The sequence below is a fragment of the Nothobranchius furzeri genome, chromosome 9 (assembly GCF_043380555.1).
Source record: "Nothobranchius furzeri strain GRZ-AD chromosome 9, NfurGRZ-RIMD1, whole genome shotgun sequence".
Lineage (NCBI taxonomy): Eukaryota > Metazoa > Chordata > Actinopteri > Cyprinodontiformes > Nothobranchiidae > Nothobranchius > Nothobranchius furzeri.
This window is the reverse complement of record NC_091749.1, coordinates 11112161-11184249: the sequence shown is the minus strand read 5'-3', so window position 1 is coordinate 11184249 and position 72089 is coordinate 11112161. Positions and strand designations below refer to the sequence as shown.

At 42.5% G+C, this 72089-nt stretch overlaps 1 protein-coding gene and 3 long non-coding RNA genes across 5 annotated transcripts; 2 read left to right on the top strand and 2 right to left on the bottom strand.

The window, feature by feature from the left end:
- Positions 1 to 30602: 30602 nt before the first annotated feature.
- LOC139071733 (uncharacterized) lies at positions 30603 to 39788 on the bottom strand. The gene is made up of 3 exons (XR_011521553.1): positions 39672 to 39788; positions 31221 to 31368; positions 30603 to 30867 (listed from the first exon to the last, which is right to left on the bottom strand). It is a non-coding gene; the product is annotated as an uncharacterized lncRNA (long non-coding RNA).
- On the top strand, positions 38882 to 44506 carry LOC129156345 (uncharacterized). 2 transcript variants are annotated; one of them, XR_011521546.1, is made up of 5 exons: positions 38882 to 40840; positions 41025 to 41118; positions 41239 to 42647; positions 43112 to 44216; positions 44370 to 44506. It is a non-coding gene; the product is annotated as an uncharacterized lncRNA (long non-coding RNA). The 2 variants fall into 2 exon arrangements; XR_011521545.1 differs by having other exon boundaries at positions 43112 to 44493.
- A 111-nt stretch (positions 44507 to 44617) lies between these two features.
- On the top strand, positions 44618 to 47301 carry LOC129160980 (uncharacterized). Its single transcript, XM_054738111.2, has 8 exons — positions 44618 to 44693; positions 44778 to 44882; positions 44958 to 44990; positions 45923 to 45970; positions 46083 to 46174; positions 46255 to 46565; positions 46660 to 46866; positions 46949 to 47301. The coding sequence occupies exons 2-8, from the start codon at positions 44850 to 44852 to the stop codon at positions 47011 to 47013; spliced, it is 789 nt and encodes a 262-aa protein (XP_054594086.2). The 5' UTR covers positions 44618 to 44693; positions 44778 to 44849; the 3' UTR covers positions 47014 to 47301.
- Positions 47302 to 47518: 217 nt separating this feature from the next.
- On the bottom strand, positions 47519 to 48924 carry LOC129155145 (uncharacterized). The gene is made up of 3 exons (XR_008560108.2): positions 48790 to 48924; positions 47824 to 47887; positions 47519 to 47737 (listed from the first exon to the last, which is right to left on the bottom strand). It is a non-coding gene; the product is annotated as an uncharacterized lncRNA (long non-coding RNA).
- Positions 48925 to 72089: the final 23165 nt, after the last annotated feature.

The window sequence follows — 72089 nt, the reverse complement described above, 5'->3', positions numbered from 1 at the left end:
AGTCTGAGGATCAGACGACCTTGGCGTTTCCTACACGGGTGTTACTGTGTACAGGGGCAGCTGTGTGGAGCTGAAAATAATGAACTTCATAACGTTACAGTATCTAACTAGCACCTTGCCTGCACCCGTCCCCCCTCTCTACCATCCACTCCTTTGTTCCCTCCTCTCCATGACTGATGTCAATGTTGTTGTTGTTTTTGTTGTTGTTAGCCTCAAGGGCAATATGTCGATTATCACTTGTAAGTCGCTTTGGACCAAAGCGTCTGCTTAATACATAAACATAAACAAACATAAACATCAACAGGTGGTCATATAATAATCAGACTGTTACCAGTCAGTCATTTTTACCTAAAGCTTTTCTGTTTTATTTATAAACAAATCCCAATTCTTCTGTTTAAATGAGTATTTTCTTTATTTTTGGAGTAAAATATTCATTTCATTTCTCAAAAATTAACATTTAGAGGTAAAAACTGTTCTTATGGTTTAAGATTACCCCACATGGCTTCCAGTATCAAATTTAATGCAATGGGGTTTACGGTCCACAGGATGGTGTTAACTCACTTTCAACTGAACCATGATCAAATCCTAAATAATCTTTTTTACCTGGCCTTCATAAATAACATTTGCAGATCTTCTGACTGAACACATTTGTTCTAATGCCATTTGAAATAACTTACTGGCTAACAGATTAAGCTAAATTTGCAATTTGTGACATTTGCAAACAATGAAAAAGAGAAGATCTGAACAGGCTTGAGTTTCAGGTGAGTTCCCCCTGGCAGCCATAGCTAAGAGACGATTCAGATCATCTTAAAGCTGAGTCTTACTGCTGAAAATGACGTGTCAGCTCGAGTCCACATGTTGGATTTAGTTCAGGGTTAATGTTTTAAAATGATATTACCTGCAAACATGATGCCTCAACTTCAGTTTTAATCCACAGAGTTTCAGCCTTGCAAACACAAAATTAGTGAATCGTGTGTTTTATAATAGATTATATTCATGGGACGTCTTTGAGAACCAGAGAAGTCCTTGAAAGGCCTCTGACATTTTTGAAAAGACTCTAATTCAAGGCCACCGTTTCACTCAGCCTCCAGCTGGGTATTGTGTGGCTTTTAGGCATAATTGCTCCACAATTTGAGCTCGTTTTTGGTCCTTTAACGATTGTTTCTGTGTGATTTTGATAATTTTTCAGCTTCTTTTGAACTAAGTTGGGTTCATTTAGTGACAACTTTTTTGATTTATGCATGTCTGCGTGCATCTGTGTCCCATATTTAGTCTGTTTTGTCATTTTTCATCTGTTTTAAAAAAGATAATCACAATTTATTGTTTCCCTACGATTCTGCATGCAGCATTTGCTAATTTAGGCTATGCATCATAATTGTCTTATATGTTCAGACGTTTTAATTTATTTTATGTCTAATCATGAATAATTGTTGTACCTCTTTGGATGCAGACTTCTTTTTTTGTTGAGGCCTTTGTCTCACATTTATGGTTTGTATTTCTTCAGAATTGTCTCATTTTGGTCGTCTACACTCTCCAGATAAATCACACTGGGTTGTTTTATTACTGTTGATGATTTCTGGAATTGTGGTTTTTTTGCAAGGATAAATTTGTTTTAGGAGTCAAATATAAGGTTAGTTTCTAAACAAAAAACACAAAAAAACATGCATTAAGACTTATAAAGTAGGTAAACAGTCAATAAAAAATTTCTTACATCTTAATTGTTTAGATTTTGCAAGTAAACTGCAAAATAAAGCAACAAATAATTATAAAATAACCGCAATGTCATTAACTGTCCACATGATGGCGCCAAACCACCATAAACTGAACCACGACCTTGACTAGAGTGTATTTCAAAACAAATCTTTATCTATCTAACAATAAACATTTAGTTAACAACAGAGATAAATTTGTGAAGCTAGCAGTAATGTGTATCAGAAAACAACAATAATGAACCTTTAGCTATCTTTCTGTTTTTTCTTCCTTTCTTTACTACCCTTCATCCTTTCTTCCCCTTCTCCATTCCCTCTTTTTTTGCATACGTATATTTTACTTCTTTATTTTTTGTCTGTAAATCTTGTAGGAAAACAAAGAATACCATCTGGGGTTTGAGAAGACTTGAGATTCTTGGTGTGATTTAAAGTTTATATGTGAATTTCGGCTCCGTTCACGAAATCTCGACTGTCAACAAAGTAGGCAGACTTTCCTTCTGCACGTCAGGGGTGGAGCTTCAGGGCAGTGAGCCCCCGGCCAGGGCTTGGGAGGGGCCCGCCCCTGCAATCAGGCAGCCGAGAGGGAACGGCGCCTCTAACACAAACGATGGACAAGCACTTCCATAACTTGTGTTCAGAGGAAAATGAGCTTCGTTCTTCAGAAATCCTCTCATGCATTTATTTAGGGTTTATGTAGGTTGCCCCAGTCCAGATCAAGTCATGGTTCCTAAAAACTTGCAATCGACTGACTTTAGTGATGTAGTAGGTAGGGTTAGGGTAGGCTAGGTTTGGATGGTGTTATTGGTAGTGGAAGAAAGTCCTCTGCCATCTGCTGTTTGTCCGTTTTTGTTTTCAGATAGTTTGGTTGCTAGCTAGCACGCTAGCCACTAGTTGTTAGCTCGAGGTGCGTAACCTCTCCTGAACAGATTTTGACATGTTCTTGTTCCTTATAGTGCCTTGAACACAAACCACACTAATCTTCAAAGAAGCTTGGAAGCAGGATAAACGTCAAAAAGGCACTGAAGATATGACTTTTTATCATCTAGTGTTGAGAGCTCGTAAGAATCCGCCTCGTCACGCTGCCATCTTGGCCCTCCTCTCAGACGGAGAACACCGGTCTGAACCCTGAAACTCCAGAGCTGAAAATAAGTCCCACTCCAGCCCTGACCTCAAACACGACTCCAGCATGACTCCAGTAGCCGAACAGGTTTCTAAGAACGGAACACTGAATGTCTCCACGGTGCCGGAGGGCGTTTTGCTCTGAATCTGGGTCGTGGTCGCTGTGACTTTGGTGGTTTCTGTGGTTCTGATTGGGTTCTACGTAGTTAAACGTCAGAAATGGACACAGCCCCCTGCTGCTCCTGCAGAGGACACGACCTGATGTTAAAACAGGACCAGAAACACAGAGGAACCGGTGATCAGGAAGTCAACTGGATCAAAGATTCCGATCAGAACCTCAGAACCCAAGATGAGAAACCCAGTTTTACACGAGGAAACGGTACCATACTGGTGGCTGGTTTATGTTCAGAGCGGCTCGATGCCAACAAAAACAAGTCGAACTGTCTCTCAAAACATCTGTTACTGTCATTATTATACTGACAGAATAAGAAAAAATTATATGTTATTGCTGCTTATTTAACAAATACATCTGATTAATGTCAGATTGGCTGGAATTGCTGCTTCTCTTTTATCTGTTAAATGAAAAATACAAATATTTATTTTGTAAACTTTGTTTTATTCAGTACAAGCCAAAGGTTTGGACATGCCTTCTTATTCAATGTGCTGTCTTTATTATCTTGACCGTTTACATTGGGAGATTCTCACTGAAGGCATCAAACCTATGATGTGGAGTTTAAAGGTGAAATAACTGAAAATGTGTTTTATTTTCCATTTTCTTCAGAAAAGTCACCCTTTGCTCTGATTACTGCTTTGCACGCTCTTGGCATTCTCTTGATGAGTTTCTAGAGGCAGTCACCTGAAATGGGTTTCCAACAGTCTTGAAGGACCCTCCTCCCAACCCCAGAGATGCAGGTGTCTGGTTTGAACAGGTGAGCATCACAGTAAATCAGAGTGGAGCAAACTGAGCTTGAAATATTGTGGGTTTTATGCACTTTTTCTGCTCCAAAGCATGAAAGTTAATAGGTGAGATTTTATATTTTCATTTAAGAGAATTACTGTTTTTTATTTTTGTTGTTGGCCTCTGAAGAAAGATTTAACCCGCTTTAAAATAGGAACTGGAAAGATTACAGTGTGTGTGTGTGTGTGTGTTCTGACCATACGTGTGTGTGTGTGTGTGTGTTCTGACCATACGTGTGTGTGTGTGTGTGTGTGTGTGTGTGTGTGTGTGTGTGTGTGTGTGTGTTCTGACCATGTGTGTGTGTTCTGACCATTTGTGTTCACTAAGTCTGGAGACTGAACAGTGATGCAAAGGGGCTAGTCTCTCTAGAGAAGACCACAGCCACCTCCCTGAGCAGAACCCAGTATCCATCACTGTGGCAGACATCCAACAAAGAGCCTCAGGTCTGAAGAACTGGACAGCTCCAGGACCTAACATGATCCACGCCTACTGGCTTAAGAAGCTCACTGCACTCCATGAGCGCCTGGCAGCACAAATGAAGCAGCTGCTAAAGGATGGGACTCACTCTGAATGGCTAACTGACTTGGCTAATACCAAGGAGACGCCCTGTCCCCACTGCTGTTCTGCAGAGGTCAGATCCCCGTCCACCAGATAATCAACAAGACTGGCCATGGATAGCACCTCCTCTACATGGAAGACCTCGATCTCACCATCCACATAGAGGAGGTCTAATCTTCAGGTGTTTGAATCGTGCTTATTCCGACCGCCTACCCGAGACCATGTTGCCATGGAGACCCAAACAGGGGCTAATGAACCAGACTACACAGCTTCCAGGACGATGGAGGTCCTCAAACCCTCCCACCACGATAAGGTGGCGATTCTGTGGGAGGGATGGGTTTTTGTTTGTTTTTTTGGCTTTTTTTGTGTCATTTTATTTATTTATTTTATTTTTTGTGTGTATATTTTATATATATATATTTGTATTCTATTTCATTTTATTTGATAGAAAAACATAAACTTTACAAAAATATTTTGTTGTTGTTGTTCTTGCTTCTATTTTTTCTACTTGCTTGTGAAATATAAGCAGCTTCGCGATTCTAAGTCACCAAGTGGGCCTAAACTTATAGACATATAGAGTATGTGTACATCTACTTTCTACTAGAGATTTTATTGTTTTTACTTCCTAAGTGAAAAAAAGTTCATTTTCTTCTAAAACACCCCCCCCCCCCCCCCCCCCTTGTTCATTCCCTTCAGGTATTTTCCAGATGTGACTGACGACGCTTCAGAGTTAGTTGCTTGTGAGGATTCTGTATCTCTGCCAGAAACCAGAGAACTCCGAGTTTTGGCTCCTGTGACCGAGCTTCCACTTTTATTTACTCCTGAATTATTTTCTGCAGTCACTGATAATTTATCTTTAATCCCTTATTTTTCCACTGATGATGCAAGGGTGGGTCGTACGAGACCCTAGAGAGCTTCATCCACACTTGACTTCTCATATGAAGATTTTCCATCTTCGTACTCACCTGAACTTACCTTTGAAACCAGAGATGATTCAATGTTACTGTAGGGTTACTGACCTAAACATAGGAATTAAAGGCTGTTGCTATCAGCTTATATTTTAATTCCTAAGAAGATCAAACGAATTGACGAATGAGATTATATATGGATATATAAATATAATAGAAATAAATTCATACACCAACTTGCTTGGTCTATGTTTAATCAAAAGATTATGTAGCATTCAGTCAATATTGAGAAGGCCGGATCTGATCGTGAATGATGATTTATTGAGCCGTCCGTATCATCAACCAACCAACGTAAGAGCTAGGCATAAACAAAAAATAAATAAATCATAAAATAAACCATAATGCATAACTGATTACATTGGTAGCCTTTTTCACAACTAATACAATCATATAGGTACCCATACACGTTCCTTTTTCATAACAACATCATGAATTATAGTTACAAACCTTGTTCCCCTTATCATCTGAAGCTAGACAGAAGTATTCTTCAAACTTTCTTTGTCTTCTTCTCCGTGAACCGTTAATAGCCTATCCTTTGCTCCGTCTTTACTTCTAATAGATTTACGTTTGCTTCTTCTGTGTTACGCCCGTTGCGCCTCCCTACTTGGCTACGGTTGCTATGATGCTGTCAAAATAAAAGCCTGTATACCTTTGCCGTTGTTAAACATAAAGAAATAGTTCACCTTTACATTCACCTTTACAGATTATAATATTTATTTTTAAAGATTTAATTTAATAGCAAAGATTATTTGTTAATTCAGAAGATCTAAAGATCTTTGCCTCTTCAGTGATCAATGTACACCCACTCTGTGTTTATTTCAAGAAAGAGTCAAGTTTAAGAAGGTTAAGAAATTTATTACTAAACAATTATAAAACATCACAATTTATAAAAGACTTTGGTATTAAAAAAGCAACCCTGTGTTTGGATGAATCTAATATGAAGTGTTTGTTTGCGGGTGAATGCAATGTCTCAGAACGTGTCTGGTGCAGGTGTGCGCTCTGGAGGGCCCTCGGTCGACGCGCAGGTGCAGTCAGAGAGATCAGGGTCAGCCAGTAGTGGTACAGGGCGACATTCAACCTTCCCCCTGTGGTAGGCGAGTCACCAACCTCAGGTCTAGAGGTCACTAGCACCAGCTGTAGGAGTAGGGTCAGTGATGTTGTCAGCCCCCCCCTTTGGCAGGTGGCGTCCCCACCGCAAGGTAATGGGCTTCAGCTGGAGGCTCAGCGCCACCATCAACTCCCCCTTTGGCAGGTGGTGTTCCCACTCCAGGGTGCGGAGTCTCATGTGCAGTGCCACTGCAACCTCCCCTAGGTTAAGGTCGGTTTATGCTTGACGCGTCCGCAAGGTTGCGTCATTTTAACAACCACGCCCCTCCACCGCGCCTCTGCACGGCCCAAAATTTCCGCACCGCGCACCTAGGAAATTTTCTAACCACGCGGACGGTCGGACGCGGAAAAACATGGCAGACTGGCAAGAACTAGTATGGCAGAGGTTCGTAAATACAGACATTTGTATGATTCAGCTCTCAAAGATAACCGTGATCAACATGTTGTTAATAATTCTTGGAGAGAAATAGCTCGCACTGTCGGAAAAGATGAGGACGCTGTGAAAAAATGCTGGAATGCCATGTTGTAAACAAAAGTAATTTTTACTTCTACTATGGTGTAGTGTTGGATTCATGCCGTAGAGCTCCATGCTGCCCCCTTTAGTTTGGGAGAATATTGGCTCACAGCAGAGACAAGCCGCATGAACCTATAAACGCTGCAAGTTTGAAGCGCGTTCCATCCGCGAGCCGCATCACCAAGCGGAAAGTGAATACGTCAAGCATAAACCAAGCTTTAGGTGGTTTTCCCACCCCCGAGTGAAGCAATCTTGCTGCAGAGACGACACAGACTCTGTGGGTGTCACTGACCTTGGAGGCAGTGGATCGACTGGTCACTCTGACAGCGCCGTTGTAGTTAACAACACCTAGAGAGGGAATGACACGAACACGAAAGAGAGCCCATAGCTCAGGTACGGAGTCAAGCTTGACAGGACAAGGCAGATGAGCTGTCGGATCAGAAAGGTACAGGATCATCCTGCTGGTATCAGAGTCCTGGGACTGAAGACTGACAAGGTTGTTTTCAGAAAAGACAGGATGAACAGACTCAAAACCATCGGATGGTCGAGAGGTGGACGCGTTAGCGGCCTGAGCTCAAGTCACGACACACACACGGGGTGGGTTTGACCGAGAAGACACACTGTCAGGGAGCCACAAGGGGTTAAAGGACCAACAGCTGCACCTTGTTTGGCAAGAGAGTCTGCAATCAGATCCTTATCAGTTCCGGGTGCACGAGAAATACCTTTGACTTCACGCCAATAGATCTGCATGTCATGTGATGTCGCTAGGGTTATCACAAGCCATGAAGAGGTCTTGATGTTTAACGGGCTTCCGGTTAGATGTTAAGAACCCGTTAATTTTCCAAGAAGGTAAGAGAGGTGGTGGAGGACCTAAACTTGGAGACGGCCATAGAAAAGGAACGCTCAGAAAGATAGGAGGAGAACCACTCCAGAGCAGTTCCTGATAGAACTGCCCAGTCTCTCAGCCTCTCCAGTAGCAGGTGATGGTCAACAGTGTCAAAAGCTGCAGTCAGGTCCAGCAGGACCAGAACAGAACAGTCCCCTGCATCACTGAGTCAGAAGGTCATTAGAGACCCTAAGAAGAGCTGTTTCAGTAGAATGAGCTCTACGAAAACCTGACTGGAAGCTATCATAGATGTTGTGTGTTCATCAAGAGCAGCTGTGAGTTGTTTAGCCACAACCTTTTCCAAGATCTTGGAGATGAACGGAAGTTTAGAGATGGGTCTGAAGCTGCTATGGAGAGAGGGGTCAAGACTCGGTTTTTTAAGAAGCGGGTGGATTACAGCGTTCTTAAAGTAAGCAGGGACCTGACCAGAAACCAGAGAAGCATTAATAATGGAGAGCACGCTGGGACCAATGGACTGAAAAGCATTTTTAAACAAAGATGAGGGTAAGATGTCGAGGGGGAATGCAGAGGTCTTCATAGAGTTAACTAGTTTGGTTAACTCGGGCAAAGAAACAGGAGCAAAGCTATCTAGGATGATGGGCCTGGTTGGAGTTGGGAGAGGCAGCGATAAGGCTGAAGGAGAGATGCTAGATCTAACCTTATTGACTTTGTCCACAAAGAAAGACAGAAAGTTCTCACAGTCTGTAACAGAGTGGATGGAGGCTGTAGGAGAGGCAGGAGAGACTATGCTGCTGATGGTGTTAAACAGCACCTTGGGGTTAGGGTTAGCACACCTGTGCTGAGGCTCAGCACACCTGTGCTGAGGCTCCCATTGATAATCTGACCAAGTGAAGGGTCAAGGCACGGAAAGGCAGCCTTCCAGAGACGAGACGGCAGAACGTCAAGTGGAGAGCCAGATGGCTTCTGCCTCGCAACAAGCTTATTCAGCTCAGAGTATGAAACAGTATTGAGGGAGCTCAGGGTGGGTGGTGATGGAGGAACTGGAGCAGGGTCAACAGAGTTACCAGAAATGGCTGCTCTAATGCCTGACACTTTATCAACAAAGAACCTGTGAAAAGCTTCAGAGTTTCCAGCAGCTGTAGCAGACATTAAGCTAGGCTCCTGATACACCAGAACAGTTTAGTGTTTTGTAGAGGATCTTGGGATTATTGGAGTTTGTTTCAATGATGTCTGCAAAATAGGCCGTTCTGGCAGCCCTCACAGCATCCTGATAAGCAACCAGAGATGCTCTGAACAACTCACGCAAGACCTGTAGGCCATCCTTTTTCCACTTTCTCTCAGAGGATCTACACGCCGGCCTTCAAGCCCGTGTGACATCAGAGAGCCAAGGCTCCCTTCTCGGCTGAGACTTGCAAAGTTTGAGAGGGACAACCACGTCCAGGACCTGATTACAAAGTACATCAAAGTGTTGTGAATAGTGTTCAGTGTTAGATGGATCAGGGTTAAAGGTCTCTAACCTTACAGACATACAGTCCACAAACTTTGAAATAGTTTCAGACTTTATTACTTTTAGACTTTTATATTAACAGACTTAAGAGCCTTGGTGTTTTTTGATGAGGAGATCGTCCTTATATATTGTTCAAGTTCCATTTTTAATACAAGAAGTTCAGGTTTTCTGCCAAGGACTTTGCTTTTGTGTATGTGAAATATAGCCAAAAATAAAAACCTATTTACGAAGAAGAAAGCATCATTGTCCTTCTTATTAAAATTATGAAGACCAAAAATAACATCTTTGTAGTATAGTTGAAAGTTAGGGAGAACAGAGTCATTAATAAACTTGTGGAAGTCCTTCCAGAATTTACTTGTAAATTTACATGACCAGAACAAATGAGAAGCTGTTTCAGGTTGCTCTTGACAAAAGGTACAATTTACATTCATATCAGCTATAAATTTTTTACAAATATTGTTTGGTAGGGTAAAACTTGTGAATGAATTTAAATGTAAACTCTTTAACTTTGTTCGTTAAAAGAAATTTTTGTGGTAAGGTCCAAACTTTTTTCCATTCAATATCTGTTACAAAATTAGCCCAATAAGATATGGTTGATGGAACAGAAATCATTGTATCCTGAAAGAGAGTTCTTATTTTGTTATTCACCGACTTATGCGAGGAAAAACAAACATTGCCAAGAGAAGAATGTAACACATCCGGGCGACTGACTGATGGTGGAGCGCTGTGTGAGCATCTGAACAACATGGACAGACCGGATGGGATGGCATCAAACACTATTGAGAATTCTCTAGACGTTATTGGTATATTGTATTTCCTAAGGAATTCAGAGTAATTGTATAAAAGCCCTTTTTCATCAAATAACTGGCCAACCAAGATGATTCCATTATTAAACCAGATATTTAAAAAAATAGTTTTATTTTTATAAATAATATTGCAGTTATTTCAAATAAAACAGTTTTGCGGGGAGAAGTTGTGTTTGTAAATCAGTGCCCATGCCAAAAGAATTTGTTGATGGAAGTGAGAAAGTTTTAGTGGTATTTTGGGAATACTGTAATTGCAGAGCAGTAGGAAGTTAAGGCCACCTAAATTAGAAAATATATGATGTGAGATAAAATTCCAGAGAGAAGTGGGATTTTTTAATACTTTTAAATCCAGTTTATTTTAAAGGTGTTGTTAAGAGCACCGAAATCAATAAAGTTAAAACCTCCTTTATCATATGGATTTAAAGCTACTGATTTACGTAAGTAGTGGGTTTTATTTTTTCATAAGAAATTGTATAACAATTTGTTGATTAATTTACAAGTTGTATTGTCAACGAGTAGTGACTGTGCAGCATAGGTTAGACGGGAGATACCCTCAGCTTTTGAAAGCAGAACCCTTCCTTTTAACGATAGGTCCCGTTGAAGCCAACAGTTAAAGATTTTTTAGGTTTTGTCTATAATAGGAGTAAAGTTCTTGGAGCATCTGGATTGCTCATTTTTTATTATTTGAATTCCAAGGTATCTTACAGAGTTTTTTACAGGTATTCCATGGATTGAAGTTGCAGAACAATTTTTGACTGGTAGCAGTTCACATTTATGTAAGTTGAGTGAAAGTCCGGAGGCTTTAGAGAATGACTGTATAATGTCGATGACCACTGAAACTTGCGAGACATCTCTTAGAAAGAGAGCTGTATCATCTGCTAACTGACTTATTAGTATTTCTTTATTAGCTATGATCAGACCTTTTAAAGAACTGAGTTTAATGTGTGAATTAAGGAGTTGCACAGAAAGAAGGAATAAATACACAGAGAGGGGGCAGCCCTGCCTCACTCCACGCTTTAGAGAGAATCTTGGGGAAGTACCGGTGGGAAGCTTTATGGAGCTGTTACTATTAGAATACAGTGTACGAACAGCATTACAGAAGGATTGGCCAAACCCAAATTTGCTCAGGGCAGTAAAAATAAACTCGTGCTCTAAGGAATCGAACGCCTTGTAAAAATCTAAAAAAAGAATAAGACTATCATCCTGTACAAGTTCTGGGTAATCCATAATGTCTAAAATTAACCTTATGTTGTTGGAGATATGACGATTCTGCATGAATCCAGACTTACTCTCGTCGATAACTTTATTTAACACAGGCTTTACTCTATTAGCCAGAACTTGTGCTAGTATCTTATAATCGTTATTTAGTAAAGAGATTGGTCGCCAGTTGTCTAAGAACAAAGGATCCTTCCTCGGTTTGGGAATAAGCGTGATCAATCTTTGACAAAGTGGGAGGGAGTGCACCTCTGTCCATGCTTTCCTTAAAGACTCCTAAAAGAAACGGGGTTAAACTGTCAGAGAACTGTTTGTAAAACTCTGCAGTAAGACCATCAGTTCCCGGTGATTTGTTCACCTTTAGATGTTTTATAGCCTCTGCAACCTCCATCAAAGAAATTGATCTGTCACAAAGCTGACTTTCCTCCTTACTCAGCTGAGTAGTAATACCAATGGAATTTTAAAAAGTAAGAGTAGCTTGAGGGCAATAACTAGAGGAATAAAGTTTGCAATAAAAATTTGAACAATATTTTGCTATTGCATCCTTATCATTTGAAATTGTTCCATTAATATTCAGTTGTAGGACAGAGTTGGTGTTGGACTGATGTTTTTCAAGTCGGAAAAAGTAGGCCGAATTCTGCTCTCCTTCTTCGAGCCACTTTCTGCGAGACCGAATAAATGCTCCATTAGCTTTGCATTTGTAAATCTCGTCCAATCTATGCTGCAGGTCAACCAGTTCTATCTTATCAGATTCATTCAGGGCGTCTGTTGGTTTGGAAGTAAGGCATGTAATCTTCTGTATTACTTGCCTCATCAAATCTTCTTTTTTTTTTGCCAACTCACTGCTGTATTTTCTAAAGAATTTTCCAATTTCATATTTCAAAAGTTCCCAGTTGCTACAAAATGTATTATCTGTGAGAGCTTTATCCCAATAAAGTTTAATTAATCTATGAACTTCGTAAATTACTTCTTTATGCTCCAGGATAGTACTGTTTAGCTTCCAGTATGAAGTATCAGTGGCAAGGGAGGATGACAATGGGATTGATAAACTAACAATTTTGTGGTCTGAGAGTGGTGTAGGATAAATATCAGTTTTAACTTTTTCTAAATGTTTTGTAACAAGCCAATAATCAATGCGTGAGCTCCTGGTTTGAGTCTTGTTACATCATGTATAAGCTATTTGAGATGGATGTGAATTCCTCCAAGAATCAACTAAGTTAAATCTTTGTGCAAACAATCTTATAAATGAGTCAGAGTCTGAACTTCTAGGGGGCCACCGATCCAAACTATTGCTAAACACTGTATTAAAGTCTCCACCAAGAATTATAAAATAATTGGGATATTTAGATAACCAGCATAGTAAGTGCTTCTCCAGCCTGTCAAAATATAGTTTGTTCTCCCTCTGACAGTTAAAACCATACACATTGATTAAAATATAGATAGAATTTGCAGCCTTAATTATTAGAAAAATGTAGTGACCATTTTTATCAATATCAGAATTCAGAATTTTACCATTAAATCTTCCTTTAAGTATACAAACACCAGCAGCCCGTTCTGTACCATGGGACATCCACAGATCATCTCCCCATTGCGATCTCCAAAATGTTTTTTCTTGTTCTGTTGAATGAGACTCTTGTATAAAACAGAAATCTAAGTTGAACTGCTTGCAAAACAAAAAGATAGCCTTACGTTTAACACTGTTTCTTAGACCTCTTGCTTTTAAAGAAATAACAGACAAAGACATAAGGACAATAACAAAAAATAAGAGTGACAAATAAGATAAGGCTTAGACCAAGTAAGTGAAGAAAAGTTGAACTGGAAACCTGGTCACTTAAGAGAGTCCTATATAAGATGAGAACTGTAACCTTTGAATAAGTAAATTGTGAACTTGAGTAATAACAATGGGAATACAATAGCCTAAGAAAACAGAACCAATGTAGTAGACAGAGAATGCTTCACATATGAGCACTTAAGGAGGAATCATATTAGTGATTATCTTGCTCCATTCAAAAAACTAATAATTTGAAAACGGATAAAATAAAAAAGAATCTTGTTCAGCTTGCTCATAACAGTTACCGTAGAAATGTTGCAGCAAAACTCAATACCAATAAATCTAAAACATATGAAATGTGTCAGTTTAACCCTGATTGTTTTATAAATTCTATAAGAAAAGAGAATAGCAAAGAAACCAAGTTAACCTGTTTTTTTTTTCTTTTTGTTTGTTTTTTATCTCAAATACCTTAGGTCAAATTATAGGGGTGGAAAGAACTCTTTTCCCTCCACAAACGCACGTCCTCCAACGAAGAACGCCAGCTTGTTTGCTTTGCGCGTGGCTTCAACAGCTGGCCAAAGTTTGTTTCTCCGAGCGCGGTCGTCAGGAGACAGATCTTCAGCTAGCTTCAGGTTATTATTTTTCAGGAAGGCAGACTTCTTGGCAGCGCGCCAGACAGCATCGCAGTAGATCCTGGATGTAAACTGGATGATGACTCCTCTGGGTTGGTTGTTATTGTTGGATTTCTTGGGGCCGATGCGGTGGACGGTATCAACGATGTCGGGGAATTTCACTTGCTCCTCCGGCAGGACTGTTCTGCAGACTTTGATGACCTCCTGTCCGACGTCCTGCTTCTCTCTCTCGGGCAGACCGTAGAGCTTCAAATCCCAGCGGCGTGAGTAGTTCTCCAGGTGGGAGATGCACTTTTCCTGTGTTTCCGCATTTGCTTTATATTGTTCAAGCTGTGATTCGAAATCAGCAATTCTGCCCTTCATATCATTTAGCTCAACGCAGACAGCATCAAACGACTCCTTCACCGCCGTGATGTGTTTGGTGTTCTCTTGGACAGCTTTTTTCATCTCGGAGATGACTACAGAGTTGCCACTCACCATTTTTTCAAGAGTGTCCGACCTCGAGTTAATCAGCATGGTGAGTGATGAGAGCTGGTAGAGAACCGTAGGTGTCTCCATATCCGCAACTTTTCTTAGCTTACCAGCGGAAAAGGCACATGGAGTGATAGGAAGAGGGGGAAACTTCCTCCATCCGGTTATGTTGAAGAGGATCGGAAACTGCCTCCAAATAATCGTGCATGGAGTCGATGAGAGTATTTTTAGTGTCGGTGGGCTTCTCAAAAGTAAGAAGAGGCTGGGTAGCTTGGCTAACATTAGCGGGTTTGCTAACGGAACTGCTGTTAGCTAGCAGCTTTTTAGTTTTGGTCTTTCTCTTCTCAGGTTTACTCATTTTGGTTGAAAAAATACTTAAACTCGGAGTAAAGTATGATTATTGCATAGGCGCAACAAAAGTCTTTGTTCACTGTGTGTAATATATTAAAGTAAAGCTAGGTTCGCAGAGCTCAACGATAAGTGACTGCTCAGAGCGCCATCTTGGCAACCGTCGCTCAAAAACAGGCAGATTCCACCTCTATTTACAAACTCCTGGGGATGCAACAAGAGGGTGTGGTGTGTCGACTACCGGATCTGACGTCAACAAATTTTTTTAATCAAGCCGTCGACGTCATCGATGGGTCGCCACAGCTCTACTAAAAAGTACTTAGTAAAAAGTAAAAAAGACCACTTGATAAAGGTAACACCCCAACAATCTCTAACACTTGGTAGAAGCCTGACATTAAAACAGAGAGCACTATTAATCTATAATGAATATTAATATAAAAAAGACATTCATGGAAATTTTCATTAACTGTTTTATTACCACACCAACTAGGAAATATTTTTACAATACATTTAAAAAAGAAAGGAGACAGAGAAAGGTGAGATAAAATAACTTAATTGACCATTTGAGGTCTTTTTAGAGATCGTACTGGTGCAGTATCTAGAAAATATGGGGAAAATGCTGACATCATATACAGTATTTACTTCTGTAACTATTTGTTAATATGTTAATATGAGTTGCAGTTTTTATAGCTATCCTGTTAGGGCGTGTAATTGTTGGACGGAATCTTTAACAAAACACATAATTAATAATTTTTTTGTGATTGTGTGCATTTAGAATATCTATATGAAAGTCTCCACAAACACTAACTTATGATTATTTGTATTTAAATCTACTGTACATTTCTGAAAAATGTGTTCTGAAAAATAATTCATTATTAATAATTAATTATGAAATATTTTGTTTACAAATGAAATTCTTACCTTCTTAACCTAATATTTAACATCCAAACTAAATATTTAACTTTTTATCTAAATACTTTGATTACAAACTAAATATTTACCTTCTTAAATATATATTTAGCATCCAAACGAAATATTTAACTATTTAACTAAATATTTTGTTTACAAACCAAAAATGTATCTTCTTACCAAAATATTTCACTTTTTAACTAAATATTTCACTTGCAAACTAAGTATACATGTTTTTATAAATGTTAAATGTTTTACCAAATAGTTTGAAGTTGAAACATTTCTTAATCAATAAACAATTACTTTGAAATATTAATTCCCTTTTAATTTCTCATATGACAGGCTAAATAACCAACATTATTGTTAATTTTAACTGTGTAACTTTACAAACAGCATCTCATGGAGGACAATATAAATAGAACTTTGAAGTTCTATGTATGTCCAATTTATAGTCAAATCAAATAAGTGTTTATTTGAATAGTCGTAAATCACATCATTGGGAGAAGATTTTCACAATTATTTCATTTTAAGTAGTACTGCTAAAATGCAGAGACATATTTATTACTATTTTACTAGTCTATTAATAGTTTTTTCGGTACTTTCTGCATAACCGGCCCTTTAAGAGCATTCATGATCTTTATGTGGCCAAAAATGAAAATGAATTTGACATCCCTGATTTAATCTCTACACATTTAAAATGAAAATAAGAAATAAAAGTATTTCTGTCTCCCCCATCTGCCTTATACCTGCCCCCAGGCAAAACTGTTAGAGCCTCCCCTGCACAGTCACCAGCCTTCTATCAGCTACATATAAAAGAATCCTGGTGACATTTGTTCATAACTTTTCTTCAAGTCATTCATGTAATCTAAAATGTGAACAGTTTCTCCAGTAACTGTTCAGCTGCTCGGATGATTGAGTCTGGACATCTCCTATTTCTTCTCGATGTTTCTTTCTCATCAGATCCAAACTGACATCATGACCAGCAGCTTTTACAGCAAACATCGGCTAATAAACGGATCCACTGATGATCAAATGCACCTGAGTTTAGATGTCACCCGCCGCTTTTGTTGCCAATAAAACAAAAAGAAGAAAAACATGGTGGGGAATGAGGAGACGGCCGGCCGAGCAGCATAAATAAAGACACCACAGCGTTGTCTCATTTTTTGTTTCAGTCTAGCTAAACTACAGGACAAATCACGTTCTGTTTCAACCAAGGGCGTCAGTTTGTTTCCAGAATTGCTGGGGACAATAACCATACACTTGAGTGGGGTTTAAAAATTGCTGGGGACAATAAAGTAGGCTAGCACAGGGGTCGGCGGCTCTGGAGCCGCATGCGGCTCTTCCATCCATCTGATGCGGCTCTGTGTTTGTAAAATAATGAATGGATATTTAAATAAAATGCTTTATATTTTACTGCATTAATTTTACATCTGTATGCCAATTCTAAATGTAAAGATTGTCTGCGTAAACCTGAACAGGTCCAACCCGGTCTTACTGTGAGCCCGGGTTGACGCGTCACGCTTGTGCGTAATCATAGGCGCTTTATTAGCTGAAGACGATGTGAGATTCTGGGATTCTCCTCAGACGGCTCCTGGATGTGTCGCCACATTGGAGATGGGAACAAGCGCTATTCAGCCAAAGTTTCATCATCAGGGAACATTTTCTAAGTGACAAGTCTCTCTGAGAGACCGGGTTTGGAAAACACTCGCTTCAGTGGGAGGAACCTTCCCACATGCGCTCTGGGTGGCTCTGGGGTTAATCAAGTTTAATTGTTTCTCTTTGCAACAATCTTCACAAGAAGGCAAAACAGTTAAACGGCAGGTTACATATATTTCCATTTGACTGTTTATTTTGACAGATGTACTCAAGGATGTTGCTTGGTTTGAAAGAATTACCCCCACGCACACTGATGCGCATGGATGAGCTGACATTTTAATCGTTAACGCACATCGCAGAGGTAAAAGATTCCCATCAGAACATCAGAGCTTTATACTGGACACTGTGTTCAGCGCGGCTCGGAGCGCCCACGGTGGACAGTGAGCTGAAGATCTGAGGGGTTCGCAGCGCAGCGCAGAACCATGGTGCATGCAATGATTTCCTCCCACTGAAGCGGTCTGGAAACCCGGTCTCTCTGAGGGATGTGTCACTTGGAAAAATGTTCTTTTTATGAAATTATGAAACTGGCTGAACAGCGCTTGTTCCCGTCTCTAATATGGAGACGCATGATGCGTAGAGACATTTGATCACGCACAAAGTTCGTGTGGAGCAGAAGCGGTCGGGCCACGGCAGGTGAAATGTTCCTAGCCTACATGAAGGGAAACTGTTTAATTGTAACATTAATACGTTACTGGACACGCTGGTCTGGTTGGTTAGACCAGTGTTTGAAGTGGAAAACACACACACACACACACACACACACCAATTAAAATATATGCTGATAGCATGGACTAGAAGACAGGTGATGGTTTACGTATTTAAATGATGATCAGGCTGCTGTAAAATGTAATCTCCATCCACATCCAGACAGAATCATCCTCTATTCTGTCTCTATTTGCTCTGCTCTTGTCTGGGCTGATCAGCTGATGGTGCGCCTAACTAGCGGCTGATGCACATTTTACGCATTTGGAGAGGTGGGCTGGATGCTGTGCGTTTACTGGAAGATGGTTAACGCACGGGTGTAGACTACATATTAATGACAAATGAATGAAAATTAAATTGTGAGTTTTTACTTCATATTTTATAAATAAAAATGACGGGGGAAAACATTTATGACGTCTTTTTAAACTAAATTTTCTAGCGCGACCTGCCTGCTTCACTTAAGTCACTGCTTATTAAGGTCCGTCCAGAATTACTGTAGGAAACGGGTACTAATGGCTCTTTGATGGGAATAGGTTGCCGACCCCTGGATAAGATCTGAGCTGGTAAAACAAAAATCCTCATCAGCAGGCGTTTTTGAAAGTGGGGGGGACACAGCTGCCAATCACAAATTTTGCCAGGGACATGTCCCCGGCGTCCCCGGTTAAAATGACGCCTATGGTTTCAACTTATACGGACGAGTCGGTTTTTTTTACGGGAAGGTTGGCAACCCTAAAAATTAACTGTCAGTAACATCATAGCACCCGGCCAACAGTAGAAACTCCGTATAATAAACAGTAAGATGAGTTATTGTAACTGACTTTAAAAAGTTAGCAAGCAGGACGATGACAATAAACTACACCAGAACTTGGTTTATATTTGACCCAGATGACTTCGTACCTGAAATTCGGTTCTGCCACTTGGACAGGCAGCCGGCTCGGGTTTCTCCTCCTCCTCCCTCTTTTCTTCTCCAACCTGTCGCTGGGCTGAGGCTCCATCACTTCCTAAATTGATTTTACTTGAACCTTCACTACCAAACAACTGTGAGATTTTAACACATTTGCCAGCATCAGCCTGAAGGGCCAGTTTCTTTTTTAGTCGAATTTTCTCCGCTCCTCCTTTCTGTTTTCTGTTCTCCATTTTGTTAAGCTCGTCTGTCTGTTTACTGAGATTCACAAACAACTGGCGGGTGCATCAGACCTCTGGCTATTGGTCCAGCCCAGAGTGTATTATGACCAGTTGGCCAATCCACCAACTTTACAAGGCGCCGCGTGGCGCGGACAAGTTGTCCGCAACAACTAGAGGCCAGAAAAAGAAAAAAAACAGACACCGGCCCATAAAAGATGAAAGGGTCAGCCCAGCGGGCAGTTGCCTGCTATGCCCTATGGTCAGTCCAGTGCTGGGCAGCAGAGACTTTGGAGTTTGTGCAACGGTAAAATGATCCCCATGAATTTATATTTTTGAAAACACGGTGCTATGGAAAAAACAGCAATGCCAAGATTTCAAAACTATCAATCTGATCATAATCAAAAGTTGGCAAATTTGTTGATGGGTTTTCAATATATTTAAAGGGATGTTCCACCCCTAAGTGAAATTTGGTCTATTTCCATATTCCCCACAGTTGAATAAGTAAGAAAAAAGCTGTTAGTAACCAACGCAGTAATTCTCCTGATCTGGAAGCAGTCCATTTTCTTTAGCTTAGCATAAACAATGGAAGTGAATAGCAAAAGTTAGCATTTTGTGTGCAAATGTGATGAAAATTACTCAATAATCAGAGAATCAGAGAGAATTTTATTGCCAGCGCTCCAGCGACCCTGAGCATAGGAACTTGACTCCACAGAACAGCCTGACCAAGGTTACACACACAAATAGACAGAACAGATACAGGCAGACCACGAGAGCAGCCATAACGGCGCTCATTTCAATAGATGAAGAGGGGATTACAGGAGGAGAGTTGGGGGAGGAAAAAAAAAAGCAGACCAGAGTTACTCCCGGCAGGGAGTAGCTCTACTATGCTAAAAAAAAACACCTCAACATATAAGCACGAACGTCACAGTTCACAACATGACACCCTTTGGGGGGGTGGGGGGTGGGGTGCTGGGATCCTGGTTTCCTCAGCGGGAGCAGCCCTTGTGGCGCTCAGCCAACTGTATCCACAGGTGGGTGGGAGGTCATGGGAAAGCACAAAGCACATTGAGATCCTGCATTTTGATGACCTCGCTATGCGACGGGTTTTCACAGCATCTGTTTGCATTCCTTCCATCGTGGGGGTTTATGTTTATGTATTTAGCAGACGCTTTTGTCCAAAGCGACTTACAAGTGATGGGGTTGTAGCACACAGCTCCAAGGCTGCTTTGGCGTCAGATTGGATAACATGACTTTGTTTGGGTCAGGCAGAGATAATTTTCCACTCTGCATTAAAGTCTGTATTGATCATTCAAGTCCTCCAGTGAAGCCAATTCAGGTATTAAACATCTCCACACCGTCCAGTGACCCTCTCCGAGATGACATCCATTTTGCGCACTAATACCGGCAATGCAGCAAGGACATTGTCCAGCTTACGGTTCACCTCGAGTAACGTCCCAGTCTGTGAGGCATCCGCCCGGGTGGTGCTTGCCATGGGTGCGGGTCGCACTCCAATCGCTCCCGACTTCCCAAATTTCCAGAAAACCAGATATCCTCCCACTCCAATCAGAAGAAATCCAGTAATCATCAGGCCAAATATCCACATATCTTCGATGTCCTCAATGGACAGCTGAGAGAGACAAACGATCCTCCAGACCTTCCAGGAATCGAGCCCATATCCCGCTGCGTGTGTCCCTTGAGGGCAGGTGGGAGCCCCCTCCTCCATTCTCATCGTGGAAAAGATATTATCAATCGCGTTGAATGACCAATTAATTAAATCCATTTCCAAAAAATAGGGATTCCCAGAAGAAATGCAGAGAAGCGCTCTGTAGGCAGACGGGACAAAGAGCCTTGGGGAAAAAGATAAGGGAGCAAAAAGGGAAGCGACTGTACTCTGCGAGTGCCAGAAGAGAAATGATACCAATTATTCTTGGTGACCTAAATAATCATGTCGACTGCAAATAAAAACTAGGAAATAACACAAAGGACTTGCAGGAGCCAATTTAGACTTGGGACTACATTTCGACAAAGCACCACTGTAACCACTGCTGAATGGCGCATGGATATAACACAGCGGTCAAAAATTACGTGTGATTTGCACAGTATTCCTTTTCGTAGTTTATTATACAGGTGTAATACAAGAAAAAGCCTTACTTATGTAACAAAGGGATGTGAAAACGAGCCAAAGACATACAGCTGCAGCGTATTTCACGTTATTCCCACAGATGTTTGTTTACGGAAGCCGGAGGTTTTTTGGACCGCTGTGTTATATCCATACGCCATGCAGCGGCGGTTTACAGTGGTGCTTTGTCGTAATGTAGTTCCAAGTCTAAATCGGCTCCTGCAAATCCTTTATGTTACTTTTTACTTGATATTTTCCGTCGGCACGATTATTGAGCTCACCAAGAACGATTTGTATTGACTATTTTTAATCACTTTTGCACACAAAATGCTAGTATCTGCCATTCACTGTTTATGCTAAGCCAAAGCAGACGTACTGCTGCCAGATCAGGAGAATTTCTGTGCTAGTTACTAAATGCTTTTTCTCACTTTTCTAACTGTGGGGAAAATGGAAATAGACCAAATTTCACTTAGGGGTGGAATATCCCTTTTAAAAGCATGATAATTTCTCCAAAATACAGTACATTCAGAAAATATTCAGAGAGCATCACTTTTCTCTCATTTTGTCATATTACAGCCTTATACCAAAATAGACTAAATTCCACACACAACACCCATAATGATGATTTGAATATATTTTTATTTATTAAAAATAAAGATCACTGAGAAATAACATGTACATTAATATTCACAGCCTTTGCTATCAAGCTCTATATGTTGCCTAGTTGCATCCTGTCTGCCACTCAGACTCCCATCGCCCTCTGTGGCCAAAATACCACACTTGCAACTTTAGAGTGTTGGGCCACTCCCCGCTGGACTTAGAAAAAGGAGCTGCCATACCTGGCGCTGCAGTCTGCTTCCAGCTTCTTGCATGTTTTAGATCATGAACACAGCTGATTTGTTTTATTTAGTGATGAATCACTCCTGTAGACACTAATGAAAATACTTTTCAGCTGTTAGATTAAGGTGTTAAAATAAAAATACGAACGCACAGCGAGGAGATAAGTTTTACTTTTGGTTTCACTAACGGACAGTAGGGGGTGCTAAAACAAGCCTAAACTACCAAGTGTTCCTTCAACTGGAGTCATCCTGTGGTAAATTCAGTTGATTGTGTCACACCCTGTCCAGGCTCCCCTTATGGTTTAGTCTTGTGTCTCTGTTAATTGCTCCCACCTGCCTCTCGTTTTCCAATCACCCAAGTTCCCAACCCTCTTGTATTTAAACCCCTTCAGTTCTTTGTCTAGTGTTGGATCATTGTTTCTGTCAGACGCGTGCCGGTGAGTGAAGCGGAGGCAGGATCCACACGGCCATGTTTGCCGTTACTAGGTTGGTAGCAGGTGCTTTGATTATTAAAGAGGTTAGAAACGCTTATAAATACTTTTATGGAGACGCAGAAAAAGAGGATTTATCCTCTTTAGAACAACTGGAGTCTGATTTTAATAGCCTTGGACCCGGAAAATCAACATGTCTTTATCTCGATCCACTGATTTCCCTCTTTTCCTGTTCACTCTCTTTCTTAACATTTTTTTAATCACAATTGCCTATTTTTACTCATTTTAAATATGTATTTTAAACATTTTCTAAATGCTTTTTTATATTTTTACATTATTTGCTTTTGTGAAGCGCCTAATGATTTTATCTTGAGAGGCGCTATTGAAATGATACTTTCTTCTTCTTCTTTACAGAGACATCGACCCATCGGTTACAGACGATGAAGGGACGAATCGTCTCTCTCTGAAAGCAGACAGAACTGATGTTGAACATTCTTATGGAGAAACAGAAGACAGTTTATCCACTTTGCGAAAACCAGAATATGAAAGCAGCGATGGTTTTGGCCTGGAGATAGCAACTAGTCTACTCAGAGACGTTGAACAATCGGTTTTCCATGAAGAGGATTCTGGATCCCAAACAAGTCTCTCTGTGGCCCATGAAGACGCAGAACCACTAACTGAAAAATCTTTTTTTTTTCTTTTTTTTTACCGTGTCCTGTCTGGCTGTGAAGCAAACAGAATTGATGTCTGAATGCTGGTAACAAGCCTTACAGATTTACTCTCAGGTGGAGCATCTTTCTGATTTTACGTCAGATGAAGTAACTATGTCAGATTTGGATGTGTTTGACTCAATGGGGGGAGGATGCTGGTCTGTCTCTGACTACAGAGAGGAATATTTGGGAGAATCATGCTGGTCTTTCCACAATTATGGAGGAGAACTTTGGGGAGAATGATGAAATATCACTTTCTTTAGAAGAAAAGGAGGAAATGTCTCCTATTGATGAAGAATTAGAGGAAATAGACAGTGACACATCTGTTTTTTCAGAGGAAGAACTGAGTCAGGGTGACACATGTGCGCTCCAGAGGGGCCTCAGTCGACGCGCAGGTGCGGTCATAGAGATCGGGGTCGGCAGGTGGTGGTGCGGGGGGCGTTCGGCCCCCCCGTCGGTGGGTGACTCGCCGGCCTCGGCTGGGGGTCACAGGCGCCGGCTGTAGTGGAGTGGGGTCGGTGATGTCGTCGGCCCCCCCTTCGGCGGGTGGCATCCCCACCGCAAGGTACTGGGCTTCGGCTGGAGTCTCAGCGCCACCATCAACTCCCCCTTCGGCAGGTGGTGTTCCCACTCCAGGGTGCGGAGTCTCAAGCCTGATTCATGCTTCTCCGTCAGCTCCGCAAGGGACAGACGCGCACGGATTGACGGAAGCATTTTGCCCTCATACTTCTCCGTCTCCTGGAGAGTGTTGCAAAGCAATTGCCCGCCAGGACAACAGAGGGCGTAGCGCTGTTCTGTGGTATACTGTCATGTATCCGGTCCAAGATAGTGTGTTTATATTGTGTTTTTTTGTATATAAGAGACTTTTTAAAACAGACAAATTTGTCTCTCATCCTCCTCCACCTCTTCATGCGCTTACCACCTCTAAACCCACGTTTCCTGTCATTTCCGTCCACAAATAAAACGCTTACTGCGTATCTTTTCACTCCTCCAGTCACGGGGGAATTAAACGTTCATGTTTTTAGTTTTTTCGCGCGGTATTCTTCAAGCTTCTCCAGGTCTGCTGCTAGTTATCCTCGGCTCTGTTTATGTTTTTGAGGACGCAATGGCGGCGGTGTAGACGGCAGAGGCGTCCTGACCAATCACAAGCTTGCATTGTCCGTCTCGACTGACGGATGTTTAGAAAAGAGAGCTCGACTCCATCCGTCCTTGCGGAGCTCTCCGCCAGGCCCGCAAGGACGTTGCGTGTCTCCACACTTACGCAGACGGAGAAGCATGAATCAGGCTTCAGGTGCAGTGCCACTGCAACTGTCACCCTCCCCTAGGGCAGGTGGTTTCCCCACCCCCGGGTGAAATAATCCTGCTGCAGAGACGACACAGACTCTGTGGGTGTCACTGACCTTGGAGGTACTGGACAGACTGGTCACCCTGGCGGCGCCATTGTAGTTAACAACACCCAAAGAGGGAATGACATGCAGCAACAGGCCAAGCGTGCATGGCTCAGTCTACTCGAAAGGCACATCCTCAGACTGAGCAGCAGCGACAGGCCATGCACGACCTGAAGGTCGCATTAGGCTCAGCTCCGTGCCTGGCGCTTCCTGATTGTGACAAAGAGTTCCACCTTGAGGTTGGGTTCTCATCTAACTGCTTCAGTGCTGGTCTTTATCAAGTATATGACTGTGACAGGCGTGTCGTAGCATATGCTACTGTGCTGTGGTCTATCGTCGACCTGGTCCAAACAGTTCTTTCCTTCAGGAGTTTAGTAACTTTCTATCCTCCACTGTGACTTGGGATGGGTACCGAATTCGGTACTCTTTAAGGTACCGACCGAATTCCATAGTACCGACCGAGCACCGATTCACGTCATTTCAAACGGTGCCTCGTTTCGGTACCCGTCCATCCTAACGAGAACTTGCCAAGACAGCTGCGCATGCGCAGTAGCGTTTTGTCGTCGCTTGCTGTGAACCAGTTGTAAACAGAGCAGCATGGTAGAGAGAACGCAGACTAAAGCTTGGGTCCAGTTCACTAAATGTGATGGGTAACTGGATGATGAAACCAGCGACAACTATCTAAGTGAGACATCCTCATCTTAATCTGCTCCAGTAGGTAAATATAATTAGCTTGATATATTAGCTTCCGTTTCGCTAATGGTGCGTTCGCTTTCTCCTCGGAACTCCGAATTTCCGACTAGAACAACATGAACGCGCTCTAAAGTTGGGCTTCACTTTACTAAATGTGACGGGTGAAGACGAAACCAGTGACGATCTAATTGTGAGGCATCGTTTTAATCTGCTCCAGCAGCTAAATAAACTGTTTAAGATATTGTTAGCTTGATATGTTAGCTTCCATTGCCACCATTGTTGTCAGCTAATGGTGCGTTCGCTTTCTCCTTGGAAATTCTAACTTCCCAGTAGGAAAAATCAAATGAAAAAGGACGGCAAAAGGAATGAAGATACACGGTAAATTTAGTTCACAGTAAAGATGTTTGCTTCAGTTTAATTATCAGCTTATAAAACTACAAGGACAATGTTAAAATACAAACAGTTATATGTTATTTATCGTGATATTTATCAAATATTGTTATATATTGAGAAAAATATGTATTTAATTATAAAAGAGAATTAAAATAATAAACACTCAAAAGTATCGAAAATTGGTACCGTTAAGTACCGGTATCGATTCGTAGGTACCGGTAATTAGTACCGGATCGATTCAAATGCCAAAGGTACCCATCCCTAACTGTGACGCTGTCCAGACCGGTGATTTTTGGTGACTTTAACATCCACGTTGATGATCCCTCTGATCGCTTTGCCATGAATTTCTCCAGCATTATGGACTCCTTCAGCTTTACCCAGCATGTTTCTGGCCCCACACACACCAGGGGGCACACTCTGGACCTTGTTTTTACTTCTGATCACCATTGCATTTTCTTTAACTTGTCAATTTCTGCATCCCCACCTCCTGCTCGCTGTATGGTTAGTTCTCGTTTTCTTAATGAGAGCATAGCTAGAAATTTTTCTGCTACTTTTGATCCACCCTGTTCCTCTGATAACGACCCAGATTCCTTAACTTCTCAGTTCAACGAGCACTGCCTCTCCATTCTGAACAACAGCTGTCCTGTCAGAACCAGATCAGTTCCTGCAGTGAACCCTACTCCCTGGTTAAATGACAGCCTTCTCAGCCTAAAGAGCCAATGCAGAAAAACTGAGCGCTTGTGGAAGAAAACCCATCTCTACATCCATCTGCTGCACCTAAAAGATCTTCTGACATCCTTTAACTCTGCAGTCAGAGATGCTAGGGTTTCCTATTTTTCCAACCTGGTGTCCCAGAGCAAGGGGAACCCCAAGGTGCTGTTTAACACCATCAGCAGCATAGTCTCTCCTGCCTCTCCTACAGCCTCCATCCACTCTGTTACAGACTGTGAGAACTTTCTGTCTTTCTTTGTGGACAAAGTCAATAAGGTTAGATCTAGCATCTCTCCTTCAGCCTTATCGCTGCCTCTCCCAACTCCAACCAGGCCCATCATCCTAGATAGCTTTGCTCCTGTTTCTTTGACCGAGTTAACCAAACTAGTTAACTCTATGAAGACCTCTGCATTCCCCCTCGACATCTTACCCTCATCTTTGTTTAAAAATGCTTTTCAGTCCATTGGTCCCAGCGTGCTCTCCATTATTAATGCTTCTCTGGTTTCTGGTCAGGTCCCTGCTTACTTTAAGAACGCTGTAATCCACCCGCTTCTTAAAAAACCGAGTCTTGACCCCTCTCTCCATAGCAGCTTCAGACCCATCTCTAAACTTCCGTTCATCTCCAAGATCTTGGAAAAGGTTGTGGCTAAACAACTCACAGCTGCTCTTGATGAACACACAACATCTATGATAGCTTCCAGTCAGGTTTTCGTAGAGCTCATTCTACTGAAACAGCTCTTCTTAGGGTCTCTAATGACCTTCTGACTCAGTGATGCAGGGGACTGTTCTGTTCTGGTCCTGCTGGACCTGACTGCAGCTTTTGACACTGTTGACCATCACCTGCTACTGGAGAGGCTGAGAGACTGGGCAGTTCTATCAGGAACTGCTCTGGAGTGGTTCTCCTCCTATCTTTCTGAGCGTTCCTTTTCTATGGCCGTCTCCAAGTTTAGGTCCTCCACCACCTCTCTTACCTTCTTGGAAAATTAACGGGTTCTTAACATCTAACCGGAAGCCCGTTAAACATCAAGACCTCTTCATGGCTTGTGATAACCCTAGCGACATCACATGACATGCAGATCTATTGGCGTGAAGTCAAAGGTATTTCTCGTGCACCCGGAACTGATAAGGATCTGATTGCAGACTCTCTTGCCAAACAAGGTGCAGCTGTTGGTCCTTTAACCCCTTGTGGCTCCCTGACAGTGTGTCTTCTCGGTCAAACCCACCCCGTGTGTGTGTCGTGACTTGAGCTCAGGCCGCTAACGCGTCCACCTCTCGACCATCTGATGGTTTTGAGTCTGTTCATCCTGTCTTTTCTGAAAACAACCTTGTCAGTCTTCAGTCCCAGGACTCTGATACCAGCAGGATGATCCTGTACCTTTCTGATCCGACAGCTCATCTGCCTTTTCCTGTCAAGCTTGACTCCGTACCTGAGCTATGGGCTCTCTTTCGTGTTCGTGTCATTCCCTCTCTAGGTGTTGTTAACTACAACGGCGCTGTCAGAGTGACCAGTCGATCCACTGCCTCCAAGGTCAGTGACACCCACAGAATCTGTGTCGTCTCTGCAGCAAGATTGCTTCACTCGGGGGTGGGAAAACCACCTAAAGCTTGTTTTATGCTTGACGTATTCACTTTCCGCTTGGTGATGCGGCTCGCGGATGGAACGCGCTTCAAACTTGCAGCGTTTATAGGTTCATGCGACTTGTCTCTGCTGTGAGCCAATATTCTCCCAAACTGTAGGGGGCAGCATGGAGCTCTACGGCATGAATCCAACACTACACCATAGTAGAAGTAAAAATTACTGTTGTTTACAACATGGCATTCCAGCATTTTTTAACAGCGTCCTCATCTTTTCCGACAGTGCGAGCTATTTCTCTCCAAGAATTATTAACAACATGTTGATCACGGTTATCTTTGAGAGCTGAATCATACAAATGTCTGTATTTACGAACCTCTGCCATACTAGTTCTTGCCAGTCCGCCATGTTTTTCCGCGTCCGACCGTCCGCGTGGTTAGAAAATTTCCTAGGTGCGCGGTGCGGAAATTTTGGGCCGTGCAGAGGCGCGGTGGAGGGGCGTGGTTGTTAAAATGACGCAACCTCGCGGACGCGTCAAGCATAAACCGACCTTAACCTAGGGGAGGTTGCAGTGGCACTGCACATGAGACTCCGCACCCTGGAGTGGGAACACCACCTGCCAAAGGGGGAGTTGATGGTGGCGCTGAGCCTCCAGCTGAAGCCCATTACCTTGCGGTGGGGACGCCACCTGCCGAAGGGGGGGGCTGACAACATCACTGACCCTACTCCTACAGCTGGTGCTAGTGACCTCTAGACCTGAGGTTGGTGACTCGCCTACCATAGGGGGAAGGTTGAATGTCGCCCTGTACCACTACTGGCTGACCCTGATCTCTCTGACTGCACCTGCGCGTCGACCGAGGGCCCTCCAGAGCGCACACCTGCACCAGACACGTTCTGAGACATTGCATTCACCCGCAAACAAACACTTCATATTAGATTCATCCAAACACAGGGTTGCTTTTTTAATACCAAAGTCTTTTATAAATTGTGATGTTTTATAATTGTTTAGTAATAAATTTCTTAACCTTCTTAAACTTGACTCTTTCTTGAAATAAACACAGAGTGGGTGTACATTGATCACTGAAGAGGCAAAGATCTTTAGATCTTCTGAATTAACAAATAATCTTTGCTATTAAATTAAATCTTTAAAAATAAATATTATAATCTGTAAAGGTGAATGTAAAGGTGAACTATTTCTTTATGTTTAACAACGGCAAAGGTATACAGGCTTTTATTTTGACAGCATCATGGCAACCGTAGCCAAGTAGGGAGGCGCAACGGGCGCAACACAGAAGAAGCAAACGTAAATCTATTAGAAGTAATGACGGACCAAAGGATAGGCTATTAACGGTTCACGGAGAAGAAGACAAAGAAAGTTTGAAGAATACTTCTGTCTAGCTTCAGTTGATAAGGGGAAAAAGGTTTGTAACTATAATTCATGATGTTGTTATGAAAAAGGAACGTGTATGGGTACCTATATGATTGTATTAGTGGTGAAAAAGGCTACCAATGTAATCAGTTATGCATTATGGTTTATTTTATGATTTATTTATTTTTTGTTTATGCCTAGCTCTTACGTTGGTTGGTTGATGATACGGACGGCTCAATAAATCATCATTCACGATCAGATCCGGCCTTCTCAATATTGACTGAATGCTACATAATCTTTTGATTAAACATAGACCAAGCAAGTTGGTGTATGAATTTATATCTATTATATTCATATATCCATATATAATCTCATTCGTCAATTCGTTTGATCTTCTTAGGAATTAAAATATAAGCTGATAGCAACAGCCTTTAATTCCTATGTTTAGGTCAGTAACCCTACAGTAACATTGAATCATCTCTGGTTTCAAAGGTAAGTTCAGGTGAGTACGAAGATGGAAAATCTTCATATGAGAAGTCAAGTGTGGATGAAGCTCATCCAAGCACGCCCTCTAGGGTCTCGTACGACCCACCCTTGCATCATCAGTGGAAAAATAAGGGATTAAAGATAAATTATCAGTGACAGCAGAAAATAATTCAGGAGTAAATAAAAGTGGAAGCTCGGTCACAGGAGCCAAAACTCGGAGTTCTCTGGTTTCTGGCAGAGATACAGAATCCTCACAAGCAACTAACTCTGAAGCGTCGTCAGTCACATCTGGAAAATACCTGAAGGGAATGAACAAGAGGGGGGGGGGGGGGGGGGTGTGTTTTAGAAGAAAATGAGCTTTTTTTCACTTAGGAAGTAAAAACAATAAAATCTCTAGTAGAAAGTAGATGTACACATACTCTATATGTCTATAAGTTTAGGCCCACTTGGTGACTTAGAATCGAGAAGCTGCTTAGATTTCACAAGCAAGTAGAAAAAATAGAAGCAAGAACAACAACAACAAAATATTTTTGTAAAGTTTATGTTTTTCTATCAAATAAAATGAAATAGAATACAAATATATATATATATAATATACACACAAAAAATAAAATAAAATAAATAAATAAAATGACACAAAAAAAGCCAAAAAAACAAACAAAAACCCATCCCTCCCGCAGAATCGCCACCTTATCGTGGTGGGAGGGTTTGAGGACCTCCATCGTCCTGGAAGCTGTGTAGTCTGGTTCATTAGCCCCTGTTAGGGTCTCCATGGCAACATGGTCTCGGGTAGGCGGTCGGACTAAGCACGATTCAAACACCTGAAGATTAGACCTCCTCTATGTGGATGGTGAGATCGAGGTCTTCCATGTAGAGGAGGTGCTATCCATGACCAGTCTTGTTGATTATCTGGTGGACGGGGATCTGACCTCTGCAGAACAGCAGTGGGGACAGGGCGTCTGCTTGGTATTAGCCAAGTCAGTTAGCCATTCAGAGTGAGTCCCATCCTTTAGCAGCTGCTTCATTTGTGCTGCCAGGCACTCATGGAGTGCAGTGAGCTTCTTAAGCCAGTAGGCGTGGATCATGTTAGGTCCTGGAGCTGTCCAGTTCTTCAGACCTGAGGCTCTTTGTTGGATGTCTGCCACAGTGATGGATACTGGGTTCTGCTCAGGGAGGTGGCTGTGGTCTTCTCTAGAGAGACTAGCCCCTTTGCATCACTGTTCAGTCTCCAGACTTAGTGAACACAAACGGTCAGAACACACACACATGGTCAGAACACACACACACACACACACACACACACACACACACACACACACACACACACACACACACACACACACACACACACACACACACGTATGGTCAGAACACACACACACACACTGTAATCTTTCCAGTTCCTATTTTAAAGCGGGTTAAATCTTTCTTCAGAGGCCAACAACAAAAATAAAAAACAGTAATTCTCTTAAATGAAAATATAAAATCTCACCTATTAACTTTCATGCTTTGGAGCAGAAAAAGTGCATAAAACCCACAATATTTCAAGCTCAGTTTGCTCCACTCTGATTTACTGTGATGCTCACCTGTTCAAACCAGACACCTGCATCTCTGGGGTTGGGAGGAGGGTCCTTCAAGACTGTTGGAAACCCATTTCAGGTGACTGCCTCTAGAAACTCATCAAGAGAATGCCAAGAGCGTGCAAAGCAGTAATCAGAGCAAAGGGTGACTTTTCTGAAGAAAATGGAAAATAAAACACATTTTCAGTTATTTCACCTTTAAACTCCACATCATAGGTTTGATGCCTTCAGTGAGAATCTCCCAATGTAAACGGTCAAGATAATAAAGACAGCACATTGAATAAGAAGGCATGTCCAAACCTTTGGCTTGTACTGAATAAAACAAAGTTTACAAAATAAATATTTGTATTTTTCATTTAACAGATAAAAGAGAAGCAGCAATTCCAGCCAATCTGACATTAATCAGATGTATTTGTTAAATAAGCAGCAATAACATATAATTTTTTCTTATTCTGTCAGTATAATAATGACAGTAACAGATGTTTTGAGAGACAGTTCGACTTGTTTTTGTTGGCATCGAGCCGCTCTGAACATAAACCAGCCACCAGTATGGTACCGTTTCCTCGTGTAAAACTGGGTTTCTCATCTTGGGTTCTGAGGTTCTGATCGGAATCTTTGATCCAGTTGACTTCCTGATCACCGGTTCCTCTGTGTTTCTGGTCCTGTTTTAACATCAGGTCGTGTCCTCTGCAGGAGCAGCAGGGGGCTGTGTCCATTTCTGACGTTTAACTACGTAGAACCCAATCAGAACCACAGAAACCACCAAAGTCACAGCGACCACGACCCAGATTCAGAGCAAAACGCCCTCCGGCACTGTGGAGACATTCAGTGTTCCGTTCTTAGAAACCTGTTCGGCTACTGGAGTCATGCTGGAGTCGTGTTTGAGGTCAGGGCTGGAGTGGGACTTATTTTCAGCTCTGGAGTTTCAGGGTTCAGACCGGTGTTCTCCGTCTGAGAGGAGGGCCAAGATGGCAGCGTGACGAGGCGGATTCTTACGAGCTCTCAACACTAGATGATAAAAAGTCATATCTTCAGTGCCTTTTTGACGTTTATCCTGCTTCCAAGCTTCTTTGAAGATTAGTGTGGTTTGTGTTCAAGGCACTATAAGGAACAAGAACATGTCAAAATCTGTTCAGGAGAGGTTACGCACCTCGAGCTAACAAATAGTGGCTAGCGTGCTAGCTAGCAACCAAACTATCTGAAAACAAAAACGGACAAACAGCAGATGGCAGAGGACTTTCTTCCACTACCAATAACACCATCCAAACCTAGCCTACCCTAACCCTACCTACTACATCACTAAAGTCAGTCGATTGCAAGTTTTTAGGAACCATGACTTGATCTGGACTGGGGCAACCTACATAAACCCTAAATAAATGCATGAGAGGATTTCTGAAGAACGAAGCTCATTTTCCTCTGAACACAAGTTATGGAAGTGCTTGTCCATCGTTTGTGTTAGAGGCGCCGTTCCCTCTCGGCTGCCTGATTGCAGGGGCGGGCCCCTCCCAAGCCCTGGCCGGGGGCTCACTGCCCTGAAGCTCCACCCCTGACGTGAAGAAGGAAAGTCTGCCTACTTTGTTGACAGTCGAGATTTCGTGAACGGAGCCGAAATTCACATATAAACTTTAAATCACACCAAGAATCTCAAGTCTTCTCAAACCCCAGATGGTATTCTTTGTTTTCCTACAAGATTTACCGACAAAAAATAAAGAAGTAAAATATACGTATGCAAAAAAAGAGGGAATGGAGAAGGGGAAGAAAGGATGAAGGGTAGTAAAGAAAGGAAGAAAAAACAGAAAGATAGCTAAAGGTTCATTATTGTTGTTTTCTGATACACATTACTGCTAGCTTCACAAATTTATCTCTGTTGTTAACTAAATGTTTATTGTTAGATAGATAAAGATTTGTTTTGAAATACACTCTAGTCAAGGTCGTGGTTCAGTTTATGGTGGTTTGGCGCCATCATGTGGACAAATAATGACATTGCGGTTATTTTATAATTATTTGTTGCTTTATTTTGCAGTTTACTTGCAAAATCTAAACAATTAAGATGTAAGAAATTTTTTATTGACTGTTTACCTACTTTATAAGTCTTAATGCATGTTTTTTTGTGTTTTTTGTTTAGAAACTAACCTTATATTTGACTCCTAAAACAAATTTATCCTTGCAAAAAAACCACAATTCCAGAAATCATCAACAGTAATAAAACAACCCAGTGTGATTTATCTGGAGAGTGTAGACGACCAAAATGAGACAATTCTGAAGAAATACAAACCATAAATGTGAGACAAAGGCCTCAACAAAAAAAGAAGTCTGCATCCAAAGAGGTACAACAATTATTCATGATGAGACATAAAATAAATTAAAACGTCTGAAAATATAAGACAATTATGATGCATAGCCTAAATTAGCAAATGCTGCATGCAGAATCGTAGGGAAACAATAAATTGTGATTATCTTATTTAAAACAGATGAAAAATGACAAAACAGACTAAATATGGGACACAGATGCACGCAGACATGCATAAATCAAAAAAGTTGTCACTAAATGAACCCAACTTAGTTCAAAATAAGCTGAAAAATGATCAAAATCACACAGAAACAATCGTTAAAGGACCAAAAACGAGCTCAAATTGTGGAGCAATTATGCCTAAAAGCCACACAATACCCAGCTGGAGGCTGAATGAAACTGTGGCCTTGAATCAGAGTCTTTTCAAAAATGTCAGAGGCCTTTCAAGGACTTCTCTGGTTCTCAAAGACGTCCCATGAATATAATCTATTATAAAACACACGATTCACTAATTATGTGTTTGCAAGGCTGAAACTCTGTGGATTAAAATTGAAGTTGAGGCATCATGTTTGCAGGTAATATCATTTTAATACATTAACCCTGAACTAAATCCAACATGTGGACTCGAGCTGACACGTCATTTTCAGCAGTAAGACTCAACTTTAAGATGATCTGAATCGTCTCTTAGCTATGGCTGCCAGGGGGAACTCACCTGAAACTCAAGCCTGTTCAGATCTTCTCTTTTTCATTGTTTAGCTTCATCTGTTAGCCAGTAAGTCATTTCAAATGACATTAGAGCAAATGTGTTCAGTCAGAAGATCTGCAAATGTTATTTATGGAGGCCAGGTAAAAAAGATTATTTAGGATTTGATCATGGTTCAGTTGAAAGTGATTTAACACCATCCTGTGGACCTTAAACCCCATTGCATTAAATTTGATACTGGAAGCCATGTGGGGTAATCTTAAACCATAAGAACAGTTTTTACCTCTAAATGTTAATTTTTGAGAAATGAAATGAATATTTTACTCCAAAAATAAAGAAAATACTAATTTTAACAGAAGAATTGGGATTTGTTTATAAATAAAACAGAAAAGCTTTAGGTAAAAATGACTGACTGGTAACAGTCTGATTATTATATGACCACCTGTTGATGTTTATGTTTGTTTATGTTTATGTATTAAGCAGATGCTTTGGTCCAAAGCGACTTACAAGTGATAATCGACATATTGCCGTTGAGGCTAACAACAACAATAACAACAACAACATTGACATCAGTCATGGAGAGGAGGGAACAAAGGAGTGGATGGTAGAGAGGGGGGACGGGTGCAGGCAAGGTGCTAGTTAGATACTCTCTGAAGAGCAGGGTCTTCAGGAGTTTCTTGAAAATTGAAAAGGAAGCCCCTGTTCTGGTAGAGCTTGGAAGGTCATTCCACATTTGTGGAACGATGGATGAGAAGAGTCTGGATTGTCCTGAGCGTGGTGTAGGCACTGCTAGCCGACGATCCTGTGATGACCGGAGCGGCCGGGCCAAGACGTAAGCCTTTGCAAGAGGATTCAGGTAGATGGGAGCCGTACCGTCTCGGACTTTGTATGCTAGTGTTAGCAATTTGAATTTGATGCGTGCTGCTAGCGGCAGCCAGTGGAGCTTAATGAACAGAGGGGTGACGTGTGCTCTTTTTGGCTGATTGAAGACCAGACGCGCCGCTGCGTTCTGGACCATTTGAAGAGGTCTCACAGTACAGGCTGGAAGACCAGTTAGAAGGGCATTGCAGTAATCGAGGCGGGAGATGACAGTAGATTGCACCAGGAGCTGGGTGGCATGTTGTGTTAGGTATGGTCTGATCTTTCTTATGTTATACAGCACAAAGCGGCATGAACGAGCAACAGAGGCAACATGATCTTTAAAGGTCAGGTGTTCATCAATCACAACACCCAGATTTCGAACTGCCTTTGAAGGAGCCAGAGATAGGAAGTAGAGCCCTGCACTGAAGCCCTAGGCCCTCGGGTCGGCCCGGCCCGACGGCCCGACGGCCGGGCTTCGGGCCAACGACTGTGTGATTACCTCGGACACGGGCCGGGCCGGGTGCCTTTATTTTTAATCGAATTCATTAAAAAAATTGAAAAAAAAAAATTGAAACACTTAAACCAGGGGTCGGCAACCTGTTCCTATCAAAGAGCCATTATTACCCATTTCCCACAGTAAAGAAAACACTGGGAGCCACAGCAGCCGCGGCGTTGTGGGCAGGGCCTACCCTCAGACAGCAGAGCGCTGCTCACAACAGGTGACAGCAGCCAGTACCGGTCGCTCGTGTTCGTCAAAGTTATCTTTCATAAGACGATAATAAAACGATTTATATAAAATGGATCCAGAAGCTGTAGCCCGTCTCTGCCGACAATATTTTGATATTTTTCACCCTGTTGGTGGTTTTACTGAGCAGGTGCCACGTTTGTCATACGTTTCTTTTTAAAACATGTTTAGACTGTTCAGAATACAAATCCAGGCTCTGTCACGTTTGATTGTTGTAATTAAACTTTGTGGGTGGGGAAGGTCAGAAAAGGATCCGATCATTTTGTTTTTCCCTCATTTACAGTGACGGAGATAACGGCGCAGTGCGCCTGGCTCTGGTGTTAATCAAGTTTAATTTTATCTATTTTCACAAGAAAACAGAACAGGTAAAAGCAGGGCTTGTGTTGACCGGACAGTTCCCATATTTGACCGTTTATTTTGACGGAGAAAGAATAGAAAGAATTACCCCGACGCATGCAGATGAACTGACATTTTATTCTACGCACATCGCAGATGTAGCTAAATCGCTCAAGAAAAGATTCCCATCTGAACATCTGAGCTGGACACTGCTCAGCGCAGCTCACTGTCAGCGTGTACTACATAAGGTATACAGCGAGCTGAAGATGTGGAGAGGGGCTTGGAGCGCGTCGCAGAACCAGAGAGCATGCAGGAAGATTCCTCCGACTGAATTCAGTCGGAGGAATCTTCCCGCTGATCTGAATCTGATGCGGCTCTCTGTGCTAGTAAAATAATGAATGGATATTTAAATAAAATGCTTTATATTTTACTGAATTAATTTTATATCTGTATGTCAGTTCTATGTAAAGATTGTCTGCGTAAACCTGAACAGGCCCAACCCAGTCTTACTGTGAGACCGGGTTGATGGGTCACGCTTGTGCAAAATCAGAGGCGCTTCCTGAGCTGAAGAGGATGTGAGATTCTGGGATTCTCCTCAGATGGCTCCTGGATGCGTCGCCACATTGGAGACAGGAACAAGCACTATTCAGCCAAAGTTTCATAATCAGGGAACATTTTCTAAGTGACAAGTCTCTCTGAGAGACAGGGTTTGGAAAATACTCGCTTCAGTGGGAGGAACCTTCCCGCATGCGCTCTGGTTCTGCAACTCGCTCCAAGCCAATCTCCACAACTTCAGCTCGCTGTGCACATATGCGCTGACAGCGAGCTGCGCTGAGCAGTGTGCAGCTCAGATGTTCAGATGGGAATCTTTTCTTGGGTGATTTAGCAACATCTGCGATGTGCGTGGAATGAAATGTCAGTTCGTCTGCATGCGTCGGGGTAATTCTTCCTATTCTTTCTCCGTCAAAATAAACGATCAAATACGGGAACTATCTGGTCAACACAACACAAGCCCTGCTTTTAACTGTTTTGTTTTCTTGTTAAAATTGTTGGAAAGAGATAAAATTTAACTTGATTACCACCAGAGCCAGTGCGCCATCATCTCCGTGACGGTAAATGAGGGAAAAACAAATTGATCGGATCCTGCACGTCTTTTAACACATTGGTCAGGATTGACACACTTTGTTTTCATTTAGTTGGTTAAAAAAAAGTCGGGCTCGGGCTCGGGTCGGGCTAGAGAATCCTGAAAACCTTTTTGGGCCAGGTCGGGCTGGGGCTCCACCCCCTCGGGCCGGGCCGGACACGGGCTCAGATTTTAGGCCCGTGCAGGGCTCTAATAGGAAGTCATTTTGGTTGCGATATTATGCTGTATGGATGGTTTTGCTGGGATGACAAGTAGTTCAGTTTTAGAGAGGTTGAGTTGGAGATGGTGGGATTTCATCCATTTTGTTATGTCAGAGAGACAGTTTGACACTCATGCAGAGACAGTGTGGTCGTCCGGTGGAAATGACACATAGACCTGGGTGTCGTCTGCATAGCAGTGGTAGGAGAAGCCATGTGATCGAATGATCTCACCCAGTGAGGTGGTGTATGTGGCAAAGAGAAGAGGTCCTAGTACAGAGCCCTGGGGGGCCCCTTTGGCAAGATGGTGCATGGTAGAGGATTGTCCAAGCCAAGATACACTGAATGATCGTCCTGTGAGGTACGATTCAAACCAGGCATGTGCTTACTCTGTGATGCCCATGCTAGAGAGTGTGGACAAAAGGAAGCCATGGTTGACAGTGTCAAATGCAGCCGATAAGTCGAGCAGGATAAACACTGAGGATTTGCCTGTCCCTCTAGCTTCTTTTAAGGATTCAGTCACTGCTAACAGAGCGGTTTCAGTGGAGTGGCCCTGTTTGAACCCAGACTGGTAAGGGTCAAGCAGACAGTTTTGTGAGAGGTATTCTGTGATCTGCTTGAAAGCCACCCTTTCAATGATTTTGGACAGAAAAGGGAGGAGAGAGATAGGTCGGTAGTTCTCCACGTGATTTGGAGGAAGAGATGTTTTTTTTGGCAGCGGTTTAACCTGAGCATGTTTGAGAGAGGTGGGAAATGTACCGGATGTCAGTGAAGTGTTGATCACGTTTGACTGCTGCGGCTACTGTAGGAGCAATAGCTTGGAGCAGCTTAGTCGGAATGGGGTCAAGTGGGCATGTAGTAGGGCGGCTGCACGTGAGAAGCTTGGACACACAATTCTCAGTGAGAGGGGAAAAAGAGGAAAATGAAGCAGTAGGGCCTGAGATGGTTGGGCTAGAAGGAGTTTGTGGTTGCGAATGTTCAGGAGTGTCCAGTTGAGTAAACTGTTTGCTTATAGCTGCCACTTTGTCAGTGAAAAATGAGGCAAAGGTATCAGCTGATAGAATGTTGGTAGGAGGTGGAGATGGAGGGTTGAGCAGAGTTTTGAATGTTGAAAAAAGTTTCTGAGTCAATAGAGCTGAGAATTTTGTCAGTGTAGAAAGCTTTCTTTGCATCAGTGATGCTGGCAGAGAATGAGGACAGTAATTCCTGAAATTTCAATTGATGACCAGGATCTTTTGTTTTGCGCCATTTCCGTTCCGCAGCTCTAAGATTGGTGCGTAGAGACCGGAGGGTATCATTTAGCCAAGAGTGCGACTGAGAGGATCTAGCAGGTCTAGTGGCTAAAGGGCACACGTTGTTAAGACAAGAGCAGAGTGTGGAGCAGTGACTAGGTGGCTTCATTCACTTCATAAGCAGAGAATGTGCTGGGAGATGGAAGAGTGGAGGCAACAAGAGAGGAGAAGTAGTTGGGTGCCAGATTGCGGAGGTTGCGGCGGAATGAGACCATTGGGGAGGAAGCAGTGGACCTCCCTTGTAGAGTCGTGCTGAAATGGATGAAGTAATGATCCGAAAGATGCAGCGGTGTGACAGAGATTGTGTCTATGGCATTGATGTGTCTGATTTAATAACTTATTAAAACTTTGCTTTAGAAAAATATTCATTATACAATTATCATTTAATTGAATAACTAGAAAATAATCTCAAATGTCTGGTAACCTGTTAGAGGTGCGCAGAAGAGCATCCAGCTGCAACACTGAGAAATAAAGTTAAAATAAAACCCTGACTTATTTTCAGATGGAAACACTATTTTATGAAAACACAACTTGTGATTGACCTTACTTGTAATTTCCCAAACACGAAAACTCATCAGTGAACATTTACTAAAGAAGTACATCCTCGTTTTCTCCTACACTTTCCATTTTCCTTCTCTACAGATTTTTTTCTTTCACATTTGTCCAGATGATTCCTCATGATCGTTCATGTAAATGAAAATAAAGATAACTGTTGTCAGGTTGAATTGCACCGTGGATCTGGTGGGAGAGTCTGCCCCCCTGGCTTTACCGTGAGGTCCGGACCGAACCGGACAGAGCCAACATCTGGACCTCTTTAATAGAGCAGGTCTTTGTAATCCTTTCCATTATTCATTCTCATAATATTCCCTCAGTGAGTGAGTGATCCTACCTGCTGATGCTGCTGGGTCTTGCTGCTGACTCCGGAAATAGCACGTTTTAGTGAAAAATGCCCATTTTGCACATTTAGTGGCGTCTGTTTCTAGAGTTTTCCTCCTGAGTCCTGCTTCTCCCACCCAGAGTCACCTGAAGTGTTCCGTCTGGAAGCGCCTGCAGAAAAAAGGCAGAGGCGGCCCGGGGACAGCGCGGTCTGATCAAAGCCATGACTGAACCCTAACCCCAACAGAAAAAGAGAAGAAGACAAGAACTGACGAGTTATAAAAAATATGTTTTTGTTTTTGTACCTGACATGAGAGGCCCTTTCAGCAGGTAGGCAGTCTTAGGGATCAGCCCAGTGGCATGACGACTGAGCACCGGTCCAAAACAAACAAACAAACAAACACACAAACAAACAAAAACAACACCGCGCCTTGCGGTCCAGACCCCGATTAGCCACTCCGGGCCTATTTGAGGTTATCAGTAGTAAACTCTACAGTAAATAAATGTCTGACCAAGGGACTTGTTAACAAAATCAGAATAATTAAAATAACAATAACTGACATTTTCATACCTGCTTTGTCAGGCTTATGTTGAATAAACAAATGCACATTTTATTAGCCTAAACAACCCACTTTAATTTTTACACCCACTTTATGCTCACGAGGAAGTTATAAGATCTAATTAAAAAAGCAAAATTAATTTTGTTTATTCTAATAATCTACAAGGTAATAATGCTCTATAGTAACGTGTACATGGAACCAGCAGTCATTCCGTTGTTTAAGGTAAAAAAATCCATGAAACAATCTGAGATTACCACGTGATTCCTTAAGGTTTGTAAAGGAATTGGAGTCACCTGTATGATCTCACAAACGCTGAAGACCCACGTGATGCTGCCTGATTAGCTTAGTGGCTGTGTCTCAATTCAGGGTCTGCATCCTACGTCGGCCGGATTCGTCGGCCGGTTACGTCACAGCGCCGCGACTAGGCCTGTCCCAATTCGAAGACTCCTTCAAATGCGGTCGACGAATGCGGCCTTCTTTTCGCCTGAATGAAGGATGGGTCCGGTGTATCCTTCAACAGGTAGCATTTCCCAAGATGCCTTGTGGGCCGGCCAGCAGAAAAACTTAAAAACAATGGCGGACAGTGAAGCGGGAGCTGTCGGAGAGGATTGCGCATATAAATGTCAGTATAAACTTGAAAACTGTTAGGTTAATGACTTTTTGTGATACATGAACGTTATTTTAGTTAGAAATGTTACAGTAAAAGTGCTTGTATTGCGGTCTCGGCTCGTATGTTCGGCCGCGCTCGGTGTCGTATTTCTCCCGCTACGTTTTCCCCCTGATTTTAATAGAAGTTTGTATTTTAGGAACAAAAGAGAAAACCAGGGAATTTATTAAGCTTAGGGCGGAGATGGACCACATGATCACCGGAGCAAAGTATTCGGCGGCTGTGGCATGGAGGTACAATAACATCTCATATTTTAAAAACTCGTTTGAGTTTATTTTTTCTGCGAAAACATGAAAGGAATAACCCGTTGTCCTCTTTTCTCTTCCTGTTTCTTTTCTTACATGTTTGTTAAGACTATTCTGGAGAAAATGGGCATCCAGGGGAAGGTGCCAGCGATGACCAGCTTCTGGATCTGATCAGGGAGAACATGAGGCTGCAGAGGGAGGCAGAGGGCCCAGGAGAGAAGGAATAACTTTGACAGCTTTTTACTTTGCTAGAAAAAAATGGTTAATAAAGATTAAACATGTACATATAAAAGAAATATCTAAAAAAAATCAGTTCTGCATTAAACTCTTGAATTTTATTTTTGTTTACAAATGAGAATTGTTCAATATTACAGGGTATCCGCTGGGTCTTAAAGTCTTAAAAGGTGATAAATGGGTTTTGGTCAAATTAAGACCCTTAGAAAGTATTAAAAACTATTATCACATCTTTGCTCAGGCTCAGCTTGTCTAAAGTATTTTCTCTGAATTAGTTCTCCAACAGTCAAGGAAATGATTAACCCCCAGAGACCCACGGTTTTAACATTACAACATCAGATTTAAGTCTACAAGAATAAACGTTCCCCATTTTTTCTTTTTAAAACTACATTTACATTGCTAATAGGTCCTATTGTTCAGTTCTGCAACACTATTGACTGTTAAAATGTGTAAATAGGCCCGTTTATCTGGCCTAGAACAACATGTGAAAGGTTAAATAAAGATTTTGCAGTTGTTTTCTAAATTTGGGTCTCTGGGGGTTAAAAAGCTAAATAAAACGTCAAGCTCCATCGTTTAAAGTTCCTTCTCCCTTCTGCCCAGCGGTTCCACGGTTGCTAGGCGACGGAACGTTCGCGGAGGGAGTTCATGAAGGCTAGGCCTGTCCAAATTCACAGCCGTTAACATCCGGTCTACCCGGCCGACGGAGGACGCAGCCCACGTCGGCCGAGTGGGCTGCGTCCTTCGAAGGATGCAGACCCTGAATTGAGAGCCCCCGCCACAATGCCGCTCTAAAAATGGTCCCATCCCGGAAGTAAGAAAAATTGCAGTTCCACCCTCATCCGCTGGGGGCTGGTGCCAGAAGCGAGCAAATCCTCTTTGACTCCCATGTTAAAAATGCCGATTTCACAGCAGAAATAAACATGTTTACAGCCTGGTGCCAAAACATGTTTTTTGTCTAAATTATCTAGTTTATACTCATGACAACTCTGAGGGGGGTGAATTTTTTTCTCACTCTTCTGTATTGAAAGCCTAAAATTCTGTATAATTAATGAGCATCCGACACACGTGACCGCCGCCTCAGACCCACGTGACCACAGAGCTAGCTCCGTGGAAAGGCCTCAGTACAGCCTCGGCCCCTCCTGGAAGCTGTTTCGGGATTTTGAGTCTCTGTGCTTGTGAATTCTGTTTTGGATATTATTGGTGCAATTGTTGGACAAAATGACTTGCTGTGGTATTAATTGCACTAATAGAGCGTCCAAGGAGTCTCCACTTCATTTTTTTCGGTAAGTTAAAATCTATATTCGTATTTTATGTCACTGCCACCTTTAAACTAGCAGAGTTTACCGAAGTAGCTAGCTAACTATCAGTTTAACATGTAGCATGTACTGTTTAACCATGAAATTTAAATGTAAAATACGGTAAAATAATTAATAGGGCATATTTAGATGGGTAATATGGTAAAAGATCAAAATGGGTTGAAATATGACGGAGCGCAAAGAGGGAGACTTCTGTGTCCATTCTTCCACCCGGTAATCCCCAGCGGTCAGGCCGGGCAGCCTGGACGATCCGGCGCCTACTTGCTGCGCCTAGCTGCTGCGCGGTCTGACCGCTTGTGGAGTTTTTCATGTCTGACTTTAACCGCATCTAATACTGTATTACGGCGTGAGCGCAACAGCGACAACTTAATATCGATGTGTAAGCAGCCTGAGTGGTAGGGTGTTTTCATCTGAACCCTTAAAATCTCCAGCAGGCTTGGAGTGACACCTGTGTCCATTCTTCCATCCGGTAATCCCCAGCGGTCAGGCCAGGCAGCCTGACCTGTGCGGCGGCTAGTTTCTGCGCGGGCTGACCGCTCGTGGAGCTCTCAGAGACAGATCTGACCGGAGAAATACTGCAGCTCGGTGAGAAGTCTATAGGGCATACAGCGTTTCCCTTAAATCCCACCGCCACGCCGACAAGATCCCAAGTTTCTTTGTTTTTGTTTGCGCTGTTTACCGAAGAAGCAGCGGGAACTAATATGTTGTCGCTTGTGATCACAGCCGGCGGGTAGCAAGTATGTACAGTCTATGATTTTACCGCTCCCTCCTGCAGTCTTCCCCTATTAAAATTTAAAATGTGTAACTTCATGTATTGGGATGAATGACTGATATTCATGTTAAACTCAAACGTTAGGTATTTAGGGGGAAAAAACAAAATAATAAACATTATACAGATGTCAAATAAATCAAACTGTAATTAAACTATATATTTTCAAAATCTCGATTCTGGATAAAATCCAACAACATATGCTTTATAAATAAACACTACACATGGCTTTTACACACACACACACACACACACACGTTACATTGTGATTTCTTAGTAAATATTCTATTTGGTGAGAGATAAACTTTATTGTATTTATCCTAGTGAATCTATAATTAAACGGGTAAACTAGCAGTAGTACATCCAACATCAAAGAAAGTAAAATGTTATTATCAGGAGAGGGAGAATGATTAAGTGGTTAGCAGCAGTGTGCTAGATGATGGCCCCCTCCATGAGGCCACCACAGCTCAGCAGAACATCGTTGTAGCTTCTTCTGGGGAGAAAAACACTTAGAGAAAAAATAAAGTTAACAGCTGAAATAGCAGGAAATAATACAGTTAAAGAGCAGATTGTAGAAGAAAGAAACCCCTGGGTTAAACTGGTCTGTCTACTGCATAATGCTGAACTCTAACATGTGTCCTCAGGGAAGGACCTGATTGGTGTCCAGAACCTGCTGAAGAAGCACGAGGCTCTGCAGGCTGAGATCACAGGTCATGAACCTCGCATCAAGGCTGTCACCCAGAAAGGAGAGACCATAATGGAGGAAGGTAGAGCAGGTCTGGTCCTGACATGTTTCTGAGGTGTCTGCAGGTTCTGGCTCACTTTGTTTGGGTCCAGGTCACTTCGCTGGTTCAGAACCCTCGGCCCGTCAGAACATTCTTATCCACCACGTTCTAACACCAGACCTGTTAACCCGACAGCAACAAGTGGCTCCAACTGACGATGAGACCGGGAAGGAGCTGGTTCTGGCTCTGTACGACTACCAGGAGAAGAGTCCTGGAGAGGTCACCATGAAGAAGGGCGACATCCTCACGCTGCTCAACAGCACCAACAAGGTTCGTGTGCCCTTCACAGCCGAGGAACGACCTCCAGCTCAGAGCGAACATCTCCACACCTGCTTTGTGTTTGTGTGACTTTAGGTTGTTTTACTTGAACTCGCGTCTTTAGCTGAATGAGGATGGAGAGACGGGTCGGACCTGGAGCAGGTCGAGGTCTTGCAGAAGAAGTTTGACGACTTCCAGAAGGTCGGACTTTTCCTCCTCTCCGTCTTCCAGCAGCAGCTGTCAGATCAGCTCAGGTGATAATCAGCAGGTGCTTTTGTCCTGCAGGACCTGAAGGCCAACGAGTCCCGCCTGAGGGACATCAACAAGGTGGCATCTGAACTGGAGTCAGAAGGTCTGATGGCTGAGGAGGCTCCTATGGTTCAGGCTCAGGTGAGCGTCACCTGTCTGCAGCAGCTGGTCCCTCTCACTTCCTGGTTTGTTAACTCTGCTCGTCTCTGTTTGTAGCAACAAGAACATCTGGGTTCTGCTCCTGGAAAGGTGCGTGTTGTCCTCCGCCTCCACCAGAACCAGACGTGGTGTTTTTGTTACCACTCATTTGTTTGTTTACAGGATGAAGCCGACTCTAACCCCGGCTTTCCACAGGAGTTGTCAGCAGCACGTTACTGCAGCAGCACGTCATAGCTGCTGATAGGAACCGCTGTGGTCAACAGAACCTTTTCCACTGGAGCCGTCGGCAGCGAGAGTCGGCCGCGTCTCAGGAGCAGCAAGTTGCGGCCCTTACGCGCCGGTTCTATTTTCTACGCGCGACGCCTCTGAAACGGGTCAAGTTCGACATTTTTGGGGAAGGAAAGACAGGAAATCGGACGCGGAAATTGAGAGAAGCTACCGAGATTTTCAGAATAAAGAACGTACTGCCTTCCGGTTGCTTTACTTTTAAAAACAGTTACTAACTGTGCGGCCCCGTGAGAAGTTATCACCTAGCTAGCGGTCTCCTTTGTTTTTCAGGTCCGTATTGGCGATTATAAAATGGACAGAACATAAAACACAAACCATGTTGTAGTTTTCTCCTGCTTGTTGTTGTGTTTACTGACGAAGTCACTCGTGTGACTTCGTGCTCGGTCGGTGACAGCTGCTCCCCTGCTGCTTCGCGTCTCGTGGGAAGGGCCAAGCAGCAGCTTACGCGAGCAAGACGTGCTGCTGCAGTAACGTGCTGCTGACGGCTCCCGTGGAAACCCGGGGTAACACGGCGTCACCCTAGAAGGTGAGTTCATTCAGCTGATCAGAGGTCACCTCTGATGGCCGCAGTCACGGCCGACCGTGCTGACATCACACAGGAATTCAGGTGACCCGGCAGGCACCAGGTGCTGGTGAAAGTGGGGACATGTCAGCTGGTTGCCATGGCTACAGTTATCTTTATGCATCTGTATGACTGCTGACTGGTGTGTGTTTCCTGTGACCTTTGACCTCAGACCGTACGGTTGGGCGTTCAGACGACGGCTAACTTTAATTCCATCAAGGTAAGAGGAAGCTCTTCCCTTCCTGTCTGAGCGATCCGTCTCCAGGTTTCCTTGTCCGGCGTCCAGCCCGCTGGCGTCCACCTTCATCTCACTGGGTTTGGTTTCTCTCCAGGAGCTGAACAACAGCTGGCGCTCGCTGCAACAGCTGGCTGAAGACCGGAGCAACATGCTGGGCAGCGCCCATGAGGTGCAGCGCTTCCACAGGTACCCCGCACACTTATGCGCCGCTTACGGGTCAGTAGAGTTTGGACCCACACTCAGATGGAGTTCTGATGTCTTCTCAGAGACGCTGATGAGACCAAAGAGTGGATCGAGGAGAAGAACCAGGCCCTGAACACAGACAACTACGGCCACCACCTGGCCAGCGTTCAGGCTCTGCAGTGTGAACAGGAAGGCTTTGAGCGTGACCTGGCAGCTCTGGGTGATAAGGTCCACTTCCTGATTGGTACCAGGACCCGGGTTGTCTCTGGAGACACGTTCTTCATGGTTCTGGTGACTCCACCCCAGCCGTTCCTGATCAGCAATCAGCGGGGTGCTTTCCTATTTAAGGTGGATGGAGGACACAATTTGACGCCAGAAGATTGCCTCAGTTTTGGTAGTAACCAGCCACTCGTGTTACCTCTAGTGTTCCTAGGATTAATGTTATTTCGTAGTGTTTTTGCTCTTATATTGGATTTACCATTCTTCAGGATTCCTGTCGACCTCATTGGATACTGAACTATACTCCAGGATTTGGATATTCAACACACGGACCTTATCACCAGCCTCCATAACCCACCTCTCATCTCACCCAGTGCCCCATCCACCAGGACGCCCCGCTTCTCTCCACCTCTGCTCCCTCTCCTGCGCTTCCTCTCTACCTCTCTCTCCTCCAGCCAACACATACACCCACCACAGTAAGTCTGCTGAACACCTCTGCCTGCCTACAATGGATTTTGAAACCAGAACCTATGCTCACCTGTGTTCTCCCTCCTCCAGACGCTGAGCTGTTGTTGCAGTTCCAACCACAGACTTATCTGTGCACCTTAAGTTCCTCCTTATAAATAAATCATTTTTTCCATCAGTTTTTGGTCAGTGTTGTATTCTGCATGTCTTGGGTTAAGTACCTTCCTCCAAACATGACACTCTTCTTCAAAGAGCAAATCTGTTCAGCACATTCTGACAGACAGACCACCATTCTTCTGTCATGATGCTGTACAGGACATTTTTAAGAGTTTTTCTTTTTAAAGATAAATAGGATTACATTTAAATAGCAATACTTTCACATTATCATTTTCCCACACTTCTGTATAACTGTATTTTGTTGTTTTTCAATAAAGAATGACAAATTATTTAAGTTTGGATTTGTTGCACACATATATCTGTAAAAAATATCTACAAAGCTAATGTTTACATAACAAGTATGATTGGGTTTTGCAATACGGCACTATTTTAGTAAGATTTTTAAACCAAGTAAAGTTAGTAAAGAACACATTTCTATTGTCTGCTAAGAAACTGTTGGGATTTAAAATGGGCCTGTTGTACAAATAACTTGTAAATGATTATTCCTCACTTTTGTCTTAACCAAAGAAATTCCAGTAATTGAGCAAAAACATTTATTTTTAACACTACATTTTATAAAACAGGGCGCAAAGTGTCGGCACATGTATGTATGTCGATGGTCCGCCCCAACCGAACCAGGAGACACAGACGTCAGGGAGGCCAAGGTTGTCTCTGCAGCTCTCTGGGCACCACGCCTCACATAGCTGTCTCCAATGATCCAAATGGCTATGGAGAAAAAATAACAGGTTTGTCATAATTGTTCAAAGTACAAAACCATACATGAAGTGGTGAGACAGGTATGTGGAACTTACACTAGCTGCTTTGTGTAGCTGATGTTGGAGACACACAGGCTGCCATGGTGACATTTAAACAGATCTAAGAAAAAAATGAAAATTAAAAACTCCAAGACCTCATGTCATATTTACTAATCAGCTATGGCTGATTTATTGTTTGGATCACAGTGAGTTACACTAATTCTAATATATTTTTATTTCTATTATACATACATACTTTTTAACTGTTATTTTCACATGACTGTTATCAGGCTCTCTTGTTCTGGTTCTCATGATAATCCCGTGTCTTCCAGTAAGTTATCTTGTGCTTACTTCATCTGTAGAATGTCTCTTTACTTTTGGTAAATTGTACTGAGTCCAGAATAAAGACTAGTTGGCTGTACAAGATACAAACAAGTATTACGTTTTGGAAATATATGAAATGTATTTACGCTGCTAATTTAGCTCGAATACTAATAACTGCCATATTTTCCGGACTATAACTCGCACTTTTTTACATATTCTGGCTGGTCCTGCTACTTATACTCCAGAGCGACTTATATAACAAAATATGTAGGCTACACCGCGCTGCTGCGGGCCGACTCCGACCCACACAAGAATGAGTTCCCCTGTCCCGCTGGGAGGGTTTCAAACACCGCCAGCATCTGTTAGAGCCTGTGGCGGGGTGCTGAGGGCCGGCTCCAGCCCAGGAATGAGCTCTCCTCGCCGGCCGGGAGGGTTTGAAACACCGCCATCCTCTCCTCTGCTGGCTGTTGTTCATTCTGTTATGGTTACCGGTGCTTGTGTTGCAATGTGAAACGCTTGGTCTCAGATTTTGTAAGAAAGATAATAAAATGTCCCCCAAAATACGACTTAAATATATTTTCTCTTCTTCATGATACATTTAATGGCTGGTGCGACTCAGGAGTGATAGCGCCGAAAAAAACTACTGAAAACTTGCTCAAAGCAAAATGTATTCATTACGGAAATACATTATAAACTTACCGATTTAAATCTTTTTTAATACAGGTACTTCTCACGAACAGGCGCAGAAAACCTCCACCTAAACTCCGTGTGAGGTTCAGGTCGATGGGTGTTCCAGTTAGCTCCGGTTGGGTTGAAGCTAGGTGGCTACATCCGTTAGCTCGGCTCCCGCCTCCGCTTTAGCTTTGGGTTAGCCAGGGTTAGCTTCAGGTTTTTTTTTTTATTATTATTATTATTTTTTTTGGGTTAGCTTCAGGTTAGCTCGTAGCTAGTTCGCCTGGGTGTCGTCACTCGAGCCCAGCCTTACAGCCACACCCTCAGCACCTCCTCTCTTCCCTTTTATGGAATTGTCTGGGCTGGACGGAACCTGTGACACGGTCAAAATGGCGGTGGTGGCCACCTGCCATTATAGACAACAAACGTGTTATTGAAGCCAATGGAATCCGTTTGTCCAGCCGTTGTCTGCGTTTGCGTCCTCCTCTCACTCTACGTTTCGACGTTATTACGTCGCTTTGTGACGTCATACTGCCAGCCTATAAATAGGGCTCTAGAACCCGCTTAGTCAGTCAGTCGAGCTAAGGTTAGCTGGAAGGGTGAGTGCATTCGGGTATCTCTTATCAACACTCAGAAATTTCTGTAAATTTACGGCAGAATTCCAACAGTAACATACCGATTTTCCAAATTATGGTGGGATAATGTTAAATCCGATGTTTTTTTTTGTTGAATTATGACAGCCGGAAAATTACGGCCAAAAAACGTCTAATACAGTATTTCTTTTGAAGCACATTTTTGAAGTTCAGTTCTTGAACAGTCAGCTACGTTGAAGAAGAAGAAAAAGAAGACAATCACTGTTCATCCTCCAACTTGAAAGCTTCTAAAAGGTAAGTTTATCACTCTTAAGAATGTAAATTGTGGTTTTGGTTAGTGTTAAGTCAATCTATAGATCACCAGAAACCCACTTGTCAAAGTTTAGCTTACAAAAACATGACACGAAATGAAACATCACTTGCACCATAGTAATTTTGGGAGTTTTATGGTGGAAAGTTAAATATTTATTTTTAATGACTGGAATTATAGATTTGTCATGTAGGACCACGTTTTTGTTTTTCAACTTTGTACATTCTTGCTAGCGTTAGCATCTGAACTGGAGGCTCTTTATTGCGATATTTCATTAATAACTATTAATGTGCATCCGTGCCACCGCTGGGCTCTCTATCAGGCGTACAGTGGTTGGTGGACATTCTTTTTGGGCCAACAGTACCGACGCTTTTTATGCCGACTTCGGACTGGTCCATAATAGCAGTAAGCTATTAGTGGCCCTATTAACATTTGGACTGTCTCATTTTTCTAACCAAACCGCATTCGCTCTGGTCCTGCATTTTGCAAAAATAATAAAAAGCAGAGGTGGAAAGTAATGAATTAGCAGGGGGGGTACACTTTAGATAATGAGGACAAACAGCCATTTTACCGCAGTTTTGCTCAAACATCAGTTCAGTCCCTGTAATCCACTCGCTTTTTACCTACTCTCTCCCTCCTCCTGTGGCTTGGATCCCGCACCTTCGCGCATCGGTGTGACGTCATCAGAATTCTGCTCGGTTCGGTAACCAGACTCGGTTCCGTGTTTGAGATGTGTTTCCCTACCATTCCGCACGGCATCGGCAAAATAACGTTTAGCGCTCATAACAAGCGGATTCTCAGTACTTTGCTAATTAAACAGAAGACCTGCAGGCCTCTGAGTTCAAACATCCTGATACTTTTTCAGGTGTAAACATTGTGCTCCATCCCTGTGTTTGAACTCAAGATGCTCCTTGATGCCACAGATATGTGATGATTTAGCTTGTTTTACTCCAGAATAAGAGATTACATTATTACAAAAGCAGTTCAATGTAGTTAAATTAGTCATTCAGATGATTCTAACATGCTGCTGCTGCTGCTGGTGTGTGTGTGTGTGTGTGTGTGTGTGTGTGTGTGTGTGTGTGTGTGTGTGTGTGTGTGTGTGTGTGTGTGTGTGTGTTAGTTAGTTACACATATAGGACTGCATGAGACAGCATGGTTTCATCAAATCCATGCATCTTATTTCTTGGCTGAAGTAATGGCTCAGGAAAATAACTTATATTTCATGAATAATGACGTCTCTGCAGTGTTTATGATAATGTTTTATCTTATATTGGACCTATCTTTGGTCTGAGAGGTTTCGACGTTATTACGTCGCTTTGTGACGTCATCTTGCCAGCCTATAAATAGGGCTCTAGAACCCGCTTCGTCAGTCAGTCGAGCTAAGGTTAGCTGGAAGGTTGAGTGCATTCGGGTATCTCTTATCAACACTCAGAAATTTCTGTAAATTTACGGCAGAATTCCAACAGTAACATACCGTTTTTCCAAATTACGGTGGGATAATGTTAAATCTGATGTTTTTTTGTTGAATTATGACAGCCGGAAAATTACGGCCAAAAAACTGTCTAATACAGTATTTCTTTTGAAGCACATTTTTGAAGTTCTGTTCTTGAACAGTCAGCAGTCAGCTACGTTGAAGAAGAAAAAGAAGACAATCACTGTTCATCCTCCAACTTGAAAGCTTCTAAAAGGTAAGTTTATCACTCTTAAGAATGTAAATTGTGGTTTTGGTTAGTGTTAAGTCAATCTATAGATCACCAGAAACCCACTTGTCAAAGTTTAGCTTACAAAACATGACACGAAATGAAACATCACTTGCACCATAGTAATTTTGGGAGTTTTATGGTGGAAAGTTAAATATTTATTTTTAATGACTGGAATTATAGATTTGTCATGTAGGACCACGTTTTTGTTTTTCATCTTTGTACATTCATGCTAGCGTTAGCATCTGAACTGGAGGCTCTTTATTGCGATATTTCATTAATAACTATTAATGTGCATCCGTGCCACCGCTGGGCTCTCTATCAGGCGTACAGTGGTTGGTGGACATTCTTTTTGGGCCAACAGTACCGACGCTTTTTATGCCGACTTCGGACTGGTCCATAATAGCAGTAAGCTATTAGTGGCCCTATTAACATTTGGACTGTCTCATTTTTCTAACCAAACCGTATTCGCTCTGGTCCTGCATTTTGCAAAAATAATAAAAAGCAGAGGTGGAAAGTAACGAATTAGCAGGGGGGGTACACTTTAGATAATGAGGACAAACAGCCATTTTACCGCAGTTTTGCTCAAACATCAGTTCAGTCCCTGTGATCCACTCGCTCTTTACCTCCTCTCTCCCTCCTCTCCTGTGGGTTGGATCCCGCACCTTCGCGCATCGGTGTGACGTCATCAGAATTCTGCTCGGTTCGGTAACCAGACTCGGTTCCGTGTTTGAGATGTGTTTCCCTACCGTTCCGCACGGCAGCGGCAAAATAACGTTTAGCGCTCATAACAAGCGGATTCTCAGTACTTTGCTAATTAAACAGAAGACCTGCAGGCCTCTGTGAGTTAAAACATCCTGATGCTGTTTCAGGTGTAAACATTGTGCTCCATCCCTGTGTTTGAACTCAAGATGCCCCTTGATGCCACAGATATGTGATGATTTAGCTTGTTTTACTCCAGAATAAGAGATTACATAATTACAAAAGCAGTTCAATGTAGTTAAATTAGTCATTCAGATGATTCTAGTGAGTGAGTGTGTGTGTGTGTGTGTGTGTGTGTGTGTGTGTGTGTGTGTGTGTGTGTGTGTGTGTGTGTGTGTGTGTGTGTGTGTGTGTGTGTGTGTGTGTGTGTGTGTGTGTGTGTGTTAGTTACACATATAGGACTGCATGAGACAGCATGGTTTCATCAAATCCATGCATCTTATTTCTTGGCTGAAGTAATGGCTCAGGAAAATAACTCATATTTCATAAATAATGATGTCTCTGCAGTGTTTATGATAATGTTTTATCTTATATTGGACCTATCTTTGGTCTGGGAGGTGTAACATATCATGATGCAAGCCTTTTAAAAAATGTTAAAGTGTTACAAGAGGAGATAAATGCATGAATTTAAAGTTCATGTTTGGAGACCAACCTTCACAGTTTGGAGGCTCACGCTGGTGTGGAGACACCATTAGTTCTAGTAACACCTGGGCTCCCAAGGCCTATTCTGACAGGATGGACGTTACGGGACCCTTAAGGATTCCAGTTGGATGATTGGAGGATTATTTAGGAGGATTTGAAGGAGCAAAGTGATTTCAGTGGTGAAGGGTTAAAGGTATTGGCTTGGCATTAAAATTGTAGATATGCAAAATAACTACACTTTACCATCTATATAAACATGTACTGGGTTCAGTTTTTTATTTTGTTAATGACTTTTGTCATAAATCATGACAGAAAATCCAAATCCTCTCCTCCAGACATTGAAGAACTGTGTTTCGCATACGTCATTCCAGCACGTAAAACAAGGTAGCTGCTGATGCTAGTATTGTGAATCACCGTTATTTGTTTACTTTCATGCTCCTAATTATTACGTAAAATTGCGTTTACAGCTGCAGCAAAAGGTCTGAGCCATGTGTCTGTGTCCTACATGCATTTTAAATAACAGGTCTGATCTAAAATAATAAACTACATCTATAAATCCATCTAGAACCGCACCGCTACTTCTGGACTCCAGACGAGTCCCGTTAGCATGACTGCAGCAAAACTGCTAACCGTGTTAGCTCTGGTAAGGAAAGAACAAGTTCTTTGGGAAAGCTACGACACACACACACACACACATACACACACACACACACACACACACACACACACACACACACACACACACACACACACACACACACACACACACACACACACACACACACACACACACAGATATAATCTAAAAGATGATCTCTATATTTCAACATTAGAACCTCCGTGACATCCTGGATTAGTGCAAACAACGAATTTAGCTAAGGATTTACTCCAGCATCAGGAAGATTTATTCTGGTAAATTGTTGGTTACATATTTTCCAGAGTTATATCAATAAATACACACAGCAGTAAAACTGTAGATTACTGAAATATATTGGGACACGTGATGGAACTAAGACCAGCTGAGAACTTGTCAGCTTAGAGCTCCCAGTGGAGCACAGAAATGGCATATTAAAGAAAAGTAAACAAACTGTACCAATTTTGGTTCTGAAGATGAACAGAATCCTCCTATGTCCAAATCGGGTCGCAGGTCTTCTGAGTCAAACGGTCTAAAACATGTCTGCACCTCTGGTAGTGATATCCAGCCGGCGGGGTCTGAGTTCGGTTGAACTCCGGTAATCCAATATTCGTCCTTGTCACCGTATCCCAGAGAAAAAACATATCTGACCGACTAGTAGAGGCTTCAGAAGCTACATCTGATTGATGACACATTGTTCTCTGCTATAATGCTAACGCAGAAACAGCGGAGTCAGGCATTTACTACAGCGGTTTCAGCAGAGCTCCTTGTGAAACGTCACCAGCTGCCCAAGGCTTAGACTGGAAGTTAGTTTGTTTTTCCCGCGCCGGTCACAAACATCAGATTTTCTTACAATTCCAGCCGTCAAAATCCAAAAATCTTTTTCATCTGAGATTTTAATACCCATTTGCACATGCTGTTCAAACGAATTTTGCCTCTGGCTGATATCTTTAAATGAGTGAGTGAACCCACTACCAAGGATGAACTCTGCTAACTTCAAAAATCAGCTGCTCTAAATAAGCATGAAGGTCAGAGGGGAGCTCTAGGATGGACATGGATAAAGGAACTGTAATGTAGAGGTAAAGTAGGGCAGGGCCAATGTTAACAGCTGTCATACAGTCCATTTGAAATGTTTGACTTTCATTTAGCTTGTTATGTGACAGGTTAGAGCACAGTCTCATGTTAGAGTTTTGTCATGAGAACATTGAGATACCTCACATACTGATGGCATCTAAAAATTAACATTTTTATTTTCAAAATAAAGAATAATTTTAATCACAATTGAAACGTACAATCCTAGAAAAACCTCGTCCAATCAATGTGCACGTCCTGTTCTCACTGATTGGATAGAAATCCTTCCATCAAACTGTTTGTGTGTGTCAGTGTATGTGCGTGCACACACGAGCGTGTTGTGAACTGGTGTTGTGGTTTTGCACTGATGTAACCGTTTTTACGCTGACAAAAATGTAACTAAGTAACTTTTACTTTGAGTACATTTTATTTACGATAATTTTTACTTTTACTTGAGTAAAAATTTAGGCAAGTACTTTGACATGTATTTGAGTAAAAAACTATCAAAGTACTGGTACTCGTACTTAAGTAGGAAATTTTAGTAATCTTTCCACCTCTGATAAAAAGATGGCACCGTGATTGTGTCCGAATCACTTGCAAACGGGGACCAACTGATATGTATGGATGTACAAGATTCCAGCCAGAACTTCCTCCAGAGGAAACTGATGACACAGTGGAAGAGAAACGTCAAAGATTACAGAGCACTTACAGCAACCATGGCATTAACGGAGAGGATAGGCCCGAAGCGGCTGATTTGATGAACACCACATTTAGCCTTCAGCGCAAACATATAAACAGGATCCCTGCTCCCTCCTTAACTGATTTGCAAACCAGCTGGCCTTACCTGTTTACACAACGTGGAATTTTTTTTCACTTTGAGTTGCTGACTGATGTTGCCGTCCTCCATGCCTTGGAACTGTCAATTGAGGAGTTTGGTAATGCCATTGTGGAGTACTTCCGCACTAAAGTCAAGACTGCTAATGTCCAGACAATCCTGGCACAAGAAGAAACTGATGATCTAACATTCCTTGTTGTCCAGCTTTTGATGGCTCACTTCACTTTTTTTTGTATATTATTTTTTTTTCTCCTGGCACTCTTAGAGCATAGTCGCTTCTGCTTTGCTCCCTTATCTTTTTTTCCCTAGGCTCTTTTTGTCCTTGTCAGTGCTTATAAGTTTGAGGTGTTTTTTTCTGCATATTACAGCTACACCCTGTCGGGAGTAACTCTGGTATGCTTTTTTTCCCCTCCACCAACCTATCCTCATGTAATTCCTTTTCATCTATTAAGGTAGCGCGACTCATGTTGCGAATGACCGCAGACACCAATTCTTGTCATAAGTCTTGCTCATGTATGTCTGATCTCTGAATTTCGTTTCTCTGTATGTCTTGCACATGTGGTAGAAATGACAATAAATGACTTCAAGGAGTCCCCTGATGGGCTGATTCTGACTACTGATGTAGGCTTATTGCACATAAATATTATGAGCTTCGTCCATTTTTGTATGTATATGCATACTGTCTTGTTAATGTACACTTGTCCATGTTTTACAGGAGTTTGCAACGGCAGCGGATGTCGAAACCAGCCTAAGTTTGCCAGCCCTCGTCTGATTTTGAGTGAGTTCAGAACTGATTAGCACTATTCACATGCCAAACAACCAAACAACCAACCAGCTCTATACACGTAAAACTAACCAGCTCTATACACGTAAAACTAACCAGCTCTATACACGTAAAACTAACCAACCAACCAACAAAACAACCAACCAGCTCTATACACGTACAACTAACCAGGTCTATACACGTAAAACTAACCAACCAATCAACTAACCAGCTCTATACACATAAAACTAACCAACCAACCAACCAGCTCTATACACGTCCAACCAACCAACCCACCCTATACACGTAAAACTAACCAACCAACCAGCTCTATACACGTAAAACTAACCAGCTCTATACACGCAAAACTAACCAGCTCTATACACGTAAAACTAACCAGCTCTATACACGTCAAACTAACCAACCAACCAACCAACCAACCAGCTCTATACACATAAAACTAACCAACCAACCGGCTCTATACACGTACAACTAACCAACCAGCTCTATACATGTAAAACCAACCAACCAGCTCTATACACGTACAACTAACCAACCAACCAACCAGCTCTAAACACGTAAAACTAACCAACCAACCAACCAGCTCTATACACGTGAAACTAACCAACCAACCAACCAGCTCGATACACGTAAAACCAACCAACCAACCAGCTCTATACACGTAAAACCAACCAACCAGCTCTATACACATAAAACCAACCAACCAACCAGCTCTATACACGTAAAACCAACCAACCAGCTCTATACACGTAAAACCAACCAACCAACCAACCCACCCTATACACTAAAACTAACCAGCCCTATACACGTAAAACTAACCAGCTCTATACACGTAAAACTAACCAACCAACCAACCAGCTCTATACACGTAAAACTCACCAGCCCTATACACGTAAAACTGACCAGCCCTATACACGTAAAACTGACCAGCCCTATACACGTAAAACTCACCAGCCCTATACACGTAAAACTCACCAGCCCTATACACGTAAAACTCACCAGCCCCATACACGTAAAACTAACCAGCCCCATACACGTAAAACTAACCAGCCCCATACACGTAAAACTAACCAGCCCCATACACGTAAAACTAACCAGCCCCATACACGTAAAACTAACCAGCCCCATACAGGTAAAACTAACCAGCCCCATACACGTAAAACTAACCAGCCCCATACACGTAAAAGTAACCAGCCCCATACACGTAAAAGTAACCAGCCCTATACACGTAAAACTAACCAACCAACCATCCAGCTCTATACACGTAAAACTAACCAGCTCCATACACATAAAACCAGCCAACAAACCCACCCTATACCCGTAAAACTAACCAGCCCTATACACGCAAAACTAACGAGCCCTATACACGTAAAACTAACCAACCAACCAACCAGCTCTATACATGTACAACTAACCAACCAACCAACCAGCTCTATACATGTACAACTAACCAGCTCTATACACGTAAAACCAACCAACCAACCAAGCAACCAACCAGCTCTATACACATAAAACCAACCAACCAACAAACCCACCCTATACACGTAAACTTAACCAGCCCTATACACGCAAACTTAACCAGCCCTATACACGCAAACTTAACCAGCCCTATACACGCAAACTTAACCAGCCCTATACACGCAAACTTAACCAGCCCTATACACGTAAAAGTAACCAGCCCTATACACGTAAAACTAACCAACCAACGAACCAGTTCCATACACGTAAAACTAACCAGCTCTATACACGTAAAACTAACCAGCTCTATACACGTAAAACTAACCAACCAACCAAGCAGCCCTATACACATAAAACTAACCAGCTCTATACGCTGAAAACTAACCAGCTCTATAGATGTAAAACTAACCAACCAACCAGCTCTATACACGTTAAACTAACCAGCTCTATACACGTAAAACTAACCGACAACCAAGCAACAAACCAGCTCTATACACATAAAACCAACCAACCAACAAACCCACCCTATACATGTAAAACTAACCAGGCCTATACACGTAAAACTAACCAGCCCTATACACGTAAAAGTAACCATCCCTATACACGTAAAACTGACCAGCCCTATACACGTAAAACTGACCAGCCCTATACACGTAAAACTGACCAGCCCTATACACGTAAAACTGACCAGCCCTATACACGTAAAACTGACCAGCCCTATACACGTAAAACTGACCAGCCCTATACACGTAAAACTGACCAGCCCTATACACGTAAAACTAACCAGCCCTATACACGTAAAACTAACTAGCCCTATACACGTAAACTAACTAGCCCTATACACGTAAACTAACTAGCCCTATACACGTAAACTAACTAGCCCTATACACGTAAACTAACTAGCCCTATACACGTAAAAGTAAACAGCCCTATACACGTAAAAGTGACCAGCCCTATACACGTAAAAGTGACCAGCCCTATACACGTAAAAGTGACCAGCCCTATACATGTAAAAGTGACCAGCCCTATACACGTAAAAGTGACCAGCCCTATACACGTAAAACCAACCAACCAACCAACCAACAAACCCACGCTATACCCGTAAAACTAACCAGCCCTATACACGCAAAACTAACCAGCCCTATACACGCAAAACTAACCAGCCCTATACACGTAAAACTCACAAGCCCTATACACGTAAAACTCACAAGCCCTATACACGTAAAACTCACAAGCCCTATACACGTAAAACTCACAAGCCCTATACACGTAAAACTCACAAGCCCTATACTCGTAAAACTCACAAGCCCTATACACGTAAAACTCACAAGCCCTATACACGAAAAAGTAACCTGCTCTATACACGTAAAAGTAACCAGCCCTATACACGTAAAACTAACCAGCTCTATACACATAAAACTAACCAACCAACCAGCTCTATATAAGTAAAACTAACCAGCTCCATACACATAAAACCAACCAACCAACCAACAAACCCACCCTATACCCGTAAAACTAACCAGCCCTATACACGCAAAACTAACCAGCCCTATACACGCAAAACTAAACAGCCCTATACACGTAAAACTGACCAGCCCTATACACGTAAAACTGACCAGCCCTATACACGTAAAACTAACGAGCCCTATACACGTAAAACTAACCAGCTCCATACACATAAAACCAACCAACCAACCAACCAACAAACCCACCCTATAACCGTAAAACTAACCAGCCCTATACACGCAAAACTAACCAGCCCTATACACGCAAAACTAACCAGCCCTATACACGTAAAACTAACCAGCCCTATACACGTAAAACTAACCAGCCCTATACACGTAAAACTAACCAGCCCTATACACGTAAAACTAACCAGCCCTATACACGTAAAACTAACAAGCCCTATACACGTAAAACTAACCAACCAACCATCCAGCTCTATACACGTAAAACTAACCAGCTCCATACACATAAAACCAGCAAACAAACCCACCCTATACCCGTAAAACTAACCAGCCCTATACACGCAAAACTAACGAGCCCTATACACGTAAAACTAACCAACCAACCAACCAGCTCTATACATGTACAACTAACCAACCAACCAACCAGCTCTATACATGTACAACTAACCAGCTCTATACACGTAAAACCAACCAACCAACAAACCCACCCTATACACGTAAACTTAACCAGCCCTATACACGCAAACTTAACCAGCCCTATACACGCAAACTTAACCAGCCCTATACACGTAAAAGTAACCAGCCCTATACACGTAAAACTAACCATCCAACGAACCAGTTCCATACACGTAAAACTAACCAGCTCTATACACGTAAAACTAACCAGCTCTATACACGTAAAACTAACCAACCAACCAAGCAGCCCTATACACGTAAAACTAACCAGCTCTATACGCTGAAAACTAACCAGCTCTATAGATGTAAAACTAACCAACCAACCAGCTCTATACACGTTAAACTAACCAGCTCTATACACGTAAAACTAACCGACAACCAAGCAACAAACCAGCTCTATACACATAAAACCAACCAACCAACAAACCCACCCTATACATGTAAAACTAACCAGGCCTATACACGTAAAACTAACCAGCCCTATACACGTAAAAGTAACCAGCCCTATACACGTAAAACTGACCAGCCCTATACACGTAAAACTGACCAGCCCTATACACGTAAAACTGACCAGCCCTATACACGTAAAACTGACCAGCCCTATACACGTAAAACTGACCAGCCCTATACACGTAAAACTGACCAGCCCTATACACGTAAAACTGACCATCCCTATACACGTAAAACTAACCAGCCCTATACACGTAAAACTAACCAGCCCTATACACGTAAACTAACTAGCCCTATACACGTAAACTAACTAGCCCTATACACGTAAACTAACTAGCCCTATACACGTAAAAGTAAACAGCCCTATACACGTAAAAGTGACCAGCCCTATACACGTAAAAGTGACCAGCCCTATACACGTAAAAGTGACCAGCCCTATACACGTAAAAGTGACCAGCCCTATACACGTAAAAGTGACCAGCCCTATACACGTAAAAGTGACCAGCCCTATACACGTAAAACCAACCAACCAACCAACCAACAAACCCACCCTATACCCGTAAAACTAACCAGCCCTATACACGCAAAACTAACCAGCCCTATACACGCAAAACTAACCAGCCCTATACACGTAAAACTCACAAGCCCTATACACGTAAATCTCACAAGCCCTATACACGTAAAACTCACAAGCCCTATACACGTAAAACTCACAAGCCCTATACACGTAAAACTCACAAGCCCTATACTCGTAAAACTCACAAGCCCTATACACGTAAAACTCACAAGCCCTATACACGAAAAAGTAACCTGCTCTATACACGTAAAAGTAACCAGCCCTATACACGTAAAACTAACCAGCTCTATACACATAAAACTAACCAACCAACCAGCTCTATATAAGTAAAACTAACCAGCTCCATACACATAAAACCAACCAACCAACCAACAAACCCACCCTATACCCTTAAAACTAACCAGCCCTATACACGCAAAACTAACCAGCCCTATACACGCAAAACTAACCAGCCCTATACACGTAAAAGTAACCAGCCCTATACACGTAAAAGTAACCAGCCCTATATACGTAAAAGTAACCAGCCCTATATACGTAAAAGTAACCAGCCCTATACACGTAAAACTGACCAGCCCTATACACGTAAAACTGACCAGCCCTATACACATAAAACTGACCAGCCCTATACACGTAAAACTGACCAGCCCTATACACGTAAAACTGACCAGCCCTATACACGTAAAACTAACCAGCTCTATACACGTAAAACTAACCAACCAACCAGCTCTATACACGTAAAACCAACCAACCAACCAACCAACCAACCAACCAGCTCTATACACGTAAAACCAACCAACCAACCAACCAGCTCTATACACGTCCAACACACCAACCCACCATATACACGTAAAACTAACCATCTCTATACACGTAAAACTAACCAACCAACCAGCTCTATACACGTAAAACTAACCAGCTCCATACACATAAAACCAACCAACCAACAAACCCACCCTATATCCGTAAAACTAACCAGCCCTATACACGTAAAACTGACCCGCCCTATACACGTAAAACTGACCCGCCCTATACACGTAAAACTAACGAGCCCTATACACGTCAAACTAACGAGCCCTATACACGTCAAACTAACGAGCCCTATACACGTCAAACTAACGAGCCCTATACACGTCAAACTAACGAGCCCTATACACGTCAAACTAACGAGCCCTATACACGTCAAACTAACGAGCCCTATACACGTCAAACTGACCAGCCCTATACACGTATAACTGACCAGCCCTATACACGTATAACTGACCAGCCCTATACACGTAAAACTAACCAGCTCTATACACTTAAAACTAACCAACCAACCAGCTCTATACACGTAAAACCAACCAACTAACCAACCAACCAGCTCTATACACGTAAAACCAACCAACCAACCAACCAACCAACCAACCAGCTCTATACACGTAAAACCAACCAACCAACCAACCAACCAGCTCTATACACGTCCAACCAACCATCCCACCCTATACACGTAAAACTAACCAGCTCTATACACGTTAAACTAACCAACCAACCAGCTCTATACACGTAAAACTAACCATCTCTATACACATAAAACCAACCAACCAACCAACAAACCCACCCTATATCCGTAAAACTAACCAGCCCTATACACGTAAAACTGACCCGCCCTATACACGTAAAACTGACCCGCCCTATACACGTAAAACTGACCAGCCCTATACACGTAAAACTAACCAGCTCTATACACGTTAAACTAACCAACCAACCAACCAGCTCTATACACGTCAAACTGACCAACCAACCAACCAGCTCTATACACGTCAAACTAACGAGCCCTATACACGTCAAACTAACAAGCCCTATACACGTCAAACTAACGAGCCCTATACACGTCAAACTAACGAGCCCTATACACGTCAAACTAACGAGCCCTATACACGTCAAACTAACGAGCCCTATACACGTCAAACTAATGATCCCTATACACGTCAAACTAACGAGCCCTATACACGTCAAACTAACGAGCCCTATACACGTCAAACTAACGAGCCCTATACACGTCAAACTAACGAGCCCTATACACGTCAAACTAACGAGCCCTATACACGTCAAACTAACGAGCCCTATACACGTCAAACTAACGAGCCCTATACACGTCAAACTAACGAGCCCTATACACGTCAAACTAACGAGCCCTATACACGTCAAACTAACCAGCCCTATTATACACGTAAAACTGACCAGCCCTATACACGTATAACTGACCAGCCCTATACACGTAAAACTAACCAGCTCTATACACGTAAAACTAACCAACCAACCAGCTCTATACACGTAAAACCAACCAACCAACCAGCTCTATATACGTAAAACCAACCAACCAACCAACCAACCAACCAGCTCTATACACGTAAAACCAACCAACCAACCAACCAACCAGCTCTATACACGTCCAACCAACCAACCCACCCTATACACGTAAAACTAACCAGCTCTATACACGTTAAACTAACCAACCAACCAGCTCTATACACGTAAAACTAACCAGCTCCATACACATAAAACCAACCAACCAACCAACAAACCCACCCTATATCCGTAAAACTAACCAGCCCTATACACGGAAAACTGACCCGCCCTATACACGTAAAACTGACCCGCCCTATACACGTAAAACTGACCAGCCCTATACACATAAAACTGACCAGCCCTATACACGTAAAACTGACCAGCCCTATACACGTAAGACTGACCAGCCCTATACACGTAAAACTGACCAGCCCTATACACGTATAACTGACAAGCCCTATACATGTATAACTAACCAGCCCTATACACGTAAAACTAACCAGCCCTATACACGTAAAACTAACCAGCTCTATACACGTAAAACTAACCAAGCAACCAGCTCTATACACGTTAAACTAACCAGTTCCATACACATAAAACCAACCAACCAACCAACCAACAAAACCACCCTATATCCGTAAAACTAACCAGCCCTATACACGTAAAACTAACAGCCCAATACACGTAAAACTAACCAGCCCAATACACGTAAAACTAACCAGCCCAATACACGTAAAACTAACCAGCCCAATACACGTAAAACTAACCAGCCCAATACACGTAAAACTAACCAGCCCAATACACGTAAAACTAACCAGCCCAATTCAAGTAAAACTAAACAGCCCAATACACGTAAAACTAACCAGCTCTATACACGTAAAACTAACCAGCTCTATACACGTAAAACTAACCAGCTCTATACACGTAAAACTAACCAGCTCTATACACGTAAAACTAACCAGCTCTATACACGTAAAACTAACCAGCCCTATACACGTAAAACTAACCAGCCCTATACACGTAAAAGTAACCAGCCCTATACACGTAAAACTGACCAACCAACGAACCAGCTCTATACTTGTCAAACTAACGAGCCCTATACATGTCAAACTAACGAGCCCTATACATGTCAAACTAACGAGCCCTATACATGTCAAACTAACGAGCCCTATACATGTCAAACTAACGAGCCCTATACATGTCAAACTAACGAGCCCTATACATGTCAAACTAACGAGCCCTATACACGTCAAACTAACGAGCCCTATACACGTCAAACTAACGAGCCCTATACACGTCAAACTAACGAGCCCTATACACGTCAAACTAACGAGCCCTATACACGTCAAACTAACGAGCCCTATACACGTCAAACTAACGAGCCCTATACACGTCAAACTAACGAGCCCTATACACGTCAAACTAACGAGCGCTATACACGTCAAACTAACGAGCCCTATACACGTCAAACTAACCAGCTCTATACACATAAAACTAACCAACCAACCAACCAGCTCTATACACGTAAAACTAACCAGCTCTATACACATAAAACTAACCAACCAACCAACCAGCTCTATACACGTAAAACTAACCAGCTCTATAGACGTAAAACTAACCAACCAACCAAGCAACCAACCAGCTCTATACACATAAAACCAAGCAACCAACAAACCCACCCTATACACGTAAAACTAACCAGCCCTATACACGCAAACTTAACCTGCCCTATACACGTAAAAGTAACCAGCCCTATACACGTAAAAGTAACCAGCCCTATACACGTAAAAGTAACCAGCCCTATACACGTAAAAGTAACCAGCCCTATACACGTAAAAGTAACCAGCCCTATACACGTAAAAGTAACCAGCCCTATACACGTAAAAGTAACCAGCCCTATACACGTAAAAGTAACCAGCCCTATACACGTAAAAGTAACCAGCCCTATAAACGTAAAAGTAACCAGCCCTATACACTTAAAACTGACCAGCCCTATACACGTAAAACTGACCAGCCCTATACACGTAAAACTGACCAGCCCTATACACGTAAAACTGACCAGCCCTATACACGTAAAACTGACCAGCCCTATACACGTAAAGCTGACCAGCCCTATACACGTAAAGCTGACCAGCCCTATACACGTAAAAGTAACCAGCCCTATACACGTAAAAGTAACCAGCCCTATACACGTAAAAGTAACCAGCCCTATACACGTAAAAGTAACCAGCCCTATACACGTAAAAGTAACCAGCCCTATACACATAAAAGTAACAAGCCCTATACACGTAAAGCTGACCAGCCCTATACACGTAAAACTGACCAGCCCTATACACGTAAAACTGACCAGCCCTATACACGTAAAAGTAACCAGCCCTATACACGTAAAAGTAACCAGCCCTATACACGTAAAAGTAACCAGCCCTATACACGTAAAGCTGATCAGCCCTATACACGTAAAGCTGACCAGCCCTATACACGTAAAACTAACCAGCTCCATACACGTAAAACTAACCAGCTCCATACACGTAAAACTAACCAGCTCCATACACATAAAACCAACCAACCAACCAACCAACAAACCCACCCTATAACCATAAAACTAACCAGCCCTATAACCATAAAACTAACCAGCCCTATAACCGCAAAACTAACCAGCCCTATACACGCAAAACTAACCAGCCCTATACACGTAAAACTAACCAGCCCTATACACGTAAAACTAACCAGCCCTATACACGTAAAAGTAACCAGCCCTATACACGTAAAAGTAACCAGCCCTATACACGTAAAAGTAACCAGCCCTATACACGTAAAAGTAACCAGCCCTATACACGTAAAAGTAACCAGCCCTATACACGTAAAAGTAACCAGCCCTATACACGTAAAACTGACCAGCCCTATACACGTAAAACTGACCAGCCCTATACACGTAAAACTGACCAGCCCTATACACGTAAAACTGACCAGCCCTATACACGTAAAACTGACCAGCCCTATACACGTAAAACTGACCAGCCATATACACGTAAAACTGACCAGCCCAATACACGTAAAACTGACCAGCCCTATACACGTAAAACTGACCAGCCCATACACGTAAAACTGACCAGCCCATACACGTAAAACTAACCAGCTCTATACACGTAAAACTAACCAACAACCATGAAACCAACCAGCTCTATACACATAAAACTAACCAACCAACAAACCCACCCTATACACGTAACACTAACCAGCCCTATACACGCAAACTAAACCAGCCCTATACACGTAAAAGTAACCAGCCCTATACACGTAAAAGTAACCAGCCCTATACACGTAAAAGTAACCAGCCGTATACACGTAATAGTAACCAGCCCTATACACGTAAAAGTAACCAGCCCTATACACGTAAAAGTGACCAGCCCTATACACGTAAAACTGACCAGCCCTATACACGTAAAACTGACCAGCCCTATACACGTAAAACTGACCAGCCCTATACACGTAAAACTGACCAGCCCTATACACGTAAAACTGACCAGCCCTATACACGTAAAACTGACCAGCCCTATACACGTAAAACTGACCAGCCCTATACACGTAAAACTGACCAGCCCTATACACATAAAACTGACCAGCCCTATACACGTAAACCTGACCAGACCTATACACGTTAAACTGACCAGCTCTATACACGTAAAACTAACCAGCTCTATACACGTAAAACTTACCAACCAACCAACCAGCTCTATACACATAAAAGTAACCAGCTCCATACACATAAAACCAACCAACCAACCAACAAACCCACCCTATACCCGTAAAACTAACCAGCCCTATACCCGTAAAACTAACCAGCCCTATACACGTAAAACTGACCAGCCCTATACACGTAAAACTGACCAGCCCTATACACGTAAAACTGACCAGCCCTATACACGTAAAACTGACCAGCCCTATACACGTAAAACTGACCAGCCCTATACACGTAAAACTGACCAGCCCTATACACGTAAAACTAACCAGCCCTATACACGTAAAACTAACCAGCCCTATACACGTAAAACTAACCAGCCCTATACACGTAAAAGTAACCAGCCCTATACACGTAAAACTAACCAACCAACCAACCAGCTCTATACACATAAAACTAACCAGCTCCATACACATAAAACCAACCAACCAACAAACCCACACCTGTACCCGTAAAACTAACCAGCCCTATACATGTAAAACTGACCAGCCCTATACACGTAAAACTAACCAGCCCTATACACGTAAAACTAACCAGCTCTTTATTCATAAAACTACCCAACCAGCCAAGCAACCAACCAGCTCTATACACATAAAACCAACCAACCAACAAACCCACCCTATACACGTAACACTAACCAGCCCTATACACGCAAACTTAACCAGCCCTATACACGTAAAAGTAACCAGCCCTATACACGTAAAAGTAACCAGCCCTGTACACGTAAAACTGTCCAGCCCTATACACGTAAAACTAACCAGTTCTATACAGGTAAAACTAACCAGCCTTATACACGTAAAAGTAACCAGCCCTATACACGTAAAACTGACCATTCCTATACACGTAAAACTGACCAGCCCTATACACGTAAAACTGACCAGCCCTTTACACGTAAAACTGACCAGCCCTATACACGTAAAACTGACCAGCCCTATACACATAAAACTGACCAGCCCTATACACGTAAAACTGACCAGCCCTATACACGTAAAAGTAACCAGCTCTATACTCGTAAAACTAACCAACCAACAAACCAGCTCTATACACGTAAAACTAACCAACCAACAAACCAGCTCTATACACGTAAAACTAACCAGCTCCATACACATTAAACCAAGCACCCAACAAACCCACCCTATTCCCGTAACACTAACCAGCCCTATACACGCAAAATTAACAAGCCCTATACACGCAAAACTAACCAGCCCTATACACGCAAAACTAACCACCCCTATACACATAAAACTGACCATTCCTATACACGTAAAACTGACCAGCCCTATACATGTAAAACTGACCAACCCTATACACGTAAAACTGACCAGCCCTATACACGTAAAACTGACCAGCCCTATACACATAAAACTGACCAGCCCTATACACGTAAAACTAACCAGTTCTATACAGGTAAAACTAACCAGCCTTATACCCGTAAAAGTAACCAGCCCTATACACGTAAAACTGACCATTCCTATACACGTAAAACTGACCAGCCCTATACACGTAAAACCTACGAGCCCTATACACGTAAAACTAACCAGCTCTATACACATAAAACTGACCAGCCCTATACACGTAAAACTAACCAGCTCTATACACGTAAAACTAACCAACCAACCAGCTCTATACACGTAAAACCAACCAACCAACCAACCAGCTCTATACACGTAAAACCAACCAACCAACCAACCAGCTCTATACACGTAAAACCAACCAACCAACCAACCAGCTCTATACACGTCCAACCAACCAACCCACCCTATACACGTAAAACTAACCATCTCTATACACGTAAAACTAACCAACCAACCAGCTCTATACACGTAAAACTAACCAGCTCCATACACATAAAACCAACCAACCAACAAACCCACCCTATATCCGTAAACCAGTATACACGTAAAACTGACCATCCCTATACACGTAAAACTGACCAGCCCTATACACGTAAAACTGACCAGCCCTATACACGTAAAACTGACCAGCTCTATACACGTAAAACTAACCAGCTCTATACACGTAAAACTAACCAGCTCTATACACGTAAAACTAACCAGCTCTATACACGTAAAACTAACCAGCTCTATACACATAAAACTAACCAGCTCAATACACGTAAAACTTACCAACCAACCAACCAGCTCTATACACATAAAACTAACCAACCAACAAACCCACCCTATACCCGTAAAACTAACCAGCCCTATACCCGTAAAACTAACCAGTTCTATACAGGTAAAACTAACCAGCCTTATACACGTAAAAGTAACCAGCCCTATACCCGTAAAACTCACCAGCCCTATACACGCAAAACTAACCAGCCCTATACACGTAAAACTGACCAGCCCTATACACGTAAAACTGACCAGCCCTGTACATGTAAAACTGACCAGCCCTGTACACGTAAAACTGACCAGCCCTATACACGTAAAACTGACCAGCCCTATACACGTAAAACTGACCAGCCCTATACACGTAAAACTGACCAGCCCTATACACGTAAAACTGACCAGCCATATACACGTAAAACTTATCAGCCCTACACACGTAAAACTGACCAGCCCTATACACGTGAAACTGACCAGCCCTATACACCTGAAAGTGACCAGCCCTATACACGTAAAAGTAACCAGCCCTATACACGTAAAACTGACCAGCCCTATACACGTAAAACTAACCAGCTCTATACTCGTAAAACTAACCAGCTCCATACACATAAAACCAACCAACCAACAAACCCACCCTATCCCTGTAAAACTAACCAGCCCTATACACGTAAAACTAACCAGCCCTATACACGTAAAACTGACCAGTCCTATACACGTAAAACTGACCAGCCCTATACACGTAAAACTGACCAGCCCTATACACGTAAAACTAACCAGCTCTATACACGTAAACCTGACCAGCCCTATACACGTAAAACTGACCATCCCTATAAGTAAAAATGACCAGCCCTATACACGTAAAACTGACCAGCCCTATACACGTAAAACTGACCAGCTCTATACACGTAAAACTAACCAGCTCTATACACGTAAAACTAACCAGCTCTATACACGTAAAACTAACCAGCTCTATACACGTAAAACTAACCAGCTCTATACACGTAAAACTAACCAGCTCAATACACGTAAAACTTACCAACCAACCAACCAGCTCTATACACATAAAACTAACCAACCAACAAACCCACCCTATACCCGTAAAACTAACCAGCCCTATACCCGTAAAACTAACCAGTTCTATACAGGTAAAACTAACCAGCCTTATACACGTAAAAGTAACCAGCCCTATACCCGTAAAACTCACCAGCCCTATACACGTAAAACTGACCAGCCCTATACACGTAAAACTGACCAGCCCTGTACATGTAAAACTGACCAGCCCTGTACATGTAAAACTGACCAGCCCTGTACATGTAAAACTGACCAGCCCTGTACATGTAAAACTGACCAGCCCTATACACGTAAAACTGACCAGCCCTATACACGTAAAACTGACCAGCCCTATACACGTAAACCTGACCAGCCCTATACACGTAAAACTGACCAGCCCTATACACGTAAAACTGACCTGCCCTATACACGTAAAACTGACCTGCCCTATAAACGTAAACCTAATCAGCCCTATACACGTAAAACTGACCAGCCCTATACACGTGAAACTGACCAGCCCTATACACCTGAAAGTGACCAGCCCTATACACGTAAAAGTAACCAGCCCTATACACGTAAAACTGACCAGCCCTATACACGTAAAACTAACGAGCCCTATACACGTAAAACTAACGAGCCCTATACACGTAAAACTAACCAGCTCTATACACATAAAACTAATCAACCAATCAACCAGCTCTATACACGTAAAACTAACCAGCTCTATACACGTAAAACCAACCAACCAATAAACCCACCCTATACACGTAACACTAACCAGCCCTATACACGCAAACTTAACCAGCCCTATACACGTAAAAGTAACCAGCCCTACACACGTGAAACTGACCAGCCCTATACACGTAAAACTGACCAGCCCTATACACGTAAAACTGACCAGCCCTATACACGTAAAACTGACCAACCAACCAACCAGCTCTATACACATAAAAGTAACCAGCTCCATACACATAAAACCAACCAACCAACCAACAAACCCACCCTATACCCGTAAAACTAACCAGCCCTATACCCGTAAAACTCACCAGCCCTATACACGCAAAACTAACCAGCCCTATACACGTAAAACTGACCAGCCCTATACACGTAAAACTGACCAGCCCTGTACACGTAAAACTGACCAGCCCTATACACGTAAAACTGACCAGCCCTATACACGTAAAACTGACCAGCCCTATACACGTAAAACTGACCAGCCCTATACACGTAAAACTGACCAGCCCTATACACGTAAAACTGACCAGCCCTATACACGTAAAACTGACCAGCCCTATACAGGTAAACCTGACCAGCTCTATACACGTAAAACTGACCAGCCCTATACACGTAAAACTGACCAGCCTTATACACGTAAAACTGACCAGCCCTATACACGTAAAACTAACCAGCTCAATACACGTAAAACTAACCAGCTCTATACACGTAAAACTAACCAGCTCTATACATATAAAACTAACCAGCTCTATACACGTAAAACTTACCAACCAACCAACCAGCTCTATACACATAAAACTAACCAGCTCCATACACATAAAACCAACCAACCAACAAACCCACCTTATACCCGTAAAACTAACCAGCCCTATACCCGTAAAACTAACCAGCCCTATACACGCAAAACTAACCAGCCCTATACACGTAAAACTGACCAGCCCTATACACGTAAAACTGACCAGCCCTATACACGTAAAACTAACCAGCCCTATACACGTAAAACTGACCAGCCCTATACACGTAAAACTGACCAGCCCTATACATGTAAAACTGACCAGCCCTATACACGTAAAACTGACCAGCCCTATACACGTAAAACTGACCAGCCCTATACACGTAAAACTGACCAGTCCTATACACATAAAACTGACCAGCCCTATACACGTAAAACTGACCAGCCTTATACACGTAAAACTGACCAGCCCTATACACGTAAAACTGACCATCTTTATACACGTAAAACTAACCAGCTCTATACACGTTAAACTAACCAGCTCTATACACGTAAAACTTACCAGCTCTATACACGTAAAACTTACCAACAAACCAACCAGCTCTATACACATAAAAGTAACCAGCTCCATACACATAAAACCAACCAACCAACCAACAAACCCACCCTATACC

What these genes read in the sequence shown, in the direction of transcription:
- LOC129160980 (XM_054738111.2), top strand. Translation starts at nt 44,850, where the DNA reads ATGGCTGAGGAGGCTCCTATGGTTCAGGCTCAG. An exon ending in TGGGTTCTGCTCCTGGAAAG is followed by an intron (nt 44,991 to 45,922) that starts GTGCGTGTTGTC and finishes CTTTGACCTCAG; the next exon opens with ACCGTACGGTTGGGCGTTCA. An exon ending in CAACACATACACCCACCACA is followed by an intron (nt 46,867 to 46,948) that starts GTAAGTCTGCTG and finishes TCCCTCCTCCAG; the next exon opens with ACGCTGAGCTGTTGTTGCAG.